This window comes from Mauremys mutica, chromosome 12 (genome assembly GCF_020497125.1).
Source record: "Mauremys mutica isolate MM-2020 ecotype Southern chromosome 12, ASM2049712v1, whole genome shotgun sequence".
Classification (NCBI taxonomy): domain Eukaryota; kingdom Metazoa; phylum Chordata; order Testudines; family Geoemydidae; genus Mauremys; species Mauremys mutica.
In genome coordinates this window covers 5,493,104-5,562,837 of record NC_059083.1, presented here as the reverse complement: position 1 = coordinate 5,562,837, position 69,734 = coordinate 5,493,104, and the positions used below count along the sequence as shown (strand labels likewise).

Below are 69,734 nucleotides of genomic sequence, written 5' to 3'. Positions count from 1 at the left end.
AGGCCTCAGCTGGAAAACTGTGTCCAGTTTTGGGCAACGCACTGTGAGAAGGATGTGGACAAATTGGGGAGAGTTCAGAGCAGAGCAACAGAAGTGACCCGAGGTTTAGACTGGACGAGCTGTGAGGAAGGTTGAAATAAATGGGTGTGTTCAGTCTAGAGAAGAGAAGACTGAGGCAGGGCCTGATAACAGTCTCCAGATCTGTCTGAGGCTGTTCTGCAGAGAGCAGTGACCAGTTGTTCCTCACGTCCCCTGAGGGCAGAACAAGGAGGAATCGGTTTAATTTCCACAAGGGAGATTTACATCAGTGCGACGGGGTCCCGGGGTGCAGCCTGGCCTGTGGCACTGCTGAGCCCTCCAGATCCCCAGCCTGGGCTGCCTCTCGCCCCGTGATGCTGATGTCGAGCTACAAGCCTGACAGGCCCTGCGCTGACACAGACACCTACGGGCAGGGACCCGCCCGGCTGTGTTACATGGCTCATCCCCCAGCCATTGATGAACCAGCAATAGAAGGTGCCAGCCAGTTCCCCCCAGCTCCAGCCCTGCCCCCCAGAACTGCACCGACTCCCACTGCTCCCGGCTCCCTGGGCAGTGCCGGTTCATTCAGTCGTTTGCCGTCCCTCAGCGTGGGGTGGATACACACTGGCCTTTGTAAGCTGAGAACCGCTGTGCTAGTGGACTGACCATTGTATGTATCCAAAGAGCTAAATAAGAACATAAATTATCTTTGAAATGGGATAGTGGGTCTCACTCCAGGTCCTGGTACAATGGGCATCTACATCACCACAAGGATTGTCGCTAATTATCTCCCTTCAGTGGTGTACGGGATATAAGCCAGGGGATCCTGCTTCCCACACTCACAGTACAAGACCGAGGGGACGTTCAGTGCAGCTGAAAGGCAACTAGTGTAAAGCTGAGAAAAGGAAACGCCTTTTTTTCCCTACACAATTCATTATTAACCTGTGGAACTCATTGCCACATGATATTACCGAGTTTCATAAATGCATAAAGTTGAAGGCCAGAAAGGACCGTGAGATCATCACATTTGATCTCCTGTATATCACAGCACAGCCTCCGACTTTCTTATTCCCCCGGGGGTGTTAGACCCCTGCTTGGCCCCGGGCCCTGCCCCCACTCCACCTCTTCCCACCCCTTCCCACCCCGCCTCTTCCTGGCCTGCCCAGCCTCTTCCTGCCCTTCCTCCACCCCCTCACCCCCAGGGCATCCTGCCTGCTGCTAAACAGCTGATCCCCAGTGGGTGGGAGGTGGTGGGAGGCAGGGCCAGCTAGCAGGCGGGAGGCACTGGGGGGTAGAGGGGGAAGCTGATCTGATGTGTGGAGTCAGGGGAGTCCCACCAAGGAATGAGGGAGCCTCCCTGTGGGAGCACCCATGGAGTCTGTGCCTATGTATCCCAGGTCCTTAAATTGCACACCATTATTCATGTGTTCTCCCCAGTAACTTGTATTTGACTAAATCCTAACGTGTGTTGACTAAAGCACCTTCCAGAAAGCCAGTCAGTCCTGATTTACCGACATCAACAGACAGTAACACCTGAGGCTGCCTAGAAGTGGGGGGGCCACTACCCGAACCATGGCCCCACCCCTGCTCCGCCTCTTCCCCCGAGAACCCGCCCCCTGCTCGCTCCTCTCTGCCCCCTTTCCCCAGCACTCGTCTTTAAGGCAGGTGCAAAGGGAGAGAGCAGAGCTGTCCCCCTGTTCTGGGGCCTCTGTCCAGAAATGGAGAATCCACCACTTCCCTGGGCAGTTTCTGCCAATGGTTAATGCACCCGCACTGCTAACAATGTCTGTCTGATTCCCATGGGCATTTCTCTGCCTTCAGCTTCCAGCCATTGGTCCTTGTTCTGCCTTTGTTTGCTAAACTGAGGAGCCCTTTAGTGCCAAGTCTGTTCTCCCCATGACGGTGTTTGTACCCCACACTCAAGTGCCAGGGATCTCTCAGGACAAGGCATTTTCACCAGCCCTCACATCAGATTTGTGGGTCTTCTCTGCACCGGCTCCACTTTTTCAACGTCCATTTTAAACTGGGGACCCCAGAACTGGATGCAGTTTTCCAGTATCGGTCTCACCAGAATGAAGGGGAAACTTGTAGTGTCCAAGCTGGTATTGGACCTATTCCTGGGGCAATAGAGAATTTAACCTCCAGGGTCTGCTGAGCTACAGCCATTCACTAGAGTAAAATACATGTTAGTAAAACACAAACATGAACGAACTCCACAGCGAGTAACACTGGGTTGTTCTTCAGATGCAGGAGGGAGAAGTTTCAGAACCCAGCAGCCTTTTTTTCTGAACTGAAATGGAGACTCTGGGAATCTTCTCAAAGAAATGCATCTCTGGAGACCATAGTGAAGAAATTCAAAGGTAATAACCAGTCACCTGGGGGATTTTCTCACCTATGTTACTCTGATAACTGACAGAGCTGGGGAAATCTCTTAGGGACAATGATTGTGGATGGAGATAGTCAGCTAATCATTTGGAAGCTATGAATTCCCTACCCAGCTCTCAGTAGGGCCCACAGACACTGGGTTAGGGGGCTGCATTCGGACTCCCTGGGGGTTTCCTTTCCTAGCAGCTATGAACGTTAACCTGAGCTTGAGCTTCCTGCTGAATTCACTGTTTCTGGAGTGTGTTTGTTTGGATTTTTTGTGTGCAAGGCCTCCGGTGTCACCACAGCCCCTCTGTTGCTTCAGAGCAGGGCTGGGGAACCTTTTTCTATCACGGGCCATTGACCCACAGAAAAAAATCAATCGCGGGTCACTCACTCATGCGGAGACAGAGAGGGGGTGAGGAGGCTTGGGGCTTCCCCCCGCAGCAGGCAGAGCTGGTGCTCGCAGCTCCAGCCCCGCGGGCAGTGGCACTGGAACAATTTTTGCAGTGGGAGTGCTGAAAGCCAGTGGTCCCAAACGTTCCCTGGCACCCCCCCCCCTTACCCCTGGCTGCCCCCCTCTCCCCGGAGCTGGGACCAAGACTGGGGTGTGGCTCCGGGAGTGGCGGCAAGATGTCAACAGGGGTAAGGGGGCTGAGGCTGGGACCACAGCTGGGGGTGGGAGCAGAGTCCCTGGTGCAGGGCCAGCTGACGGGATCCTGTCTGCGGTGGCAGGCCTAGAGCCACGGGCAGGGGTCCAGCACCCTCCGCACTCTTAGTTCCTGTAGCTCTGCACAGAGGCTTGGGGCTTCAGTACTTGCAGCTCCAACCCTGTGGTGGGTGGGTGGGTGGAGGGCATGCTGCGGACCAGATGAAATTTAGCAATAGGCCAGATCTGGCCTGCTGGCCGAAGATTCCCCACCCCTGATTTAGAGATTCTCCACCTTTTATCCTCCTGAGCTGGAGATAAAGTGTCTGTCTATGGGTCTGTCTGTGAATGATGTGTTGGTTTCAGAGGGTTTCTCTACGCAGCAATTAAACACCTGTGACTGACCTGTGTCTGCTGACTCCAGCTCACGAGGTTCGGGCTCGGGCTGGAGCCTGGGCTCTGCGACCCTCTCCCGTCACAGGGTCCCACAGCCCAGGCCTCTGCCCAAGCCCCAGCATCTACCCCACAGTTAAACGGACCCATTGCCCCAGCCCTGCGACCCCACGTCAGCTGTCATGGGCCAGCCACAGGTGTGTAATTGCTGGTAAAACATCTCTGGGTCTGTCATGTAACCTTAGGTCGTGTCCTTAGTTTTTAATGTTTGGGGTTATTTTTAGTGAGGTGTGGAATGGTTTGTACTGGTCTGAATTGCACTTAACCTCCTTCACTAGAACTTCATAAAGTTTGTTTTCTTTTCATTTTGCTTTTGTGTTAGAACATTAACAATGTGAATATATCCCTAAACACGACAACCTGACATTTAGTCTTTTTCACCCATTTCTTCCTCTAGACTCACTGTCATCTAGACAGCGGTTGGACAAAGGTAAATTTCTCGTATCAAAGGGGGAGTGAAAACTTTCCTGTGAATTATGGTGGCTCCTTGGCAGCACCATAGTTCAGGTTTTGTTTCAATTTTGCATTTGACAGGAGCTGAGCAACATATTACTGGTGGCTGCCCAGATCTTTCCTAAAAACAGAAAAGTCGATTCTTTTCTCTGTTTGAATTTAGAATTTGTAACAAGTGGTTGTGTTACCCAGATGGGTTGGAGTGCGGGAGAGGGGGCGAGCAGTGTATCTCCATAGAGAGCTCAGAGTTTAAAAATGAGCCTTTTGGAAAGTCAGAGAGGAACATTCACCTCGTTTTCAGAACTCTTTATGCGCATACATCACATCCCCTGGCAATATTATTATTATTAGCAAATGCACAAGTGGTACAGTGAAGAATGGGAAAATTCAACATACAAAAATAGACATTTCTGTTTTATCTCTATAGGTCAAAAGAAAAAATGTTAAAAATGTCAGAAGGGGTTCGGTAGACATCACCTGTTCGCAGACAGGCCAACTCTCATGAATGAATCGTGAGAGATGCGATTTCTGAGTAAAATTAAGCCTCACTCATGATCTCACCATAGAGCCGTGGCTGAAAAAAAATCCCAACATTTGAGAACTCTAAAAACGAGGTTGAATTTTACTTAGAAATCCTGTCAGGTGCCCTGGGCGCGGCTGGGACTCCCACTGTCACCACCCCAGTGCGGCTGCTCCCCTGCCAGCCTGGGAAGTGGGAGAGGGGCCCCCACTGTAGCCCCCAGGCCTAGGGAGGGTGAAGAGCCCCAGGAGGAGCAGAGGTGGGGCCGGGAGGCTTTATTATGGCCTGGGGGTTGCAGGGGGGCTGAAGTGATTGGGGGGCTGATGGGCTGGGGGGGCTGTATTGCTGGTGGGGTCTGAGCAGAGAGGGTGAGTGCTGGGAGGGTGAACTGAGGGTGGTGGGGGAGGGGTGCTGAACTGATGGGGGGTGATGGTGGGGGCTGGGGGACTGAATTGAGGGGGTTGGATGGGGACAGAGCTGATGGGGGCTGGGGGACAGGATTAATTGCTGGGCAGGAGATGGGCAGATGGGGGGTGAGAGCTCCTGCACCAGGAGCCAGAATCCCCTTCTCCAGGACAGGTGGGAGAGTGGGCAGCACTGACTGTCACATGCGCAGCCCTGGGGAGGGGCCGGGGGGTTCAAACACCAAGAGACTGAGCTAAAACCCACAACAGAATCCTTTAAAATGTCCTGATTGTTGGGCCAGTCTCATGAGATTTGATCCCTTGAAGTCGGCAATACTGCATTAGCCATTGCGTAGCCGTGGGGCCAGCAGTGTGGGGTGTGGAAAGTCCCCGATAGAGCAGCACAAGCCGAGCAGACGTTCAGTGAGTGTGCGGTGTCCTCACCCACCCGCAGCTACACACAGTCATGGGGGGCCAGTGGGGTCTCTATGAAAGCAGGTTTCTAGTGCTCAGCTGGCTGATCGCTAGGCGGGAGGGGGCTCTGCAAGGAGACGGGCTGTGACGAGTTGCATCATTGGACAGGGGGATGCTGGATTCCCTGTGATGTGCTGGGAGCCTCCTGTGCTGCCAGGGTCTCTGATCACATCTGTGGGGAGAGGTGGGGGCAGGTGGGGAAAGGCTCCAGGGCCTGACTGTCAGGCCCTTTCGTGCTGCTCTGTCAGAGCAAAGGGGCCTTGATGTGCCTGGAAACAGTCCCCAGAAAATAGCTCTGGTGCAAGGGAGCTCCCCCCCCCACGTCCGGGTGAAGTTGGCACAGGGGCTCCACAGCAACTCTGCCCCCAGCCGTTATTGTAGCAGTGGGTTGGGGCCAGGCTGGGGGCCAGGGCCGGCCCTAGGGGGGTCTGGGGCGGAAGTGACGGATTCGTCTCTTCTGGGACTGTCTGCGCCAGCCAATCGCACCAGCCCGCGGGGCCCCCCAAAGCGCAGGGCCCGGCGCGGTCGCCCCGATTCGCCCTCCCCAGGGGCGGCTCTGCTGGGGGCACAGACAGGAGGCCTCACACTCTGGCTGCTCTCTGCTTCGCAGCCCTGAGGCCCCTGGAGCGAGGGGCCAGGCAGACTGAAGGAAGGACAAAGGTGGCTTAAAACCAGCTCCCTCTGACCCCCCTCGCCTCCCCCCCAGCACAAGGATGGAATCACTGAGACTCAGACTCGGGGTCTGGGGCCTGGCTCAGCCGAGCTGATCCTTTCGCTCTGTCCCTGAACTGGCTCTGTCAGGGTTGTGAATCCCCCCGGCCCAGGGCTGAGATCTCAGCGCTGCTCCCCGTGCAGAGCTGGGTAAATCCGGGAGGGGGGAGGTTGCCTGGTTCACTCCCCAGCTGGGGCAGGTTCTGTCACTGACACGATCAGACCCTGCCCCAGGGCTGAGCTCTGCCCCTCATGCTCTGATTCTCTCTCTGCAGCGAACGTGACCCTGGATCCAGACACGGCCCATCCCCAACTCATCCTGTCTGCGGATCGGAGAAGTGTGAGAGAGGGACACACACGGCAGGATCTGCCCGACAACCCTGAGAGATTTGACAATGAGCCCTGTGTGCTGGGCTGTGAGGGATTCACCTCTGGCCGACACTACTGGGAGGTGGAGGTGGAGATGGAGGTGGAGGTGGAGTCGGGGGGACTCTGTGTTGTGGGGGTGGCCAGAGAGTCTGTGAGCAGGAAGGGACGGATCCGCCTTACCCCTGAGCAGGGGATCTGGGCTCTGCGGTGCTGGGAGGATCAGTACCAGGCTCTCACGTCCCCTGTGCAGCGCATCCCCTTGTCCCCGAGCTGGGCAGCCCGCAGGATCTGGGTGCATCTGGACTATGAAGGGGGGCGGGTGGCGTTTTTCGATGCTGGTCGGGGGGACCCAATTGTCACTTTCCCGCCGGCCTCTTTCGCCGGGGAGAGAATCCGCCCGTTCTTCCGGGTTAGGGCTCGTGTGCGGCTCCTCTAGCCCCCACTCCCTGATCTCTATGGCCTGGAGGACTCAGCCAGTCTCCCCCCATGCAGACCGGGCTGAAGGGGGGTGACGCTGTACCCATAGCTCTGTGGCGGTGGAGGTCTGTGTGGTGCTCTAGGATCAATCTCTATGCTCCTGGGAGGCCGACTCTGTGTGGAGTGCGGGGGTGGGGTACCACCAAGGAAGGAGGGAGCCCCCCTGTGGGATTGTTGGTGTCACTAGGCCTGAGTAAACCAAAGTTGTGACTTTGGGCCTGAAGTGAATCAAAGTTCTTACATGCTGTGAACTTTAACCAGTCTGCATGCTAACAGCCTAGAAGCAGAATTTGTAAGAGTCAGCTTTTTAGCAGACAGCTGCAGTTCCGCTTAAACTAGCAATAGTAGTGAGAAGGCGGGAGAGAGGGGGAGAAAAGGCTTCATGTGTCTGTGCTGTTCTGTGAAGGCCAGAGATAAGCTTGTGGATGAGAACCTTTTCTAACACACTGAAATGTAATGCCTAATGTAGCTGCTGCTGGGAAGGGAGGGGTGAGGGGGAAAACCGAACAAAAGGCTTACACAAACAAGGGGGGTATAAATGCTGGGATCCCGCCTGCGCGCGGGTGTGCAGGATTTGAGATTGCTATGTCTCCCTGGCACCATATTTGGGCTCAAATAAACCTGGTTTTTGCTTCTCCACTCTGGTGTGTTAATTAGTGCGACGCACACCGGGCAACGAACCCTGCTGTTGCTCCGCCTCGGGCTCTTTGAGCCGGCAACAGTTTTGGCGTCCCTGGGTGGGCTCGAGGCAAAATTGTGCCTTGCCCGGACTCCTCCAATGGCCGGTGGACGATGGTCACAGCCGACGCCCAGCGCGCACCGGTGCCTTTACCGGGGGCCTCGGCAGAGACGCGTCAGGCTGACCTTGGAGGACACAACGGTGCAACGCACTCAGATAGTGGAGAAGCAGCTGCGGGCGACGGTGGGGAACCGGTCTCGTGGATAAGGTAGGAACAGTGGTATGGACTTTTGCCTGAGGCTGGGGACGCCCAGCCGTTGTAATTCCCACTAGACGAGAGAGCGTCCTATAGTGGGTCAAGGGCAAGCCCATGGTATGGGGCAAGGACAGGGTAAGGTTAGTAGGGCAAGGTGTACGCCCCTAGAATGCATTCTAGCAAATTGGAAGGTATTTGGTTTGGATCCAATGACTAAGAGTAAACTGAAAAGATTTTGTACAGTAGACTGGCCTCAGTATCAGTTAGAGAGCCAGGAAAGGTGGCCACCGGAAGGATCACTTAATTACAACATGATCCTTCAATTACTCCTGTTTTGTCAGCGAATGGGTAGCTTCTGAAGCTGTTTGTATGTAGAGCTCTTGTAAAAATCCCTCATCATATGCCCCAGAGCTGCACTGGGAGGAGAACTGTCCATGGGAATGTCTGTCTAAACAATGGCCTTGGTGTGTGTGTGTGTGTGTATACCTGTGTGAGTGTTCGTTACTGGAAGACGCCCAGACTGCCCTGTGAAGCGATTGCTAATGATCAGGAGTATTCTAACGCAAGCCCAGTAACTAGTGGATCTTTAGGAGATTCGACCCACGGTGGGCTGACTCAGCCTGGCATCGTCCGGCAAGGAAGCTGCCTGGGTCTAGGAATGTGTGAACCCATCTTCCCTCCCCCCCCCTTCCTTTCCGTGTGGGCTACTGACAGTCTGATCATCTCACTGGATGCAATCAGAGTATGCGGCGCTGTGTCTCCCAGAGACTAGCCGACGCTCTTTGCTGAAGGGAAGTGTAGGAGAGTCAGTCATCCTCGTTAGTCTCTCCTGTGTGAGTGTCTTGTAGGGAGAGATCCTTAGTTTATGAGCTGCTAGCGCGGACAGGGTACCCTCTGTGTGTGTGTGTACGTGGAAAATGGGTAAAGGACAGTCTAAAAATTCTACCTCACCCCCTAAGGGTACCCCAGCATAGTACATGTACGTACATTATGGTCCTAAAACCTGCAGGTATTTAGAGAATTGGAATCTTCACATGCGTGAAAATCCATCTAAACAGTGCCCATTAGAAGGTATCTTCAATCTAGATAAGATCATATATCTCAGAGGAGCTTTTAATCACAAAGAAAAGCCTCTGACACAGTGTGAGCAATTTGTCTAGGAACGGGTTAATTTGAAACTCGGCTAACCCCAGAGATAAAGAGAGAGCTGCTCTGCGTACAAGGTCAAGAACCTGCACAGACTATGCTAAGTAAAACTGCTTTCAGCCCCAGCTGGTTGTGGAAAATAGAGACAGAGGCAAACCAAAGGCAGTACAAGTTACAGAACTGAGATTGCATTTGCAAAGCTTAATTCTCCAGTGAGATCCAACAGTGTGCTTCTGCAACCCTGTAGCTGGTATGGCTCGGTGACACTGGGAAAGCCACAGGCAGCTGACCTGAACTGGAATCTCTGAAAGAGACGCCGCAGGAGAGTCCAGGGTGTAAAAGAACAGCCATCCCGAGAGCGGAAGCATGTTGGAAATTCTGGACAAACTGTATACAGGATAATCTCCCGTCCACCTATTTCCCTTTTCTGAACATTATACACAGACATGCCAGTCTGGACATGTGTAAGTATTAAAGTGGCTTAAGGCTTGAGGCATTCATATTTTTCCTGAGTGATGTGGGAGTGTTCCCAACACTCACCATTGTTGTTTTATTATTTTTAATGAAGCTTTAAAATTTGGTTATATGGTGTGCTTTCTCTATCCACCCCCCCACCCCGTCCTGCAATGTCAGTTTGATCACCTGACATGAGGAATAATTGGTAACAGAAATTTGTCACAGTTTGGTGAGCAATAGAGAATGGGGGAGCCCTGCAGAATTTACACCATCTATCTGTTTTACCCTTGTCATTTTATGTTTGCTTTGTTTGGTATTGTTGGTGTTATATGATAAGGATTGTATGGTTAAAGGTGAGCCCTAATAGAATAAGGAAACACTATCTAGTTTTGGCTCTGTTCTGTTTAACCGGTTACTGTTGTTTTTCTGCTCTGTTCATTTGGGCGTTAGGTGTGTGGGCGGAACTGAACTTCTCGTTCGTAATTCCTCAGGGTGGAAGCCATGTGTGCGATGAAGCTCTGAGGTTGTATTGAGATCTTTCTGTCCCGCCCCCCCCTGTAATGGACAATGTAATAGAAGTGGAAAAATCTGGCTTAGACTGTAATTTTCTTTTCTATTTAAGTGTCAGCAGACAAATGGGTGGGTCTCTGGGTAGACCCCCTTTAGGAGTTTGGATTGTGTGTTAAGTAAATGGCCTTTACCCAATGGCCATGTATTTTTGCCAGGTGGCAAGCCTTACTAGGGAGGACACAAGTAGTTTTGGGAGTAAAATGTTTTAGGGAAAAGACCAGAAGGGTGGGGGCTAGTTGTGAAGCCCACCCTCCTAGCTAAACTGGTAGTGGAATAAGTTTGTGTCCAGGATAGGAATGGTTCAGCAAGAAAAGCAGGATCGGGCCCAGGCGGGCAGGCAACAGAGAGATGGGAAAACAGGTTGGAAACTTTTGAGGGTGTAGTGGAAAGAGGAGTAAGTGAGTATAAGCATGGAAATTTCAAATACTCAGAAGGATATTTGAAATGGTGATTTGAATTGGTAAGTGGCTGCTGAAGGAAAAAGCAAGTGATTTAAGGGGAGAGCAAGTGATTTTTAAGGGAAAGTGAAAAGTTAACTCTTTAGTTGCTGGAATGTAATGCCTAATGTAACTGCTGCTGGGAAGGGAGGGGTGAGGGGGAAAACCGAACAAAAGGCTTACACAAACAAGGGGGGTATAAATGCTGGGACCCCGCCTGCGAGCGGGTGTGCAGGATTTGAGAATGCTTTTCTCCCTGGCACCATATTTGGGCTCAAATAAACCTGGTTTTTGCTTCTCCACCCTGGTGTGATAATTAGTGCGACGCACACCGGGCAACGAACCTGCTGTTGCTCCACCTCGGGCTCTTTGAGCCGGCAACAGGATGGACCCAGCCGAGGGCCAGGGAGAGACCCCCCAACTGTGAAGAGGGGGAGCCTGGCTGAAGGGGCTGTGGGGAGGGGAGAGCAGGGGGGAGGCCTGGCGGAAGAGGGGGCTGGAGGGGACAGACCAGAGGGCAAACCAGGCGCCAGGCGGGAGAGGTTCCCAGGAGACCAGGGGCAGGTGTCGCAGGGGAAGCAGAGCTGGGCAGGGAGGACCCAGCTGCACAGACAACGTCCTGCCCCTTGGCTTGGGGCGCACAGAGGCTGGGGACCCGTCGGGCCCCCCAGGGTTCCCCCAATCAGAGCCCAGGACTGGAGTCCTCTGCTCCCCTCCAGCAGCTCTTCCAGCTGCGTTAGCAGGACACTGGGTGGCGGGTTCGGACTGACGAGCTCCTAAGCGCCTGGGGGGCAGCGTTTGAGTCTCGCCAACTGTTGAGAACAGGCCACTTCCACCTTAATTGAATTGGCTCGTGAGCACTGAGCCCCCACTCGGTCCGGCAGCTCCCCTCTGTTCACGTGCCGTGTGTTTATACCTCCCCCCTGTATGTTCCACTCCGTGCCGCCGATGAAGGGGGTTTAGCCCACGAAAGCTTCTGCCCAATAAACGTGTTGGTCTCTAAGGTGCCATGAGGACTCCGCGCTGTTTTTCCTGGGACACACTAACACGGCGACCGCTCTGAACCCCTTTGAGATCTCTGGTTCCTGACACAGACGCAAGGGAGGATCAGACACTGATCTGTGGGCCAGGGGATGGGGGTGCAGGCTATAGGAGGGGGTTGGGGGCGGGAGGGGGTAGGGTGCAGGCTCTGGGAGGGGGCCGGAGGGTGCGGCGCTTACCTGGGGCTCCAAGGCGGAGCGGGTCCGGGGGCCTCCGCGTGCTGCTGCCCCCAAGCACGGCCCTGCAGCTTCCCATTGGCCGCAGGGTCGCTCGGGGTGGGGGCAGCACACGGAGGCACAGCCCCGCCCCGGAGCCGGCAGACACATGGAGCGAGCCGGCAGACCCTGTGCGGGGCAGCGCCCGGGGGCAGGAGGTGGGGCCAGGCGAGAGACCCGGCCCCAAAACTGCTGGAGCCCCACGGGCCACATTGGGGAGGCTCGCGGGCCGGGAACTTGAGACCCCTTCAGTAGAACATGATACTGGGGGGAGATGGGGGCGGGACAAAGAGGGAATTCAGGGCCTCACACCTAATTAGTGGAGCCCTGCAGGCTGTGTCCCAGTTCGGGGTGTCCCAGCCCCAGGCTAGGCTGCATGAGAGCAGAGAGTGGGGGGTGGGAGGAGCAGGCTTTGCCAGGGGTGCCAAAACTTCTGGCGAGTTGCTGGCGTTTTGGGGCATGTGGCTACATGGGAGTGATCTGATGGATAAAGCTCAGCAAGCCACGGTTAACAGAAATCTGTGATCGTATTTTGCTTGGTGTCACTTTAAGAAGCTGCTTTCACGCTATTGACTCTGTCCTAGATCCTGATCCCACCAACAGCTCTGCCTGTGGAGGGCTCCCGTGCACTGGCCTTTGTGGGATCGGGGCTTTGGTGAATGAATCCTGGAGCAGAAGCACGTGGCTCGGCCTCGCTCCTGACATTGGCACGGTTACATCTCAAACCTGGTTTCCACAGGACGTGTTCCTGGCTTAAGGTAAGAGAGAAAAGGATTCTTTGAACAACAAAAATCTTGTGGAGTGTTGCAGACGCTGAAAACTATGATCCTCATGATTTTTTTTTAAAAATCCCGTGTTACTAATGAATACATGGGAAATTGTTAAAACTGGAGGAACTTTACCGCGGGTGCTGTTTATTTCTTCGGCCTTTCAATTAGAGTTGGGTTCCAGACAGGTGATGGCCACGAAGTTTTAGAATTTGTTTGGGGAGAGGTATTGGAAACCATTACGGCCACATCTTTGTGATCTGGTGTAGTTCCAGCTCTTCCGAGGGCTCCCATTGACTCGTAGGTACCAAGCACTAAGTGTGGTGCTTAGGTGTTTTGGAGCAGGAAGACCTTATCTGCAAGCTCTTTGAAGCAGGGATCTGTCTGCAAACTCCGAAGCCCTGTGTCAATGTGCTCCAGGGCTTCTACTCTTGAGTTTTTGAGTCAGTTGGTCGGTCTCTCTCTCTCACACACACACACACACACACCACCTCCCTCTGTTTCTACAGGGCTCTGTTGCATTGCACAGCCTGGGTCCTAGACCCTCATGTAAAATACCCATCACCAACCACTTGATGTTTTCCTTCCCTTCGTATTTCAGTGTTGTCACGTGTTTGCTTGTGGGTTGGTTTCCTGTCTGTGTTGCTTGATTCCTTATTTTTTACTGTTCTCTGTGTGCAGTATTCATCAAAGTAAGAGCTGACAACCCAGAGAAATTGTGTAAGCCTGGGCGAATGCCTTTTACTCTCCTTTCCAGTATCAGACAATATTCATGATATTTGCGATGAGAGCGTGACTATTTCTAATATCAGAGGGGTAGGGTATCTCGATCATCCAGGGGCCCCACTGGCTGTTTAGCAGGCTTCCTGCTTCTGATGTACTTAAAAAACATTTTGTTATTACCTTTGGAGTTTTTGGCTAGCTGTTCTTCAAACTCCTCTTTGGCTTTTCTTATTACACCCTTGCACTTAGTTTGGCAGTGATTGTGCTCCTTTCTATTTGCCTCACTAGGATTTGACTTCCATTTTTTAGAGGAAGTCTTTTTATCTCTCTCTCCTTTTACATGGTTGTTAAGCCACGGGGGCTCTTTTTTAGTTCTTTTACCGTGTTTCTTAATAAGGGGTATACATTGAAGTTGGGCCTCTATTATGGTGTCTTTAAAAAGCGCCCATGCAGCTTGCAGTGATTTCACTTTAGTCACTGTACCTTTTAACTTCTATTTAACTAACCCCCTCATTTTTTGAATAGTTCCCCCTTTTGAAATTAAATGCCACAGTGTTGGGCTGTTGAGCTGTTCTTCCCACCACAGGGTTGTTGAATGCTATTGTATTATGGTCACTATTTCCAAGCGGTTCTGTTCTAGTTACCTCTTGGACCAGCTCCTGCGCTGCACTCAGGATTAAATCTAGAGTCGCCTCTCCCCTTGTGGGTTCCCGTCCCAGCTGCTCCGTGAAGCAGTCATTTAAAGTATCGAGAACTCTCACCCACCTTGTCACTCTAAGATCCTTGGACGGACCCAGCTACAACAGTGCAAACACCAAACTAAGTGCAATGCAGGAGGGAGTGTTGAGTTGAATGTTAGACTTGTTTCACTCGGCCAGTAAATAAGCCTTCCCCTGGTTGCAACTCAAAATACTGAGAATCAGAAAATGAAAGTCTGTGTAACAGACTTGCCAACTCTTATGATTGAATTGTGAGTGTTGTGAAATTTTGGGCTTTTAACAAATGTTTCCCATCAGCTCACAATAGCTGGCATCAACCTTGAAAATTGCCCCTTATCAATATGGCCGCATCTCCCATTGCTTTGAACTAGGCTCAAGTGCCCTCAGTCAAGATGTCAGCCATTTCCCTACAGTCTTTGCATGTGGAAGTGCTGATGCCTGTCACCCAATATACTGGAAATAAAATGAACGGCTCATATGGAACCCCCCCTTGAGATGTCCAGCATCTGTCACAGGGACCATTGGTGATGGGGCAGGTCAAACCCAGGTGGGCAGATTGTGGGGTCGGCGATGAGGGACTGGTTGGGGATTATAACAGATATCTGTACCTCTCGCCAGAGTGTTTCCACCCTAACATCCTGCCGTGGCGGATGGGACCATAAAGGGCAACGTGATGGTTTATAAAGGTCATTGTGCAGTGGCAGGCTTGGGCTGGCGCGTACTTTCTACAGTAACTTACCAGTGGCAGCCTCTCATCTGATATGAGGAGGAGCGATATTGCTCAGAACTGGGAGCCATGGGAGTGGAGTCGGACGCAGGGGGCTGGAGATGATACACATGGCGGCAGGTAACTGCGCATCCGGATCAGCGTCCTCATCGCATCACCCGCCGGTACCTGACAGCAATCAGGGAAGCTAATGATCCAACCAGTGAGCCGAATTCCACGAGCACCAGCTCAAGGAATCCCGGCCTTGTCACCGACAACCCCAATGTGCAGCCCGGTGACTTCCATGTCGTTGGTCCAGCTCTCACACCCAAGTGAATAGGCCTGATTACAATGGCAGTGTCTCTTGTTAAGCCTCTAAGGATCGTACACATTTTAGCTGGTGTGTCAGCACCACAGTTGGTATTGGCGCTGACTCCCTGGCTGCTCCGGGGCTGGAGCACCCACAGAAAAAAATTAGTGGGTGCTCTGCACCCACCAGGGAGATCAGCTGTTGGCAACCTCCAACATCTATTTAGCATGCGCAGCAGCCCTCATCAGCTCTTTGGCCGGCTGCAGCCAATCAGCTGTTTGGCAGGAAGCCCCCACCTATCAGCTGTTTCCCCTGCAGCTGCTGAAGCTCCCAGTGGGCTCCCACAGCAGGCAGGTGTGAGTCAGGGCAGAGGGAGCTGGGCTGGGGGTGCCAGCAGCCAGGGCACCGCAGCTTCTGGGCTAGCTGCGGAGGGGTGGGCAGCCTCGGCAGGGGGCTGGGGGGAGATGGGCAGGCAGGTTCTCGGCTGGTCCCAGGGGGCTGCTGGGGGCAGTTTGGGCTGGAGGGGTTTCTCAAGGACTGAGCCATTCTCAGCCCACCCTGGTGTCTCCCCCAGGACCTGTGCTCCCCCTCCAGCCAGGAGAAACCAGCTGTGGACCCCCTTAGTGCTGGGCAGGGGCACAAACCAAAGGACATGGCTCCTTTAAGGAACGTTTTCCCTTGTTTCTGATGGGTGAAATTGGGCTGGGGGCAGCAGCTTGTCCCCTCCCCGTGCTCCGTCCAGCCAGTCGGGAGCGCCCAGACGTGGCCAAAGGTGCGAGGGGCTTCACTGCAGCCCCGGGTGCAAATGAGCCGCCTCCCCCAGCCCGGACCCCTCCCACTTGGGCTCTGGGAGCTCCCAACCCCTACGGTTCTGACCCCGGTCCCGGGGCTCCGCATCCCTTCCCCCGTGCGTGGGGGGCAGGAGGGGGCAACACTCCACCAGTGCTTCTAGCCGCATCCTCCCTGGCCGGCTCTCATGCCTGGGAACGTGAGGCTGGCCCAGCTCAAAGCTGCCCCACCCCACCTCGCGGATCAAGCCTGCCTGAGGGGCTTTTCCTCCCAGAGAGGAAGTTCATCCCGCCCCCTCCTCCCCCCCCCATCAGGAAGGATTGATTTCCTCCCCCCGCAGCTCCCCGGGAATTCCTTCCATTGCATCCACCCCCTGGATCAGCTTCAAGTCAGGAGACGCGGCCTTGCTTCACCTTGGGGTTCTGAGGCCTGTAGAGCCTCCCCTCAGGCTGGGGGGGGAGGGGGGGATCCTTTAGCATTGGGCCCGCCCAGGTCCCAGAAACCCAATAGAGACAGATGGTCTCCAGAAATATACCAGGGACCAAAGTAACCTGCACTTTCCTGGTTCACGTCCCTTCTCTCCTGTCTGACATGGGGTTACAACTGTCATTTTCTGGGCCTCCTCGACTGCCATTTTGATCAGCCCCAGGGACTATGTGAATACAGAGCATTGGCCAATGGGGTTGCTCGTGCCCCTGAGCGCTTCATTCAGACTCTGGTGCATAAATATCAGGCCTAATGACACCTGAGCTGTTGTGTTTCACAAGCGCAGCACCAGCGGTTCTTCTGTTCTTCACCTTGGGCCACCTGAGCTCCTCTTGCTTCAGGCTGCTGCAGTCTGGTGGAGGAAGCAACTCCTCCCCCCCCACCTTTGGCCATGGTCCCCCCAGGGCTCCCCTCCCAGAAAAGTTGCAGAGTGTGTGAGGGAGTCAGTGAGGGAGCTTCAGAGCGGGGCTGGGCCGCAGGCCTGGGGCCTGGGAGGAGCTGGAGCGACACAGCAGCCACGGCAGGATGAACGAAGGGGCCCCTAGGCCGGGCTGTTGGATTTAATTTCTCTCTCTGTCTCAGGGTGGCAGTTTCTGGGCTGGCCGCAGGGGTGCGGCTGGGGGGCGATGGATCTGCTTTCAGTGCATGGGGGGAGCAGGCACTAAACAGAGCCACCAGGAGGTGGGGGGGAGCAGAGCACGATGGGAAAAGGGACACAGGTGGAGACCAGAACTGGGAAACATCGGGAAGGGGAGATACCAGTGACAGACACACTGTCAGTAACTAGAAGGAAAGTGTATAAAGATGCTGAAACTCGCCTCCCCTCAGAGCTGGCAGAGCCCCCCTCCAGCACCCACCCCTCGCCCTTACGGCAGGAGGCGGCAGACAGGAGCGAGCAGCAGGTGGGAGGCATTTAGGGCAGGGGGTCGGCAAGAAGGAGGCATTCAGGGGTGTCTGGGGGGAGGGGGCAGGAAGAGGTGAGGAAGTTGGAAAGTTGAAGCTGGTAGGAGGGGAGGGGGCTTTTCCTAAGGGCGTTTTCTTCCCTTGATACTAAACGTCCTGGCAGGGCCGGCTCCAGACTCCAGCGCGGCAAGCACGCGCGTGGGGTGGCCCTTTCCCGGGGGGGCGGCAGGCTGGGCCGGCGGACCTGCCGCAGTCATGCCTGCGGGAGGTCCACCGGAGCCCCGGGACGACCGGACCTGCCACAGGCATGACTGCAGAGGGGGCACTCGTCCCGCGGCTCCAGTGGACCTCCCGCAGGCATGAGTGCGGAGGGTCCGCTGGTCCCGCGGCTCGGCTGGACCTCCCGCAGGCTTGCCTGCGGCAGCTCAACCGGAGCCGCCGGACCTGTGAACCGCCCGCAGCTGCGGGAGGTCCAGCCGAGCCGCACGACCAGCGGACCCTCCGCAGTCATGCCCCCGGGAGGTCCGCTGCTCCTGCGGCTCGGGGGCGCCTCCCGCGCATGACTGCTTGGGGCGGCCAAAAAGGTAGAGCCGCCCCTGCGTCCTGCCGTGCACCCCACCCACGTCTGTTACGCGTCCTCCAGCGCTTCAGAGCATTTTACTGGTGTGCTGGGGGTTTGCTTCCCACGATGCACGGGACAAGGCCGTTAATGAGTTTAAACTCCTCTTACTGCAAAGTAAAGACTGTTTTAATGACAATGACGGAGCCCCCTGACCTTCGGGCACTTTGGTCTATAAATGGGGAGCTCTATTTTCTCTTATTCCCATGATCAGGCTCTGGGATCCCTGCTGTGATGCGCTACGAGCCCAGTTCAGCACAGCCCGTGGGGGGAGAGGGATCTGCCCAGGAAACGAGACCCCCGCCATGTTATTTTGCAATGAGATATTGCACCAAGAATAGTGGACACGCAATAGACGGTAATTCAGACTTTCAGGCAGCAGAGGGGGCGATTGTGCTTGATTTGTAAGTTTAAAGCAGTAACAAGAATCAAGACCATGAACACAGCTAGGTTTGAAGATGCAAGTCCAGCCTGGGGGTCCCAGCTAGTCCTTGGGATGCCAGTGAGCCTGGGTAGGGGCTGGGGTAGGGCAGAGCGGCTGGCTGGATGGAAAGGGGCTGCGGACCTACTCCAGGGCTGAGTGAGGGTCTCTCCAGAGCCAGCTAGAGAGGGGTGAGGACCAGGGACAGAGAGTGGGGTCCCGGTGAGGTTCCCTATGGGACAAGGCCTGGAGCCCAAAAAGGGTTTTGGTGGGTGCACTGGGGCACTTTAACTGGGACATGGTATCTGGTGTGTGTGTTTGTGTAACACTCCCACACGCCCCAGAGCTGTGGTTGTACCATGTACATAATAATAACTACTGCTACTAACAGTGACTCCGACAACATTCCTACCTGCTCCGGCAGGGGACGCTCAGAGGAAGGCGCCAGGAACTGCATCGGCCTTTTCAGCTGCTACCATAACGCCAGGCCGGGTTTTGGGATTTCCTGCTGCATGTTGTAAACTCCGTCACCTCCGAGTCCTGAGGCCAATCCCCACACGTACCCTCCGGCCCCATCCACTGCCCCAGCACTGCTAGAACCCTCCTACCCCTCCCCGGCCATTGCCCAGTCACCAAATGGCTCATCCTAGTCCAGAACCTTCCCCATCCAGACACCCCCAGTGCCAACCTGTGCCCCCCTCAGCCCAATGGCTCTGACCGAGCCAGAGTCACCCCCTGCCCTCCACGTCCCCGAGGGTCTGTCCCCCCTCCACTGACTCCCTCTGCTCTGCCAGAATCTTTTGTGCCGGAGCCTTCCTGATTTTATCCCTACATGCTGCTTGTGGTGTTTTTTTATATTCATCCTTCATAATTTGACCTACTTTCCACTTTTTGTGTGACCCTTTTTTGAGTTTCAGGTAAAAATTTTTGAAATGTTCCTTCTGACATTTCAGAGTGGGTTGGTTCACAGTTTTGTTTCAAAACATCTTTTCATTTTTAAATTTTATCTTATTTTTAAGTCAAAAGCAGAATGGAACATTTTGATTTCATCAAAATGAAATGTGTTGGTTGACCCAAAATGAATTTTTTTTCAACATGTTCATTTAATGGGAAATTTCAATTTTTTCTTATTCTGATTCAGAATCAAAATAAATTCTGAAATGTCAGAACTTCCCATGGAACAGAAATTCTGTTTCAACCACCTCTGCTGAAAACATGACACGAGTGTTATCTAACGGCTCAGTAACGAGAAGGCAAATAAAAAAAATTAAATGTATTTTTTAATCTCTTTTTTTTGGCTTATTCATGATTTTTGAATGCATACTAATGGCAATACTGAATGTAGTTGAATGTTTCAAATAAATTAAGAAGCTGATTTAATGTGGCACTCTGTAGTTCTGGATTTTTTATTTAATTGTTTAGATAACTCGTAGGAAGTTTTTAAATGTTGCAACATACAGTAATAATACAATTACAATTATTATTTGTACTATTAGAAATGGATCTGATTAGACTGAGAACACCAGAACTTTGGCAAAGTTCCGGTCCAATCTAACTAACTTTGTAACTCTGATCTATTTCTAATTCCCATCAGATCCTGTTTTGAAATGTTTACAAATAATTTCTAACTATGATGGCTGAAGGAAAGTACCGTATAATGGCGTAGTTTTGGGCATAATTCTGCCAATACTGTTGGCCTCTACAAAGTTTTTCTGGGCGTGGAATGAGGGTTTTTGTGATTGGCTTTTATTTGGAAATGCTTTTATCTCCTCAGTGACTTGATTTACTTAATGCTGTTTAGGACAGCAGGGGGAAATATTTGTTTAAAGTCTAATCTGTACTGATGTAGGAGTTCAATATAGTCATTATTTATATACCTCTCTCCTATCTCCTTATATTTTCTCCTTTCCAGAACTGAAGGATCCCAGGGCCCAGCGAACACATCACAACAGATCAGCCAGGAGCCAGGAGGCTGCGGCAGACTGCGGCAGGCTGCGGGAAGGGCGGAGACCAGCTTCAGTCGGGGACAGACACATTGCTGAGCGAAGTGAAAGTGAAACTTATTTTTCTCTTCTCCCAGGTGCCATGGCCGCGAGAAGCCGGGTAAAAGATCTCCAGGAGGCTGTGATCTGTTCCGTTTGCCTGGCTTCTTTTAACGACCCGGTGATTCTCATCAAGTGTGGACACAATTTCTGCCGATCCTGCATCACTCAGTACTGCCAGGAGTCCAGAACCTCCCCCCCTTATCCCTGCCCTCAGTGCAGAGCCCCCTTCCAGGCAGGGGAGTTCCAGCCCAACCGGGAGCTGAGGAATGTCGTGGAAATAGCTAAAAATATCCCAGAGCCAAAAGGGAAGAAAGTGTGTGAAACACATGAGGCGCTTCTGCAACTCTTCTGTGAAGTGGATCAAACCCCGATCTGTGTGGTGTGCAGAGAGTCCCGCAGCCACAGAGACCACCCCGTGCTGCCTATCGAGGAGGCGGCCCAGGATTACCAGGTAAGAATTAGTCCTGTTTGCATGTGGGCCGCATCCCAGGCCAGACAGGCTGGAACAATCAGACCAGCCATCTGAGAACAGAAACCCAGCAAGGTCCTAAAACTAGCTTCCTACAATCACAAGGTAGAGAAACAAGGGATTTCATACAGGGAGATGCTGAGGAGACACGTTTTTAAGACCTGCTCTGCATATAGTTTTGGTACTGACCTGTGCTGGGGGACGGGGGGAGATTTTTTTTTTTAAACAAAAGAGTTATGTCAGCAACCCCCCCGCCCCAGTGCGGATACAAGTTGTGCTGGTATAAAGGTGCCTGATGCCAGGAAGGCCTGTTCCCCTTTCCATATAGGACTAGGCGATACACCGTTATAGAGGTGTAACTACACCCACGCCAGCAGGGCTGTATGGCTGTAATAGCACCAGGATGTGTAGAGCAGGGTATGACTTGTGCGCCCTAGAGCGAGGGCATCCCCTGTGCAGGGAAAAATCCCCGCGGGGGGCAGGAAACTCCCCCCGTTCCAGCTCACACAGTTTCCTTTTAATCCTTGCAGGGTGGGGGGAGCAGGGTTTGCTTCTCATACAGGATGGACAATGGCTGGGGGGCCTGGCCCATTCCAGCAGATTGCTTGAAATCTGCGGCAGCAGGGGCAGGGCGCCCATATTTTAAAAATGGAGATCCAGGGTCCTGTTTTCCAGAGGGAAGGAGGGGGAGGATCAGGGAGGAGAACCCACCAGCTTCGGGAACTGGGGAAAAATTATGTCTGTTTCTTGCCATCTTTTCCTCCTCAGCCAGCAACACCCCCCTTGCTCCCTCTCCATAATAAAACCCAAGCCACGTTAAATAGCCTTTATAGCAGGGAGTCTCGAAAATGTAATGGATGTAACCACAGTGATTAATGTACAAGGATCAAGCTGCACTTTTTGGGAAGAATTGAAGATGCTACATGCCCCCAGTTTGTGTATCAATGGGTTAGCTCTGTTTGGACTGTATCCCAGTGGCTCCTCTCACTGACTCTCCCCGACATTCTCCGGCAATCCCAGTGCTTAGCGGGGGGGTCAGGAATTGGTTATGCGTAGGGGGAGGGGGGAAGATTATTTCTCAGGCCCATGTAGAAATGCCAAGGCCGGTGATATATGAAAACATGTCCTGCATGACAATGTGGTTCGGAGACTGCTCAGAAAAGTCGCAGTGAGCATGAGCGGAGTGTGAACACCTGTGCACTGAGGAAGTGAAGCCTCCGTCCAGCCCGTCCTTAGCTCAGTTTCCCTGTCCGGGAGGCCTAGATTCACAGTATTTACTTAGGTGCCTAAACCCCCGTTGGAGCCTCCACTGCAATTCACAAAACTCCTGCTGAGCCCTGGAGATGCCTAAACTCCCTCTGCCCATGTGCACTGCTGCCTCGCTCAAGGCAGCTAGGTGCCTGTCTCCCACCTGAGCCCCAGGGAAGATCAGCCTTAGGCCACCTAACTCCTGTGTGGGGCCTGGCCTGGTAGGTGGCCTTAGGGCCCTCAGGCAAGTTTACACACAGAAAACTTCCCTCATCATTTTTAGCCCAGTGTTTAGAGCACTCACCTGGGACATGGGCGATCACAGGTTCAAGTCCCTCTTCCATCTGGTGAGGAGCCGGGATTTGAACAGGGATCTGCCACCTCTCTAGGGGATGTGCTGAGGTGGGGCTCCCTCCATCTCTCCTGCTGAAGCTGCCTCACTGGGGATAAATACTTCGAGAGTCATTTGCGGGGGAGAGAGAGACCGCGAGCATGAGAAGGACTGTACAGTCGTGTGGTTAGAGCACTCGCCCATTTTATTATGCATTTAATATTCTTGACAATATAAATAAAATGGGGGAAAATCCTCCAAAAGCAACCAAATCTAGACCAGTTTTTCTTTTGTTAGGAACAAATTCGGAGCCATTTGGAGAGTTTGAAGAAAGAGAGAGACGATATTCAGTCGTATAAATCAAGTGGGGAAAAAACAAGCCAGGAACTACTGGTAGGTGCCGTTCTTACTCAGAGGCAAATGTGCACTGGGACGTTATTGATACTCTGCTTAGTCTAACAGAAGGAGAACAGTGAGCAACATCTTCCCTTCCGTGAAAGATTATTGCTTTTTATTCTCCTTGTAAAGAAAAACTGTTCTGCTTTAATCGAGTATAAACAGGAAAATGGAGCATTAAGGAAAGAGTTTTAATAATCCAGGTATCAGAGGGGAGCCGTGTTAGTCTGGATCTGTAAAAGCGGCAAAGAATCCTGTGGCACCTTATAGACTAACAGACGTATCGGAGCATGAGCTTTCGTGGGTGAATACCCACTTCTTCGGATGCATTCCCTTAGATACTCCAGTTTCCCAGTATCACCACCGGTGGCACTCGTTATGGGGATGAACGGTTATGAAAACCGATACTCCAGTACAAGAGAAAAGGTTGTCTCGATCCCAAAGGACCAAGCCCCAGACCCAGGTCAATATACAAATCAGATCTTACCCACAAATCACGCTGTTGCCAATGCTTTAGAATCTAAAGGTTTAATCATAAAAGGAAAAATGTATAGGTGAGAGCTAGAACTGGTTAAATGGAGTCAGTTACATAGAGTACTGGCAAAGTTCAAGGTTCAGGCTTGTAGCAGTGATAGAATAAATTGCAGGTTAAAAGCAAGTCTCTGGAGTATATCCCCCGCTGGGATGAGCCATCAGTCCTTTGTGAGAGCTTCCGTTTGTAGCAAAGTCCCTCCAGAGGTAAGAAGCAGGACTGAAGACCAGATGGAGGAGCTGCAGCAGCTTTTTAGTCATTTGCCATGTGGTCTCTGCTTTCTTTGTCCCAAGGACAAGCTGTCCATCCCATGGCCTGGAAAAACCTCGGAGTTCTGTCCATAGGCAGGTCCCTGCATACCTTGCTGAGTCACAAGGTGTGTCTGCCTTCCCTCAATGGGTCAGTTGTACAGCTGATGGTCCTTAAAGGGCCATCAAGCAGGCTAGGCAGAGCTGACACCAAGTTGTCTGGGGTGTCACCCAGAAGCACAGCATAAGTTTGAAATACAGACTGTTTGGGTTCAACTGTTTGCTCCCCAGAAGTAATCCTGGCCTGTCCCGTTCTGGATCCCACACCTGCTGTCCTTCCTGTTATTTGAAGGATCTGGTTTTCTGGACACCACTGATAAGAGAATATCCTAATAATGCAAGATACATTCCTATTCTAAACACCAGTTAGGATTCTAGAAAATCCACTGGAAAATCATCTGTCTATTGAGCATGGAGTACGTTCTCCATAAAATATCAGGAGTTAAATTCTGTGGGGTTGCAATGACATGCTCCCATGTGCATACATGAGGCTTTATAAAATAATCCATGACTCACTGCATGTTCCTGTTCTTGACCTGAGCTTTCCCTGTTCGTATCTCTTCGTTTCAGAAACAGCTGGAAACTGAGAAGCAGAAGATTGTGGCTGAATTTCAGCAACTGCGCCAGTTTCTGGAGGAACAAGAGCGACTCCTGCTGGCCCAGCTGGAAGAGCTGAATAAGGAAATTGAAAAGGGGAGGGCTGAGTATGTTGCCAAACTGTCTGAGGAACTATCCTCTTTCAGTTCCCTGATCAGTGAGATGGAGCAGAAGTGCCAGCAGCCAGCGAGTGAATTCCTGCAGGTGAGACGGTGTTAGAAACACCCCAGAACCTTTCTCAGGGCAGAAAGTCTCCTAACTCTTCACTTTTGAAGTGTAGGAGTGAATGATCATAACATACAGTATTGCTACAATATACATTATTTTTCCTTAAGGGCTTGATAAAATGCCCATTAAAGTCAATGGAAATGTACTTCTTGAGTACAATGAGCGTTGGATCGAGTCTAAATGAAAAGATTCTTCTTTTGAATTCTACTGGGAGACGACTCCTCCAAAAATGGCCAACTCCAAATTCTGTTCTGACTGTCTCCTAATGCAAGAACAAAGGGATATTCAATATAATTAGCAGCAAAGAGTCCTGTGGCACCTTATAGACTAACACGCTCATGCTCCAGTACATCTGTTAGTCTATAAGGTGCCACAGGACTCATAGATTCTAGGACTGGAAGGGACCTCGAGAGGTCATTGAGTCCAGCCCCCTGCCCTCATGGCAGGACCAAATACTGTCTAGCCCATCCCTGATAGACATTTCTCTAACCTGCTCTTAAATATCTCCAGAGATGGAGATTCCACAACCTCCCTAGACAATTTATTCCAGTGTTTAACCACCCTGACAGTTAGGAACTTTTCCCTAATGTCCAACCTAAACCTCCCTTGCTGCAGTTTAAGCCCATTGCTTCTTGTTCTATCCTTAGAGGGGAAGGTGAACAAGTTTTCTCCCTCCTCCTGATGACACCCTTTTAGATCCCTGAAAACTGCTATCATGCCCCTCTCAGTCTTCTCTTTTCCAAACTAAACAAACCCAATTCTTGACTCTTTGCTGCTTTTACAGATCCGGACTAACACAGCTCCCCTCTGATACTCAATAAAATTAGGTGACAAATTCAAAACTGATCCAACTAACACTTTTTCACACATCACGTAGTTAGACTGTGGAACTCATTGCCACCGGATGTCATTGAGACCAAGCATTTAGCAAAACTCAAAAAGTGATCAGACATTGATATGGATAACACAGTATCCAGAGTGATATTAAACCTCATTCATCACAAGACTGAGCCCTCTGATTCCATGTGCCAGGTGGTTATTCAGATGCTGTTACACAAAGAGCTAGTGTGCCTCCATGTATAAACTTCCTGGCCCAGATCCTGAACTTACAGCACTTTTCCAAAGGAGCAAAAGCAGCACATTCAAAGTTTTTGTTTGTGTTAATAAATAAATATTTTCACTTTGAACCTCAAACTGTGAAGACCAAGTGAGTCCCCTCCAGAGCAGGAGGGATCCTTAGTGTGAGAGCTGGGACTGAATTTCCTTTTCTCTCTCCCCTCTAGGACATCAAAGGCACCTTGAGCAGGTAGGTGGCTCCTTCTCACTCTCCCTTTCACTTCCCAGTGCAGGGAAGGGATTTTAGACATGAGACCTGGCTCCCCACGGCCCAGCAGTGCAGAGTGTGGGGCTGGTTCCCAATCTCCCTCCGTTACATCTAATCTCGGGGCTGTTGTCATTGTGACCAGACTCCAGAATAGAGCAGCCTGAGAAAAGAGTGATTGACCCACAGACGGGGGTGTTATTTGTAGTGTGGCTGGTGGAACAGAGACCTCAGGAGATCGGGGATGGAGAACGAGTTTTTCATTTCTAGGTCATAGACTCCAAACCCCACCCAGGTCGGGCCTAGGTACCAAGGCAGAGAGCAGCGCTCGCCCACTTTTAGAAGTGATGGAGCCACGGCCCCCCTGTTCTGGTGCCCTGTCCGGAGATGAAGAATCCACCACTTCTCTTGGCAGTTCCTGCCAATGGTTAATGCACCCGCACTGCTAACAATGTCTGTCTGATTCCCATGGGCATTTCTCTGCCTTTAGCTTCCAGCCATTGGTCCTTGTTCTGCCTTTGTTTGCTAAACTGAGGAGCCCTTTAGTGCCAAGTCTGTTCTCCCCATGACGGTGTTTATACCCCACACTCAAGTCCCAGGGTTCTCTCAGTGTGAGGCATTTTCACCAGTCCTCAAATCAGATTTGTGGGTCTTCTCTGCATCGGCTCCACTTTTTCAACGTCCATTTTAAAATTTCCTCTCCTGGAATTGACACCTCCTCATCTGTGATTGGGAGTGGAGCACATCCCCCCTGATCGAATTGGCCCTGTGAACACTGGCTCTCCTCTTGTGAGATAACTCCCTTCTCTTCATGTGCCAGTGTATTTATGCCCACAGCAGCTGTAACTTTCACTCCAGGCATCTGAAGAAGTGGGGTTTTTACCCACGAAAGCTTATGCTCAAATAAATCTGTTAGTCTTTAAGGTGCCAGCGGACTCCTTGTCATTTTAAAATGGGGACCCCAGAACTGGATGCAGTTTTCCCCTATCGGTCTCACCAGAATGAAGGGGAAGCTTGTAGTGTCACAGCTGGGATTGGACCTGTTCCTGGGGCAACAGAGAATTTAACCTCCAGGATCTGCTGAGCTACAGCCATTCACTAGAGTAAAATACATGTTAGTAAAACACAAACATGACCGAACTCCACAGCGAGTAACACTGGGTTGTTCTTCAGATGCGAGAGGGAGAAGTTTCAGAACCCAGGGGCCTTTTCTTCTGAACTGAAATGGAGAATCGGGGAATCTTCTCAAGCAAATGTATCTCTGGAGACCATAGTGAAGAAATTCAAAGGTAATAACCAGTCACCTGGGGAATTTTCTCACCTATGTTACACTGATAACAGACAGAGCTGGGGAAATCTCTTGGGGACAATGATTGTGGATGGAGATAGTCAGCTAATCATTTGGAAGCTATGAATTCCCTACCCAGCTCTCAGTATGGCCCACACACACTGGGGTAGGGGCCTGCATTCGGACTCCCTGGGGGTAGGGGTGAAAGTAACTTAAAGGACTTGCTGGTACTCTGGAATCCTGAGGAGGGGCGTGGCCTCCACCAGAAGAGGCGGAGCCTTTAAATCCCCAGGCCCTTTAAATCAGTATTTAAAGGGCCCGGGGCTAGGGCTGTGGTAGCAGCAGCTGGGAGCCTGATAACAGTCTTTAAATCACCCCCTGAGCTCCCAGCTGCAGAGGTGGCTGGGAGCCCTGGGATTCAGGAGCATTTTAAATGGGGGGATTTAAAGGGCCTGGGTCTCCGGCTGCCGCTACCCTCCAGGGTCCTTTAAATCTTCTCCGGAGCCCTGCTGCTGGAGCCCAGGGTGGTAGAGGCAGCGGGAGCCCCAAATCCTTTAAATAGCCACCAGAGCCCTGCCACCACTACCCCAGGGCTCCGGCAGTGGGGCTCTGGGCTCCAGCCCTTTAAATTGCTGCCTCAGGAAGCCGCTCCACCCCGGTATGGCTCACCAGCTCTTGCCGGCAGGGGTGGCAGGTTTGTAGAAATTTGGGTGGTGCCCAGAACCTGCCCCTGCCCAAACTCTGCCCCCCTAAACTCCACGCCCCACCTGCCCAAGACTCTGGGAGGGAGTTTGGGTGGGGGAGGAGGTCTGGGGTGCAGGCCCTGGGCTGGGGTAGGGGACTGGGGTGCAGGGTGCAGGCTCTGGGAGGGAGCTTGGAGATAAGAGGGGGTGTGGAGGGAGGGGGTGCAGGGGTGAGGGCTGTGGGGTGAGGCCGGGGTGGATTTGGGATGTGGCTGGGGATGAGGGGTTTGGGGTGTGGGAGGGGACTCAGGGCTGAGGCAGAGGGTTAGGGTGCAGCGGGATGAGGGCTCTGTCTGGGGCTTGAGATGAGGGGTTTGGGGTGTTGGAGAGGCTCAGGGCTAGGAGAGAAGGTTGAGGTGCAGGGGGGATGAGGGCTCTGGCTGGGGGTGTGGGCTCTGGGGTGGGTCCAGGCTGGGGATGAGTTTGGGGTGCAGACAGGCTCCCCTGGGACTGGAGCGAGAGAGAATGATTCCCCCCAGCCCTCTCCCTGCTGGCAGCAGCGAGCTCTGGGGTAGGGACCCCCTTCTCCCCCACCCCGGCAGCACACTCACCCCCCCCATCACTGCACATGCTCCTAGGGCCCCTCTCAAGTCCAGGAAGCCCCCTCGCCTCCCCTGTGGTGGGTGCCATGGCGGGGGGGGGGGGGAATCTGCCATCACATGTGCGCCTCCTCCCCTGCTGCTGCCCCTCACTGGGGCTGCCCCTTGCCCAGCGTGGGGAAGAGCAGTGACTGCGGGCAGGGGGGCGGCTGTACCGGTGGAGGGTCCCACTGGAAAATGAAAGGGTCCGAGGGGGAAGGCAGCCTGCCCTGGCAGTAGTGGAGGGGGGACTAGGACCCTGTGGTGCCAGTTAATGCAGGCAGGCAGCATGGAGCTGCAGGGGATGGGGAGAGACAAATGCTCTGCTCCGGGACCCAGGGAGGTGCATGGGGGCAGCAAAGGGGGGCCGGGGCACACTCAGGGGAGGTGCAGGGGGGCAGCAGGGGGGAGACATTCGTGGAGCCGGGCTCCTGGACCCTCAATTTTCCTGGAGCTGGAGGTGGAGTCAGAGAGGGAGAGAATGCTCCATTTTCTTGCCGGTAGCTACTGCACTTTTTCTTACTGGTCCTCCGTACCGGCCCGTACCCGCTTACTGTCACCTCTGCCTGGGGGTTTCCTTTCCTAGCAGCTGTGAACCTTAACCTGAGCTTCAGCTTCCTGCTGAATTCACTGTTTCTGGAGTGTGTTTGTTTGGATTGTTTGTCTGCAAGGCCTCTGGTGTCACCACAGTCCCTCTCTTGCTTCAGAGCAGGGCTATTTTCTATCACAGGCCATTGAGCCACAGAAAAAAATCAATCACGGGCCACTCACCTGCGGGAGGGCAGGGGACATGAAGGCCCTGGGCTTCCCCTCGCAGCAGGTCAAGGTGGTGCTCACGGTCCAGCCCCACGGTGGGTGTGGAGATCATAGAATCATAGAATCATAGAATTCAAGATCAGAAGGGACCATTATGATCATCTAGTCTGACCTCCTGCAAGATGCAGGCCACATAAGCCTATCCACCCACTCCTTAAGCAAGCGACCCCTGCCCCATGCTTCGGAGGAAGGCGAAAAACCTCCAGGGCCACTGCCAATCTACCCTGGAGGAAAATTCCTTCCCGACCCCAAATATGGCGATCAGCTGAACCCCGAGCATGCGGGCAAGACTCTCCAGCCAGACCCTCTGGAAAAAGGCTAACAATATCCTATCATTGATCCATTGTACTAATTACCAGTGTGGCACTTAATTGACCTATTGATAAGCCCGTTATCCTATCATAGCATCTCCTCCATAAACTTATCTAGCTTAATCTTAAAGTCATGGAGGTCCTTCGCCCCCACTGTTTCCCTCGGTAGGCTGTTCCAGAATTGCACTCCTCTGATGGTTAGAAACCTTCGTCTAATTTCAAGCCTAAATTTCCTGACTGACAATTTATATCCGTTTGTCCTCGTGTCCACATTAGCACTGAGCTGAAATAATTCCTCTCCTTCCCTGGTATTTATCCCTCTGATATATTTAAAGAGTGCAATCATATCTCCTCTTATCCTTCTTTTGTGAGATAGTGGCGCTGGAACAATTTTTACAGTGGGGGGCGCTGAAAGCCAGTGGTCCCCAAACTTTTTACTGGCTCCCCCCTTACCCCTGTCTGTGCCCCCTCTCCCCGGAACTGGGGCCAAGACTGGGCCGTGGCTCCGGGAGGGGGGGCGAGATGTCGACAGGGGTAAGAGGGCTGAGGCTGGGACCACAGCTGGGGGCGGGAGCAGAGTCCCTGGTGCAGGGCCAGCTGACGGGATTCCACGTGCGGTGCCAGGCGCAGAGCCCTGAACAGGGGTCCAGCAGCCAGCTGGGACCCTGGGCGTAGGGCCAGCGGCTGGGACCCCGCACAAAACCTGGGGGTGTTGCAGAACCCGCCGCACTCCTAGTTCCCACGGCTCTGCGCAGAGGCTCGGGGCTTCAGTACTCGGGGCTCCAACTCTGCGGGGGGAGGCTGCAGGCCGGATGAAATTTAGCAACAGGCCGGATCTGGCCCATGAGCCGTAGGTTCCCCACCCCTGCTTTAGAGATTCTCCACCTTTTATCCTCCTGAGCTGGAGAGAATGAGACCCCCAGTTTTACTAAGAACTAATGGTTCAGGGGCAGATTTAAAGTTGATTAAATGCTAATCAGTGACAGTGTATTGGTCTGTCTGTGAATGATGTGTTGGTTTCAGAGAAGTTAAACACCTGTGACTGGCCCGTGTCCACTGACTCTGGCTCACGAGGTTCGGGCTCGGGCTGGAGCCTGGGCTCTGCAACCCTCTCCAGTCACAGGGTCCCAAAGCCCATGCTTCTGCCCAAGCCTGAGCATCTACCCCGCAATTAAACAACCCCATTGCCTGAGCCCTGCGACCCCAAGTCAGCTGCCATGGGCCATCCACAGCTGTGTAATTGCTGGTAAAACATCTCTGGGTCTGTCATGTCACCTTAGGTTGTGTCCTTAGTTTTTAATGTTTCTGGTTATTTTTAGTGAGGTGTGTAACGGTTTGTATTGGTCTGAATTGCACTTAACCTCCTTCACTAGAACTTCATAAAGTTTGTTTTCTTTTCATTTTGCTTTTGTGTTAGAACATTAACAATGTGAATATATCCCTAAACACGACAACCTGACATGTCATCTTTCACCCATTTCTTCCTCTAGACTCACTGTCGTCTAGACTGCGGTTGGACAAAGGTAAATTTCTGGGATCAAAGCGGGAGTGAAAACTTTCCTATGAATTATGGTGGCTCCTTGGCAGCACCATAGTTCAGGTTTTGTTTCTGAGCAACATATTCCTGGTGGCTGCCCAGATCTTTCCTAAAAACAGAAAAGTCGATTCTTTTCTCTCTTAGAATTTAGAATTAAGCCTCACTCATGATCTCGCGCTAGAACTCTCAGCTGTAGCTCATAAAAAATCCCGATATTTGAGAGCTCTAAAAACGAGGCTGAATTTTACTTAGAAATCCTGTCAGCTGCCCTGGGCGCGGCTGGGGCTCCCGCTGTCACCACCCCAGTGCGGCTGCTCCCCTGCCAGCCTGGGAAGTGGGACAGGGGCCCCCACTGTTGCCCCCAGGCCTAGGGAGGGTGAAGAGCCCCGGGAGGAGCAGAGGTGGGGCCGTGAGGCTTTATTATGGCCTGGGGGCTGCAGGGGGCCTGAAGTGATTGGGGGGCTGATGGGCTGGGGGCTGTATTGCTGGTGGGTTCTGAGCAGAGAGGGTGAGTGCTGGGAGGGTGAACTGAGGGGGGTGGGGTCGGGGTGCTGAACTGATGGGGGGTGATGATGGGGGCTGGGGGCTGAATTGAGGGGGTTGGATGGGGACAGAGCTGATGGGGGCTGGGGGACAGTATTAATTGCTGGGCAGGAGATGGGCAGATGGGGGGTGAGAGCTCCTGCAGCAGGAGCCAGAATCCCCTTCTCCAGGACAGGTGGGAGAGTGGGCAGCACTGACTGTCACATGCACAACCCTGGGGAGGGGCCAGGGGGGTTCAAACACCAAGAGACTGAGCTAAAAACCACAACAGAATCCTTTAAAATGTCCTGATTGTTGGGCCAGTCTCATGAGATTTGATCCCTTGACGTCGGCAATACTGTACTAGCCATTGCGTAGCCGTGGGGCCAGCAGTGTGGGGTTTGGAAAGTCCCCGATAGAGCAGCACAAGCCGAGCAGCCGTTCAGTGAGTGTGCGGTGTCCTCACCCACCCGCAGCTACACACAGTCATGGGGGGCCAGTGGGGTCTCTATGAAAGCAGGTTTCTAGTGCTCAGCTGGCTGCTCGCTAGGCGGGAGGGGGCTCTGCAAGGAGACGGGCTGTGACGAGTTGCATCATTGGACAGGGGGACGTTGGATTCCCTGTGATCTGCTGGGAGCCTCCTGTGCTGCCAGGGTCTCTGATCACGTCTGTGGGGAGAGGTGGGGGCAGGTGGGGAAAGGTTCCAGGGCCTGACTGTCAGGCCCTTTCGTGCTGCTCTGTCAGAGCAAAGGGGCCTTAATGTGCCTGGAAACAGTCCCCAGAAAATAGCTCCGGTGCAATGGAGCACCCCCCATTTCCCCCCCCGTCCGTGTGAAGTTGGCACAGGGGCTCCACAGCAACTCTGCCCCCAGCCGTTATTGTAGCAGTGGGCTGGGGCCAGGCTGGGGCCAGGGCCGGCCCTAGGGGGGTGCGGGGTCTGGGGCGGAAGTGACGGATTCGTCTCTTCTGGGACTGACTGCGCCAGCCAATCGCACCAGCCCGCGGGGCCCCTCAAAGCGCAGGGCCCGGCGCGGTCGCCCCGATTCGCCTTCCCCAGGGGGCGGCTCTGCTGGGGGCACAGAGAGGAGGCATCACACTCTGGCTGCTCTCTGCTTCGCAGCCCTGAGGCCCCTGGAGCGAGGGGCCAGGCAGACTGAAGGAAGGACAAAGGTGGCTTAAAACCAGCTCCCTCTGACCCCCCTCGTCTTCCCCCCCAGCACAAGGATGGAATCACTGAGACTCAGACTCTGGGTCTGGGGCCTGGCTCAGCCGAGCTGATCCTTTCGCTCTGTCCCTGAACTGGCTCTGTCAGGGCGTGAATCCCCCCGGCCCTTGGCTGAGATCTCAGCGCTGCTCCCCGTGCAGAGCTGGGTAAATCCGGGAGGGGGGAGGTTGCCTGGTTCACCCCCCAGCTGGGGCAGGTTCTGTCACCGACACGATCAGACCCTGCCCCAGGGCTGAGCTCTGCCCCTCACGCTCTGATTCTCTCTCTGCAGCGAACGTGACCCTGGATCCAGACACGGCCCATCCCGACCTCACCGTGTCTGCGGATCGGAAAAGTGTGAGATGGGAACTCAGACGGCAGCACCTGCCCAAGAACCCTGAGAGATTCGACATTGCGCCCTGTGTGCTGGGCTGTGAGGGATTCACCTCGGGCCGACACTACTGGGAGGTGGAGGTGGGGAGGGGGGGGAGTCTGTGATGTGGGGGTGGCCAGAGAGTCTGTGAGCAGGAAGGGATGGATCAGCCTTAGCCCCGAGCAGGGGGTCTGGGCTGTGTGGTGCAGTGAGGATCGGTACTGGGCTCTCACATCCCCTGCACAGAGCATCCCCTTCCCCCCGAGCCGGGCGCCCCGCAGGATCCGGGTGTATCTGGACTATGAACAGGGGCTGGTGGCGTTTTTCGATGCTGGTACCGGGGACCCGATCGTCACTTTCCCGCCGGCCTCTTTCGCCGGGGAGAGAATCCGCCCGTTCATCCGGGCTGGGGTTAGTGTGCGGCTCCTCTAGCCCCCACCCCCTGATCTCTATGACCCTGGTGGACTGGGGTGAAGGGGGGGGGGTGACGCTCTACCTGTAGCTCTATGGCGGTGGAGGTCTGTGTGTGGCGCTCTAGGATCAGACTCTGTGCTCCTGGGAGGCCAATTCTGTGTGCAGTGTGTTGGGGGGTCCCACCAAGGAAGGAGGGAGCCCCCTGTGGGAAGGACCCTGCCGAGGGCCAGAAGAGACCCCTCAACTGGGGGAGGGGCTGGGGGAGGGGAGAGCAGGGGGGGAGCTTGGCTGAAGGGGCTGGTGGGAAGGGAGGGGGGGAGGGATCTGGCTGGGGGGAGGGGGGAGCAGGGGGGAGCCTGGCTGAAGTGGCTGGGGGGAGGGGAGAGCGGGGGGGGGGAGGGCCTGGCGGGAGAGGGGGCTGGAGGGGACAGCCCAGACGGCAAACCAGGCGCCAGGCGGGGGAGGTTCCCAGGAGACCAGGGGCAGGTGTCGCAGGGGAAGCAGAGCTGGGCAGGGAGGACCCAGCTGCACAGACACCGTCCTGCCCCTTGGCTTGGGGTGCACAGAGGCTGGGGACCCGTCGGGCCCCCCAGGGTTCCCCCAATCAGAGCCCAGGACTGGAGTCCTCTGCTCCCCTTCAGCGGCTCTTCCAGCTGCGTTAGCAGGACACTGGGTGGGGGGTTCGGACTGACGAGCTCCTAAGCGCCCGGGGGGCAGCGTTTGAGTCTCGCCAACTGTTGAGAACAGGCCACTTCCACCTTAATTGAATTGGCTCGTTAGCACTGAGCCCCCACTCGGTCCGGCAGCTCCCCTCTGTTCACGTGCCGTGTGTTTATACCTCCCCCCCTGTATGTTCCACTCCCTGCAGCCGATGAAGGGGGTTTAGCCCACGAAAGCTTCTGCCCAATAAACGTGTTGGTCTCTAAGGTGCCACAAGGACTCCGCGCTGTTTTTGCTGACACAGACTAACATGGCGACTGCTCTGAAACCCTCTGAGATCTCTGGTTCCTGACACAGACACAAGGGAGGATCAGACACAGGGGGTTGGGGGGTGCAGGCTCTGGGAGGGGGTTGGAGGGGGGTTGGGGCGGGAGGGGGTGGGGGTGCAGGCTCTGGGAGCGGGTTTGGGGGCGGGAGGGGGTGGGGGTGCAGGCTCTGGGAGGGGGCCGGGGGGTGCGGCGCTTACCTGGTGCTCCAAGGCGGAGCGGGTCTGGGGGCCTCCGCGCGCTGCTGGCCCCAGGCCCAGCCCTGCAGCTTCCCATTGGCCGCAGGGGCTCTCGGGGTCGGGGCAGCACACGGAGGCCCAGCCCCGCCCCGGAGCTGGCAGACCCATGGAGCGAGCCGGCAGAGCCTGTGCGGGGCAGCGCCCGGGGGCAGCAGGTGGGGCCAAGCGAGAGACCCGGCCCCAAAATGGCTGGCGCCCCACGGGCCACATTGGGGAGGCTCACGGGCCGGGAACTTGAGCCCCCTGCAGTAGAACATGATACTGGGGAGAGATGGGGGGGAGGGGGGACAAAGAGGGAATTCAGGGCCTCACACCTAATTAGTGGAGCCCTGCAGGCTGTGTCCCAGTTCGGGGTGTCCCAGCCCCAGGCTAGGCTGGATGAGAGCAGAGAGTGGTGGGGTGGGGGGGAGCAGGCTTTGCCAGGGGTGCCAAAACTTCTGGCGAGTTGCTGGCGTTTTGGGGTATGGGCGGGGGGTGGGTGGCTACGTGGGAGTGATCTGATGGATAAAGCTCAGCAAGCCACGGTTAACAGAAATCTGTGATCGTATTTTGCTTGGTGTCACTTTAAGAAGCTGCTTTCACGCTATTGACTCTGTCCTAGATCCTGATCCCGCCAACAGCTCTGCCTGTGCAGGGCTCCCGTGCACTGGCCTTTGCGGGATCGGGGCTTTGGTGAATGAATCCTGGAGCAGAAGCACGTGGCTCGGCCTCGCTCCTGACATTGGCACGGTTACATCTCAAACCTGGTTTCCACAGGACGTGTTCCTGGCTTAAGGTAAGAGAGAAAAAGATTCTTTGAACAACAGAAATCTTGTGGAGTGTTGCAGACGCTGAAAACTGTGATCCTCATGATTTTTAAAAAAAAATCCCATGTTACTAATGAATACATGGGAAATTGTTAAAACTGGAGGAACTTTACCGCGGGTGCTGTTTATTTGTTTGGCCTTTCAATTAGAGTTGGGTTCCAGACAGGTGATGGTCACGAAGTTTTAGAATTTGTTTGGGGAGAGGTATTGGAAGCCATTACGTCCACATCTTTGCGATCTGGTGTAGTTCCAGCTCTTCGGAGGGCTCCCATTGACTCGTAGGTACCAAGCACTAGGTGTGGTGCTTAGGTGTTTTGGAGCAGGAAGACCTTATCTGCAAGCTCTTTGAAGCAGGGATCTGTCTGCAAACTCCGAAGCCCTGTGTCAGTGTGCTCCAGGGCTTCTACTCTTGAGTTTTTTAGTCAGTTGGTCGGTCTCTCTCTCTCTCACACACACACACACACACACACCACCTCCCTCTGTTTCTACAGGGCTCTGTTGCATTGCACAGCCTGGGTCCTAGACCCTCATGTAAAATACCCATCACCAACCACTTGATGTTTTCCTTCCCTTCGTATTTTCAGTGTTGTCACGTGTTTGCTTGTGGGTTGGTTTCCTGTCTGTGTTGCTTGATTCCTTATTTTTTACTGTTCTCTGTGTGCAGTATTCATCAAAGTAAGAGCTGACAACCCAGAGAAATTGTGTAAGCCCGAGCGAATGCCTTTTACTCTCCTTTCCAGTATCAGACAATATTCATGATATTTGCGATGAGAGCATGACTATTTCTAGTATCAGAGGGGTAGGGTATCTCGATCATCCAGGGGCCCCACTGGTTGTTTAGCAGGCTTCCTGCTTCTGATGTACTTAAAAAACGTTTTGTTATTACCTTTGGAGTTTTTGGCTAGCTGTTCTTCAAACTCCTCTTTGGCTTTTCTTATTACACCCTTGCACTTAGTTTGGCAGTGATTGTGCTCCTTTCTATTTGCCTCACTAGGATTTGACTTCCATTTTTTAGAGGAAGTCTTTTTATCTCTCTCTCCTTTTACATGGTTGTTAAGCCACGGGGGCTCTTTTTTAGTTCTTTTACCGTGTTTCTTAATAAGAGGTATACATTGAAGTTGGGCCTCTATTATGGACGGACCCAGCTACAACAGTGCAAACACCAAACTAAGTGCAATGCAGGAGGGAGTGTTGAGTTGAATGTTAGACTTGTTTCACTCGGCCAGTAAATAAGCCTTCCCCTGGTTGCAACTCAAAATACTGAGAATCAGAAAATGAAAGTCTGTGTAACAGACTTGCCAACTCTTATGATTGAATTGTGAGTGTTGTGAAATTTTGGGCTTTTAACAAATGTTTCCCATCAGCTCACAATAGCTGGCATCAACCTTGAAAATTGCCCGTTATCAATATGGCCGCATCTCCCATTGCTTTCAACTAGGCTCAAGTGCCCTCAGTCAAGATGTCAGCCATTTCCCTACAGTCGTTGCATGTGGAAGTGATGATGCCTGTCACCCAATATACTGGAAATAAAATGAACGGATCATATGGAAACCCCCCTTGAGATGTCCAGCATCTGTCACAGGGACCATTGGTGATGGGGCAGGTCAAACCCAGGTGGGCAGATTGTGGGGTCGGCGATGAGGGACTGGTTGGGGATTATAACAGATATCTGTACCTCTCGCCAGAGTGTTTCCACCCTAACATCCTGCCGTGGCGGATGGGACCATAATGGGCAACGTGACGGTTTATAAAGGTCATTGTGCAGTGGCAGGCTTAGGTTGGCACGTACTTTCTCCAGTAACTTGCCAGTGGCAGCCTCTCATCTGATATGAGGAGGAGCGATATTGCTCAGAACTGGGAGCCATGGGAGTGGAGTCGAATGCAGGCGGCTGGAGATGATACACATGGCGGCAGGTAACTGCGCATCCGGATCAGCGTCCTCGTCGCATCACCCGCCGGTACCTGACAGCAATCAGGGAAGCTAATGATCCAGTGAGCCGAATTCCACGAGCACCAGCTCAAGGAATCCCGGCATTGTCACCGACAACCCCAATGTGCAGCCCGGTGACTTCCATGTCGTTGGTCCAGCTCTCACACCCAAGTGAATAGTCCTGATTACAATGGCAGTGTCTCGTTAAGCCTCTAAGGATCATACACATTTTAGCTGGTTTGTCAGCACCACAGTTGGTATTGGCGCTGACTCCCTGGCTGCTCTGGGGCTGGAGCACCCACAGAAAAAAATTAGTGGGTGCTCTGCACCCACCAGGGAGATCAGCTGTTGGCAACCTCCAATCAGCTATTTAGCATGAGCAGCAGCCCTCATCAGCTCTTTGGCCGGCAGCAGCCAATCAGCTGTTCGGCAGGAAGCCCCCACCTATCAGCTGTTTCCCCTGCAGCTGCTGAAGCTCCCAGTGGGCTCCCACAGCAGGCAGGTGTGAGTCAGGGCAGAGGGAGCTGGGCTGGGGGTGCCAGCAGCCAGGGCACTGCAGCTTCTGGGCTAGCTGCGGAGGGGTGGGCAGCCTCGGCAGGGAGCAGGGGGGAGATGGGCAGGCAGCTTCCCGGCTGGTCCCAGAGGGCTGCTGGGGGGAGTTTGGGCTGGGGGGTTTCTCAAGGACTGAGCCAGCCATTCTCAGCCCACCCTGGTGTCTCCCCCTCCAGCGAGGAGAAACCAGCTGTGGGCCCCCTTAGTGCTGGGCAGGGGCACAAACCAAAGGACATGGCTCCTTTAAGAAACGTTTTCCCTTGTGTTTGATGGGTGAAATTGGGCTGGGGCAGCAGCTTGTCCCCTCCCCGTGCTCCGTCCAGCTAGTCGGGGGCGCCCAGACATGGCCAAAGGTGCGAGGGGCTTCACTGCAGCCCCGGGTGCAAATGAGCCGCCTCCCCCAGTCCGGACCCCTCCCACTCGGGCTCTGGGAGCTCCCAACCCCTACGGTTCTGAGCCCAGTCCCGGGGCTCCGCATCCCTTCCCCCGTGTGTGGGGGGACAGGAGGGGGCAACACTCCACCAGTGCTTCTAGCCGCATCCTCCCTGGCCGGCTCTCATGCCTGGGAACGTGAGGCTGGCCCAGCTCAAAGCTGCCCCACCCCACCTCGCGGATCAAGCCGGCCTGAGGGGCTTTTCCTCCCAGAGAGGAAGTTCATCCCGCCCCCTCCTTCCCCCCATCAGGAAGGACTGATTTCCTCCCCCCGCAGCTCCCCGGGAATTCCTTCCATTGCATCCACCCCCTGGATCAGCTTCAAGTCAGGAGACGCAGCCTTGCGTCACCTTGGGGTTCTGAGGCCTGTAGATCCTCCCCTCAGGCTGGGGGTGGGGGGAATCCTTTAGCATTGGGCCCGCCCAGGTCCCAGAAACCCAATAGATGCAGATGGTCTCCAGAAATATACCAGGGACCAAAGTAACCTGCACTTTCCTGGTTCACGTCCCTTCTCTCCTGTCTAACATGGGGTTACAACTGTCATTCTCTGGGCCTCCTCGACTGCCATTTTGATCAGCCTCAGGGACTATGTGAATACAGAGCATTGGACAAGGGGGTTGCTCGGGCCCCCGAGAGCTTCATTCAGACTCTGGTGTGTAAATATCAGGCCTAATGACACCTGAGCTGTTGTGTTTCACAAGCGCAGCACCAGCGGTTATTCTGTTCTTCACCTTGGGACACCTGAGCTCCTCTTGCTTCAGGCTGCTGCAGTCTGGTGGAGAAAGCAACCCCTCCCCCCGCACCTTTGGCCACGATCCCCCCAGGGCTCCCCTCCCAGAAAAGTTGCAGAGTGTGTGAGGGAGTCAGTGAGGGAGCTTCAGAGCGGGGCTGGGCCGCAGGCCTGGGGCCTGGGAGGAGCTGGAGCCACACACCAGCCACGGCAGGGTGAACGAAGGGGCCTCTAGGCTGGGCTGTTGGATTTAATTTCTCTCTCTGTCTCAGGGTGGCAGTTTCTGGGCTGGCCGCAGGGGTGCGGCTGGGGGGCGATGGATCTGCTTTCAGTGCATGGGTGGGAGCAGGCACTAAACAGAGCCACCAGGAGGTGGGGGGGAGCAGAGCGCGATGGGAAAAGGGACACAGGTGGAGACCAGAACTGGGAAACATCGGGAAGGGGAGATACCAGTGACAGACACACTGTCAGTAACTAGAAGGAAAGTGTATAAAGATGCTGAAACTCTCCTCCCCTCAGAGCTGGCAGAGCCCCCCTCCAGCACCCACCCCTCGCCCTTAAGGCAGGAGGCGGCAGACAGGAGTGAGCAGCAGGTGGGAGGCATTTAGGGCAGGGGGTCGGCAAGAAGGAGGCATTCAGGGGTGTCTGGGGGGAGGGGGCAGGAAGAGGTGGGAACTCAAACCCGCTGAGGTGAGGAAGTTGGAAAGTTGAAGCTGGTAGGAGGGGAGGGGGCTTTTCCTAAGGGTGTTTTCTTCCCTTGATACTAAACGTCCTGCCGTGCACCCCACCCACGTCTGTTACGCGTCCTCCAGCGCTTCAGAACATTTTACTGCTGTGCTGTGGGTTTGCTTCCCACAATGCACGGGACAAGGCCGTTAATGAGTTTAAACTCCTCTTACTGCAAAGGAAAGACTGTTTTAATGACAATAACGGAGCCCCCTGACCTTCGGGCACTTTGGTCTATCAATGGGGAGCTCTATTGTCTCTTATTCCCGTGATCAGGTTCTGGGATCCCTGCTGTGATGCATGACGAGCCCTGTTCAGCACAGCCCTTGGAGGGAGAGGGATCTGCCCAGGAAATGAGACCCCCGCCATGTTATTTTGTAATGAGATATTGCACCAAGAATAGGGGACACGCAATAGACAGTAATTCAGACTTTCAGACAGCAGAGGGGGCGATGGTGCTTGATTTGTAAGTTTAAAGCAGTAACAAGAATCAAGACCATGAACACAGCTAGGTTTGAGGATGCAAGTCCAGCCTGGGGATCCCAGCCAGTCCTTGGGATGCCAGTGAGCCTGGGTAGGGGGCTGGGTTAGGGCAAAGAGGCTGGATGGATGGAAAGGGGCAGCGGACCTACTCCAGGGCTGAGTGAGGGTCTCCCCAGAGCCAGCTAGAGAGGGGTGAGGACCAGGGAAAGAGAGTGGGGTCCCGGTGAGGTTCCCTATGGGAGAAGGCCTGGAGGCCCAAAAAGGGTTTTCGTGGGTGAACTGGGGCACTTTAACTGGGACATGGTATCTGGTGTGTGTGTTTGTGTAACACTCCCACACGCCCCAGAGCTGTGGTGGTAACATGAGGAAGGCGCCAGGAACTGCATCGGCCTTTTCAGCTGCTACCATAACGCCAGGCCGGGCTTTGTGATTTCCTGCTGCATGTTGTAAACTCCGTCACCTCCGAGTCCTGAGGCCAATCCCCGCACGTACCCCCCGGCCCCATCCACTGCCCCAGCGCTGCTAAAACCTTCATACCCCTCCCCGGCCAATTCCCAGTCACCAAATGGCTCATCCTAGTCCAGAACCTTCCTCATCCAGAGAGCCCAAGTGCCAACCTGTGCCCCCCTCAGCCCAATGGCTCTGACCGAGCCAGAGTCACCCCCTGCCCTCCGCGTCCCCGACAGTCTGTCCTCCGCAGAGCCCAGGTCTTCCTGACCCTTCCCATGTCCCTGACTAACTGCCAGGCTGTCCCCACAGACAGAGCCCCGCTCTTCCCAACCCCCCCACGTCCCTGACTAACTGCCAGTCTGTCCCCCCACAGACAGAGCCCCGCTCTTCCCGACTCTCCCCCGATCCCTAAACTAACTGCCAGTCTGTCCCCACAGACAGAGCCCCGCTCTTCCCAACCCCCCACGTCCCTGACTAACTGCCAGTCTGTCCCCACAGACAGAGCCCCGCTCTTCCCAACCCCCCCACGTCCCTGACTAACTGCCAGTCTGTCCCCACAGACAGAGCCCCGCTCTTCCCAACCTTCCCCCCGCATCCCTGACTAACTGCCAGTCTGTCCCCACAGACAGAGCCCCGCTCTTCCCAACCCCCCCATCCCTGACTAACTGCCAGTCTGTCCCCCCACAGACAGAGCCCCGCTCTTCCCAACCCCCCCATCCCTGACTAACTGCCAGTCTGTACCCCCACAGACAGAGCCCCGCTCTTCCCGACCCCCCCACATCCCTGACTAACTGCCAGTCTGTCCCCACAGACAGAGCCCCGCTCTTCCCAACCCCCCCCACACATCCCTGACTGTCTGTCTGTCCCCACAGACAGAGCCCCGCTATTCCCAACCCCCCACATCCCTGACTAACTGCCAGTCTGTCCCCACAGACAGAGCCCCGCTCTTCCCAACCCCCCCCACACATCCCTGACTGTCTGTCTGTCCCCACAGACAGAGCCCCGCTATTCCCAACCCCCCACATCCCTGACTAACTGCCAGTCTGTCCCCACAGACAGAGCCCCGCTCTTCCCGACCCCCCCACGTCCCTGACTAACTGCCAGTTTGCCCCCACAGACAGAGCCCCGCTCTTCCCGACCCCCCCACATCCCTGACTAACTGTCAGTCTGTCCCCCACAGACAGAGCCCCGCTCTTCCCAACACCCCCAAATCCCTGACTAACTGCCAGTCTGTCCCCCACTGAGAGAGCCCCGCTCTTCCCACCCCCCCACCTCCCTGACTAACTGCCAGTCTGTCCCCACAGACAGAGCCCCGCTCTTCCCAACCCCCCATCCCTGACTAACTGCCAGTCTGTCCCCACAGACAGAGCCCCGCTCTTCCCACCCCCCCGACATCCCTGACTAACTGTCAGTCTGTCCCCCACAGAGCCCCGCTCTTCCCGACCCCCCCCCGTCCCTGACTAACTGCCAGTCTACCCCCACAGACAGAGCCCCGCTCTTCCCGACCCCCCCCATCCCTGACTAACTGTCAGTCTGTCCCCCACAGACAGAGCCCCGCTCTTCCCAACCCCCCCACATCCCTGACTAACTGTCAGTCTGTCCCCCACAGACAGAGCCCCGCTCTTCCCAACACCCCCACATCCCTGACTAACTGCCAGTCTGTCCCCCACAGACAGAGCCCCGCTCTTCCCGACCCCCCGTGTCCCTAACTGCCAGTCTGTCCCCGCCAGACAGAGCCCCGCTCTTCCCCAACCCCCCCCCCCCACATCCCTGACTGTCTGTCTGTCCCCACAGACAGAGCCCCGCTCTTCCCAACCCCCCCCATCCCTGACTAACTGCCAGTCTGTCCCCCACAGACAGAGCCCCACTCTTCCCAACCCCCGCACGTCCCTGACTAACTGCCAGTCTGTCCCCACAGACAGAGCCCCGCTCTTCCCGACCCTCCCCGATCCCTGACTAACTGCCAGTCTGTCCCCCCCAGACAGAGCCCCGCTCTTCCCGACCCCCACACATCCCTGAATGTCAGTCTGTCCCCCACAGACAGAGTCCCGCTCTTCCCGACCCCCCCACATCCCTGACTAATTGCCAGTCTTTCCCCCCCACAGACAGAGCCCCGCTCTTCCCGACCCCCCCACGTCCCTGACTAACTGCCAGTCTGTCCCCACAGACAGAGCCCCGTTCTTCCCAACCCCCCCACATCCCTGACTAACTGCCAGTCTCTCCCCACAGACAGAGCCCCGCTCTTCCCAACCCCCCCACATCCCTGACTAACTGCCAGTCTTTCCCCCCCACAGAGCCCCGCTCTTCCCGACCCCCCCACGTCCCTGACTAACTGCCAGTCTCTCCCCACAGACAGAGCCCCGCTCTTCCCAACCCCCCCACAACCCTAACTGCCAGTCTTTCCCCCCCACAGACAGAGGTCCGCTCTTCCCGACCCCCCCACGTCCCTGACTAACTGCCAGTCTGTCCCCACAGACAGAGCCCCGCTCTTCCCCACCCCCCATCCCTGACTAACTGCCAGTCTGTCCCCCACAGACAGAGCCCCGCTCTTCCCACCCCCCCCCCCACATCCCTGACTAACTGCCAGGCTGTCCCCACAGAGAGAGCCCCGCTCTTCCGGCCCCCCCCCCGTCCCTGACTAACTGCCAGTGTGTCCCCAGAGACAGAGCCCCGCTCTTCCCAACCCCCCCCCCCCTACATCCCTGACTAACTGCCAGGCTGTCCCCACAGACAGAGCCCCGCTCTTCCCGACCCCCCCACGTCCCTGACTAACTGCCAGTCTGTCCCCACAGACAGAGCCCCGCTCTTCCCAACCCCTCCACATCCCTGACTAACTGCCAGTCTTTCCCCCCAAGACAGAGCCCCCCTCTTCCCGACCCCCCCACGTCCCTGACTAACTGCCAGTCTGTCCCCACAGACAGAGCCCTGCTCTTCCCAACCCCCCACATCCCTGACTAACTGCCAGTCTGTCCCCCCCAGACAGAGCCCCGCTCTTCCCGACCCCCCCACGTCCCTGACTAACTGCCAGTCTGCCCCCCCCAGACAGAGCCCCGCTCTTCCCGAGCCCCCCACATCGCTGACTGTCAGTCTGTCCCCACAGACAGAGCCCCGCTCTTCCCGACCCCCCCACGTCCCTGACTAACTGCCAGTCTGTCCCCAGAGACAGAGCCCCGCTCTTCCCAACCCTCCCCACATCCCTGACTAACTGCCAGACTGTCCCCACAGACAGTGCCCCCGCATTTCCCAACCCCCCACATCCCTGTCTAACTGCCAGTCTGTCCCCACAGACAGAGCCTCGCTCGACCCCACCCCCCCCACATCCCTGACTAACTGCCAGTCTGTCCCCACTGACTGTGCCCCGCTACTCCCAACTCCCCCACATCCCTGACTAACTGCCAGTCTGTCCCCACAGACAGAGCCCCACTCTTCCCAACCCCCCCACGTCCCTGACTAACTGCCAGTCTGTCCCCCACAGACAGAGCCCCGCTCTTCCCAACCCCCCACATCCCTGACTAACTGCCAGTCTGTCCCCCCCAGACAGAGCCCCGCTCTTCCCGACCCCCCCACATCCCTGACTAACTGCCAGTCTGTCCCCACAGACATAGCCCCGCTCTTCCCGACCCCCCCCGCCACATCCCTGACTAACTGCCAGTCTGTCCCCACAGACAGAGCCCCGCTCTTCCCAACCCCCCCCATCCCTGACTAACTGCCAGTCTGTCCCCACAGACAGAGCCCCGTTCTTCCCAACCCCCCCACATCCCTGACTAACTGCCAGTCTCTCCCCACAGACAGAGCCCCGCTCTTCCCAACCCCCCACATCCCTGACTAACTGCCAGTCTGTCCCCCCCACAGAGCCCCGCACTTACCGACCCCCCCCACGTCCCTGACTAACTGCCAGTTCTCCCCACAGACAGAGCCCCGCTCTTCCCAACCCCCCCACACCCCTGACTACCTGCCAGTCTTTCCCCCCCCCAGACAGAGGTCCGCTCTTCCCGACCCCCCCACGTCCCTGACTAACTGCCAGTCTGTCCCCACAGACAGAGCCCCGCTCTTCCCAACCCCCCATCCCTGACTAACTGCCAGTCTGTCCCCCACAGACAGAGCCCCGCTCTTCCCAACCCCCCCCCCCCCACATCCCTGACTAACTGCCAGGCTGTCCCCACAGACAGAGCCCCGCTCTTCCCGACCCCCCCACGTCCCTGACTAACTGCCAGTGTGTCCCCAGAGACAGAGCCCCGCTCTTCCCAACCCCCCCCCCCTACATCCCTGACTAACTGCCAGGCTGTCCCCACAGACAGAGCCCCGCTCTTCCCGACCCCCCACGTCCCTGACTAACTGCCAGTCTGTCCCCACAGACAGAGCCCCGCTCTTCCCAACCCCTCCACATCCCTGTCGTACTGGCAGTCTTTCCCCCCCAGACAGAGCCCCCCTCTTCCCGACCCCACCACATCCCTGACTAACTGCCAGTCTGTCCCCACAGACAGAGCCCTGCTCTTCCCAACCCCCCACATCCCTGACTAACTGCCAGTCTGTCCCCCCCAGACAGAGCCCCGCTCTTCCCGACCCCCCCACGTCCCTGACTAACTGCCAGTCTGCCCCCCCCAGACAGAGCCCCGCTCTTCCCGAGCCCCCCACATCGCTGACTGTCAGTCTGTCCCCACAGACAGAGCCCCGCTCTTCCCGACCCCCCCACGTCCCTGACTAACTGCCAGTCTGTCCCCAGAGACAGAGCCCCGCTCTTCCCAACCCTCCCCACATCCCTGACTAACTGCCAGACTGTCCCCACAGACAGAGCCCCGCTTTTCCCAACCCCCCACATCCCTGACTAACTGCCAGTCTGTCCCCACAGACAGAGCCTCGCTCTTCCCAACCCCCCCCACATCCCTGACTAACTGCCAGTCTGTCCCCACAGACAGAGCCCCGCTCCTCCCAACTCCCCCACATCCCTGACTAACTGCCAGTCTGTCCCCACAGACAGAGCCCCACTCTTCCCAACCCCCCCCACGTCCCTGACTAACTGCCAGTCTGTCCCCCACAGACAGAGCCCCGCTCTTCCCAACCCCCCACATCCCTGACTAACTGCCAGTCTGTCCCCCCCAGACAGAGCCCCGCTCTTCCCGACCCCCCCACATCCCTGACTAACTGCCAGTCTGTCCCCACAGACATAGCCCCGCTCTTCCCGACCCCCCCGCCACATCCCTGACTAACTGCCAGTCTGTCCTCCACAGAGCCCAGGTCTTCCTGACCCTTCCCAAGTCCCTAACTGCCAGTCTGTCCCCACAGACAGAGCCCCGCTCTTCCCGACCCCCCCGCCACATCCCTGACTAACTGCCAGTCTGTCCCCACAGACAGAGCCCCGCTCTTCCCGACCCCCCCATCCCTGACTAACTGCCAGTCTGTCCCCACACAGACAGAGCCCCGCTCTTCCCAACCCCCCCACGTCCCTGACTAACTGCCAGTCTGTCCCCACAGACAGAGCCCCGCTCTTCCCAACCCCCCCACATCCCTGACTAACTGCCAGTCTGTCCCCCCCAGACTGAGCCCCGCTCTTCCCGACCCCCCCACATCCCCGACCAACTGCCAGTCTGTCCCCACAGACAGAGCCCCGCTCTTCCCACCCCCCCGACATCCCTGACTAACTGCCAGTCTGTCCCCACAATAGTTGCAAAAATGCAATCCCCATTGGTGGATTGACTCCAAACAAAGTTTTGACACTAGGTCAGAAATTCAGTCAGCTCTAAAATGAGAAGAAAAAAAATAAATTTAAAAATTCAGGCAATACAGGGAATCCCAGCAGCAGCAGGTAAAACAACTTGGGAAACTGCTCGGAGACTATATGCAATCAGATCCAGTGATAAAGGATTCTTTGTTTCTGAGGGGATCTGTGTGAAATGTTTCAGTGAATTAAGTCTCAGGGATTATCTACACTGGCAAGTTAAAGCGCTCTGACTTGGCTGGCTCAGGGATGTGAAAAATCACCGCCCTGGAGCACAGCAAGTTTGAGCGCTTTAAAGCGCTAGTGTGGACAGACTCGGCTCCCAGTGCTCGGAGCTAGTCCCCTCCTCGAGGTGGATTACCAGGACCACTGGCACCCGAGGCAGCGCTTTGAACTTTGTAGTGTAGACATAGTCTCAGTCGGTTAGATCAGACCAAGAGGAGCTGCAGTGACTAGGCACTGATGCCTGTGCCTTTAAGACCCCAGCCCTGGGAAGCCGATGCTGAGAGGTGCTGCCTGTGAGAGGGGAAATAAAAAAAGCCCGTTCGCCCCCTACCATTTTTGCAAGCACCGGTGTCTCCGTGTGCTGGGGTAACTCTTACCCCGGGCCGGGTTTTGCCCTCTGACTGGGCCTCACTCCGAGCTGAACTCCACCTCCTCCCCGTCCCGATTTTGCCCTTAGCCCCTCTTCTAATGCTGCCTCCAGCAGCTTGACCCTCCCGACCAGCCCATTTCCGCCCCCTGCTCCGAGCCTGGCCACCCCCCTGCTCCGATTCGCCCCTTTGCCACCCCTGTCAATAGCAGTCAGCAGGATCCTAGAGCGGAGAAGGGCAGCGGCTTCAGCAGATGTTACCGAGCATGCTCAGATGTTACCGAGCATGCTCAGTGCACGTCAGTAGCACTTCCCTACGGAGAGCAGCCCCCGCCCCCTGTTCCCTGCCCCCCACTGCCCGCCCGCTCGGCTCGCGCCCTCCCCCCCAACTCGTGCAGGAGAGTCAGAGCCAGGAGCAGAGCCGAGGCAGGTCGCCTGATCACCCTCCTGCTCCCCAGAAGTCCCTGGATTTCTGTGCTTGTCTGAGCGCTTCGTTGTAACATTTGATCTGCCCCCCCCCCCTCCCCCGCTGCAATTCGCTCCCGGATGGCGCGTGCGCGTAATGAGGCAGCTGCTCTGCGCAAACCCCTCTCCCCAGCAGGCTGCGGCTGGCGGAGCTGTAGGCGCCGGAAGCGGGTGGGCCCGTTTGCTTTCGGACTGTGATGCCCGCAAAACATCTGTCTGTGCTGGAGCAGCCATGGCTGCCATTGAGCCCGAAACTGTGAGACGGCTCCTGGATCAATTTATTTGCTCGATCTGCCAGGATTACTTTACAGACCCGGTGATTACAAACTGTGGCCACAACTTCTGCCGAGTCTGTATCAGTCAGTGCTGGGACAAGTGTGAACCCGTCTGCCCTGAGTGCAGGGGCGCCTGTTCGGAGAGGGAGCTAGTCCCTAATGCGCAGTTGGGATGTGCTGCCCAAGAGGCCAAAGGGCTGTACTCCGCAGCCCCGGGAACACCAGCCACAGACGATGGAGTCTGTCAAACACACAAGGAGGCGTTCAGATTCTTCTGTGAAGAGGATCAGATTCCAATCTGTGCGGTTTGCAGAGAGTCCCAGGCTCACAAAGCTCACACTGTACTTCGCGCGGAGGATGCTGCTCAGGATCACAAGGTAGGAAATTGGGTCAGGGCCCTGGAAATCAGGGATGGACCAACCCCCCCAACCTCACACTTTGTCAATCCAGGGCAGCGCAGAACCAGGCCCTGTGGAGAATTGTTCTCCAGGGCAGGGGCAGGTACAGTCAGTGGGATTACCCCACTTTGATGGGGGCAGATCCAGAGTCCCAAGGGCCAGTTTTTCTGCTGGTATAAAATTGATGCAGTTCATTGATTTTGATGGAGCTGTGCCAGTTTTCACCAGCAGACAGTCTGGGGCCTAGATCCCCAGTGGTGCATCTTGTGTTCTCATTTACCTTGGGCAGGACCCAAGCATAACTTTTTCAGGCCCAGTGCAAACTTGTAACACAGGCCCCCCCCCCCCACACACATGGTAATGGGGGTTGCAGCCTGGGCCGGGCCCCGCAGAGCCTCCAGGCCCCGGTAAAGTGTACTCTTCCCCCCACCCCCCCCCACGTGGGGGCACTGGCCTTGTGTGCTGTGAGTGGGCAATGCACCCATGGGCAATAGTGACAGGAGAAGTCAGAAATGGATATTGCAAGCTATAGGTTTAGATGGCGACATGCAGTCCGGCCTGGGAAGAATTAACCCCCATTCAGTTGAAACTTGAGGGGACACAGGCAAATGAGAGCAGATGGAGCTCTGGGCCCCAGCAGCTTCACAGACAATAAATCGGAGACATGAAGAAGACAGACACTAACGCTGAACTAGAACTGACAGCTACACTCGCGCTCCCTAGAGAGGAAAGGCCCCATATCGCATTCCCCACCCCTCCCCGAGCCAGGATGGGAGCCAGTGCCTCCTGAAAGGGAAAGGGCCCCATATCGCATTCTCAATTCCCCCACAAGTACAGATATTAACTCACCCAACTCTAATCCATGTGTAAATAAATAAAAATGGCTGCATCTCAGATATGGAACCTTAAATGGTGTGCAGCCATTTTGTCCGTGACTCCAGCAGACACCACCCACCGCTCCTATGCAGGGCCCCCGCCCCAATCTCAGACATTTGATGGATGATGGGTTAGGCTGCTTGTACCCTTTAGAGTTGCTGGCGAGTTCTTCCAGGGCAGAGTTAAGGTTGGTTGGGTGTGCTCAGTGAGCATGTCTCTGTTTATTCCGGTGTTATATGTACGTGAGCTATTAACACCAGGATGGGAACTGTTTACATCCCCTTAGAATGGGATTGTTTGAATTGTTAAACTTTGGGGTTGGGGTTTTTATTTGATTTTGGATTGAAACAGCACTTAACAAACATGATTCAACAAAGCTTTTTGGATGGGAATATTAACGGGATTCAGAAATAGGGAATGGCAACATTTTTACACTAGTGTCTGGTATCCAGTAACTGCAAAATCCAGGCAATGTATTCCTCTTCCCCCATTGCCCTCACTCAAACACGCACCAAAATAACTAACTGGATTTTAATTCACACCATTGGCTGTTGTGCAAATCTGTGTGTGGACACTCTTCTTCTGGAATAAAAGCTTCCTGTTTAGGTTACGTTTCGGTCAGTTTTTTTTAAGTGACAAGCAAAATGGAAATAGGGAACTTCTCACGAAAAGAAGTGTCTGAACGCAGATGTGCTCCAGAAAATCAAACGGTGGGAAGTAAAATCAACTGGATTAAGTGCATGTGTCTATAGACTAGGCCCCATAACTGGTGATCAGTTCTAAGCCAGTATTACACTCCTGGCATATTTCTGTAGAATGAGAACTGCATCTCTCTCTTCCTTTCTGTTTTAGGCTAACATAAGGCCCAAGACCAAGAGCAGGTGAGTGGCTGTTTCTCTCCCGCCCCCCAATTATATCTTTATTGTGTAGAAAAAACTTTCATCCTGTAAGTTTTTAACTTTAATAGACAATTCTCTCCACTTCCCCCTTTTTTTATAAGAAACAGTTATTCCTCAAGCAAAAGCCTTCTCTGTGGCATATATAGAGACTGGTAATCACTCATAATTTTGTTGTCCTACATATCAGGATTTGCTATATGATCTTACTGCCTGCTCTACGCTTTTCTGCGGTAGGCTCAGTGTGGGGAAAAACACACCAAGCTCTAACCCTTTCATTTCATTTCTCATTGAAAAGTCAAATCTTTTCACTGAATATTTTCATTTGAAAGCATTTCTTTAGAAAGTTTTCACAGGGAAACAACATTGACAGCTCTGCCCATGACAATAATCCAAACCTGAAGGGTTATGATCCTAGAAGTAACCTTTGAGCCATAACTTTGCCATTTCCAGCCTCTTTGCGCTGCAGCCTCAGAGATCTCTTACTGTAGAGGAGGTTTTTCCACATGGAATATTAAATCATATCCATTCCCGACCAGCAGTGGGAGGTTTTGTTAAAAGAACAGGAGTACTTGTGGCACCCCAGTTTTCAAACTTTCCCCTTCCTTCTCCTTGGCTGAATGACAGTCTGGAACAGTCGGATGACTAATGTCAGTCTTTTTCTTCTGCCTTGGATAGGTGTGATGAAGAGAAGGAGAATTTTCTGAAACCAAGCAAAACGAAAGCATACAAGCCAGGTAAAGAAAAGTGATCTGAATCCTCCCCACCCACAGCCAGAAATCTGCTGCCATCAGTGAGCCAAAATACCCTAGAATGCTCTAAAATAGTTGAAGGACTAAAACTCACTAGACTTGGCAGGGCGTTTCTAGTCCTACTGCTAAAGAATGAGGGGAAAGGCGAAGCTACCCATGGGTTTCATTCTGCCTCCCATCACCATAGTATCTGGGCACCTTCCATATCAAATCGATAGCAATGGCGAAGTCCCTAGTAGATTGCATGGAATCTCGGCCTCATCTCCCTTGTTGGGGTCAAAACTCTGTTGAGGGGGATTGATTTGTTTAAAGGTTTTACTTTTCTTTTAAAGTGGATTTGTTTCAGAGTTTTCTTTTTAGGTTGGTTTGGGTTTTGCGGTCGAAGGGGTGTTTGGGTCAGTTTACTGGGTAGAAGGGGGCCATGAGCTGGGGTTTAGGGATCGAAGGGGGTGTCTGGGTTGGTGAATGTCATTCTTGTGGCAGAAGGGCATTTTCAAAGAGGAAAGTTTTGTAGCGTTTCCTAGGGATGGTCAGATTCTGGATTCACCTGACTGACCTCTGCTGGTCAGTTCCACAGTCAGGACCCTTTGACCGACAATGTTTTATCCCATTCTCACCCACTTTGTCCTGGACTTCGTGACATTTGTGCATTGTCCTAGAGGAGTGTGGCTGTCTTGGCAGCTCACCGACCATAATTCTAAGTCTTTAATGTAGCTGGGGCTTGATTCATTAATCACTTTGAAGAGTGGGACCGAGGCCTTAAATGGGTATCAGGAGCTGAGTGGTGCGTGGGCCGGATGGGCTCACAGCAGCCTGAGCCATGGAGAAGAAGATGGGCAGCTCACCCCATAAAGTTGCCAGACCAGGGATTTGGAGGGAGTTATCTGGGGGGTGGGGTTGGCCTTTTGGCTTCACATGCTGCAATGGGGTCTACAGACAGGCAGCTTGATCACAACCCCACACAGCTGCCAGTCATGGAGGCAGGTGCCCACAGCTGTGCCCAATAGAGGAAAGAAGCCTACTATGAAGGAAAGAAGCAGAGAAGGAAAAGGAGGCAGAAAGGCTGCGATAGAAGGTGGTGACAGCCGGCACCGGGCTGCCTCCGAGAAGACAGCCAGGTGACCGCAAGCCCGAAGAGTGAAGGGCTGACAGGCTTCAGTGAAGGTGAGGGTCCAAGAACTGACTTGACTGAGAGCAAACAAAGGAGGGTCGGTCAGAGACACTTAGGAACAGCAGATGTGTCAAGTCTGGTTTTGCTGGAGGATCTCTGAGAGGTCTCAGGAGTGTTTATTGTGAACTCACACTTCAAAGGGATGAGGATGCTGAATCTTTAACAAAGTCTCCCCTTCTCCTACGTGATCCTTATCCACTGAACCCATTGAGATGTCAAGAACAAAACCCAAGGAGTCTGACTAAAACTGGCTCTGTCTTTTCAGATCTCCAGCTGGGTAACTACAGGATCCCTAAAGAAAGAGTTTATCAAGGGTGCATCGTAGTCCTCGTGCTAGCAATTCTCGCTAGTGTTTTTATTGGAGGTGAGTCCCCAGCCCTGACTAACCAGACCCCGGGCCTGATTCCCCGTTGTGCAGTCAGTTACAGCAGCACAGAGATAAAAGCGAAGTGGGTGTAAGATGCTATCAGCTCAGGAGGCTCCTGCGAGGAGGGCACTGCCCCCCGGGGGAGGCCCACGAGAGGCAGAGACTCCCCAGTGCTGGCAGCGATGAGAGAGGTGAGGCGTCAGGGACTGGGGAGGTGACCAAGCAACTGGGGTGCAGTGCGGGGCAGGAGGAGTTGGACACCAAGACAGGAGGGGAGCTCTGGGAGGCGGACCCGGTGCTGCAAGCAGGGGCGCAGAGCGGTCAGCAGGGCGCACAAGATGCAGCAGGCAGGGAGGTGGCTCTGCACTCGGGCTGGGGAGCACCAACCCCACAGCCAGGCTTGTGGGAATGGGGAAGTGCTGCCCAGCCCACCCTGCGCAAGGGGACCTGCATCGGGAGGTGAGAGCTGGGCCCGATCCTGGACCCCCTGGCCGTGGGGTGCAGTGCTCCTCCCCTTGAGGGGATTCCCGCTGGGCAGGTGCCCCGATCTGGGTTGAGAGCAGAGCGATCTGGGTTCAGGTGGTGGGGCCGGCTTTGTATGGAAGCGCGGGATCGGGTGGGGTGGAAGATAAACACACACACACTCCCGGCATTCAGAGAGGGATGCGGGTAGTTGGGACTAGGGATGTAAATATTGGTTTAAAAAGTTAACTGGTTAAACAATTAAAATTATATCATTTGACCGGTTAACCGAGGTCCCTCCGATGGGAAGGCAGCAGGGGCTGCGGGGCTGGGGTCCCCCCGGCATGGCCATGGCTCGGGCTTCCCCGGGCCGCCACAGACAGAGTCCCACCAGATGGCTCACCACATCCAGTGCACAAGTTGGGGCCCTGCCTGCATGGCACAGCTGGGGCTGGGGCCGCTCCACCCCTCCCAGCCCGAGGTCCCGCCAGCCCACCCACCCTGGCCAGGGACCGCTCTGGCCTGCTGGGTCCCGCCTGCCCGCCCACCATGGCCATAACTGAGGCCTGGGGTCACTCAAGCTGTCCTGGCGGGACTAGGGCCGCTCGAGCCAGCCTGGCATGGCCGGGGCAGGGATCGCTCTGGCCTCCCACAGCTGGGGGTCCTGCCGGCCCACTTGCCGTGGACACCAGCCCACCCCACCTGCCGCAGCCGGGGTCTCACAGCCGGTACCTCGCTGGGGCTGGGGTCCCTCTGGCCGGCTGTCCCAGTGCAGTAGGGGCTGCTAAGGCCGGCTGGCCACTGGGGTTAATGGTTAAGGTTCGGTTAACCAGTAAGCCTAATGCTTGCCAGTTAACCTTCTACATCCCCACTTCAGCATTGCGCTCCCACGTCCCCTGCCCCATTTGGAAAGCAAAGCACCAGCCCCCCAGGACAACTGCGCAGGGCCTAGGTGTATGTTTGGGGTGGGTGTTTGTGATGGGGTGTAGGTTGGGGGGTGCATGGGAGATAACCGGGACTGGGTGTGTGTGGGGGGGTGCGGGATAGGGGGTGTATTAGTCAATGTTAAACCCACACCAATAATCCTGTGGTGAGGCTGAATTTAAAGCCACATGACTCAGGAGGGGGGATTGGCTCAGAGTCTCCCTTGTTCCCCCAGGCCCTGCAGGTACAGACGGGGGGAAAGGAACAGTCTCTTACCATATCTTTCTCCATTTTAGTGGGAAGATCTAACTCACCTCTGGCTGCCAAAGAACCCGACGCCCCCAACTGCCCAGACAGCTGGGTCGGGTACCTGGGGAAGTGTTACTATTTCTCAGCGACCGAAGGGAACTGGACCTACAGCCAGAACCACTGCTCTTCACTTAACGCCTCCCTGGCTGTGACTGACACTTTTCAGGACCTGGTAAGAGATGCAGATTCCTTGTAATTGCAGTCAAGTGGCACCAGATAGAATTAATGACAGGTTTCAGAGTAGCAGCCGTGTTAGTCTGTATCTGCAAAAAGAACAGGAGAACTTGTGGCACCTTAGGCCTGGTCTACTTTGGAGGGGTGGGGGTGTCTACCTAAGATACGCAACTTCAGCTATGAGAATAGCGCAGCTGAAGTCGACGTATCTTAGATCGAATCAAAATTACTTACTTCACGTCCTTGTGGTGTGGGATCGATGGCTGCTGCTCCCCTGTCGACTTTGCTTCCGCCTCTCGCGGAGCTGGATTTCAGCAGTCGACAGGAGAGTGATCAGGGATCGATTTGTCACGTCTACACTACACGCGATAAATCAATCCCCGATAGATCAATCACTACCCGCCAATCCAACGTACTCTTAGAGACCAACAAATGTATTTGAGCTAAGCTTTTGTGGGCTACAGCCCACTTCATCGGCTGCATAGAATGGAACGTATAGTGAGGAGATATAGATCCATACAGAGAGCATGAAAAGGTGGAAGTAGCCATACCAACTCTAAGAGGCTAATTAATTTTCTCCTGCTGATAGTAGCTCATCTGAATTAATTTGCCTCTTAGAGTTGGTAGGGCAACTTTCACCGTAAAACAACATTGTGCTGAACCTGTTACAAGGAGACAGCCAGGTACCACCCTAGGCCTGCAGTGGAGTGGAGGCTATAGCTCTGGAGTCCCTTGCTCAAAGAACCAGGGAGTTGAACCATTAAAAATTTTGTTTCAGTTCTGGTTAGGGTTCATCAATATTTTCTCGCCCTCCAGTTCGGCTCTGCTTCAGTCACTAATTTAGAATGATGGTTCAAACAAGTTCCAAGTGAACCAGTTACCGAATTGGTTCAGATACATTTCCCGCAGATTAATGTCACACACTCAAATGCTTGCATTGTAACGCCTCACAAAGGAATACAATGATAAATATTTTTTCACTGTAGAAAAATTATTTATCTTTTAAACAAGTTATTTGCGTGCACTTGTATAACATCCTCTAGAACTCTCCGTCGTAGTTGACCGCTGAGGTGACAAAATGAATTGCAGCCCGGAAAACTCCCCTTCTATGCTGACTTGTGGAGCAAAAACAAGCACTCAACAGGAGGAGACAGAGAAGGCCGGGAGGCATTCTGGGAGTCGTAATTCCCTTCCATGGGTAGTCCTCTACCTGGGCAGAACAGAGGAGAATTACCAAATTAATGGCTGTGAAAAATGCATCATGGACCATGAAATCTTGTCTACCCCGTGAAATCTGGGTTTTTTTGTGTGCTTTTACCCTATACTATCCAGATTTCACAGAGGAGATGGGCGTTTCTGAAACTGGGGGTCCCAACCCAAAAAAGGGTTATGGGGAGGTCGCATGGTTATTGTAGGGGGGTTGTGGTATTGCCACCCTTACTTCTGCGCTGCTGCTTTCATACTGGGCTGCCAGAGAGCAGCGACTGCTGACGGAGGGCCCAGCTCTGCAGGCAGTAGCGCAGAAGTAAGGGTGGAAGTACCATACCATGCCATCCTTCTGTGCTGCTGCTGCTCTGCCTTCAGAGCTGGGCTCCTGGCCAGCAGCCACCACTCTCCAGCTCTGAAGGCAGCACCACACCAACAGCAGCAGCGCAGTACCACGACCCTGCTAGAATAACCTTGTGACCCCCCCCCCCCCGACAACTCCCTTTTGGATCAGGATCCCTACAGTTACAACACCGTGACATTTCAGATTTAAATATGTGAAATCATTAAATTTACGATTTTGAAAATCCTATGACTGAAATTGACCGACATGGACCATGAATTTAGTAGGGCCATTGCTATAGTGCTGTTACTGCCACACTATTATACGTATTCTCATTGCTTTTCTAAAGGTTTTCATGTTACGATATAAAGGCCTCTTTGACCACTGGATTGGTCTCTGGAGAAATCAAGAAGAGCAGCCCTGGAAATGGCCCAATGGCACTGAATTCAACAACCTGTGAGTCCTTTTTCTTGTGTTTCTGCAGTAGAGATGGTAAGAAAATGCATTCCAGAATGACTGTCTAAGCTGGGACTCTGTCTTAAATCTGAAGTCCTAATGCCCTACCTGCCCTAGTGAAATTTGCACCCTTGTCACTATATCCACGTAGTAAGGGAAGAGTGCATCTACACTGCGCTGTTGCACTGACGTAGTTTCATCAGTGCAAAGAAACCCAGTACAGACGAGGCCGACGTGGGAGCTGAGCTCTTTTGAAGATCCGGTACATGGGCTCTGGGCCGAGTGCCTGCCAATGTCTGAAGGAGCGGTGAACACTGACCGCTGTGCCTGGTAGAATGGGACTAACACTTCCCTGCAGTGGTGGATTAACACATGGCCCGACAGGGCCATGCCCAGGGGTCCTGGCCCAGCCAATTTGGGGTCCACCGCAGGAGCCCCGGAACTCTGGCCCTGGCCCCTGCTCCTCCTCTCCCTCGCCCCTTGGGGCCCTGCCGCCCTGCTCTGCCTCTTCCCCCGAGGTCCTGCCTCCTGGCCATGCTGGAAGCCAGAGCCCAGCTGTGATAGGGTGAGCGGATTGCCCCCCTCCCCCTGCGCAGGGCTGGCCTGAGTCACTCGCCCTCCCTCCCCCACACAGGGCTAGCCCGAGCCTCGTTGTTTGTCTCCCCCTAGCCCATCACTCACACCCCTCTGAGCCCCTTTTTGCCAAAACTGGGCATTTGTCCCATTTGCTCTTGCAAACTGACGATCAATCGGCAACAGCAAATGGGACAAATGCCCAGTTTTGCCAAAAAAAAGTTGGGACGTCCAGAGCCGAAACGGGACATACGGTTATCCTAGGCCAGGGGTCCCCAAACTTTTTTTGGCCATACCCCCCTCTTACCCAGTCCATCCCCCCCGGCAGCCGAAGTCGTGGTTGGGGGCCAGGAACAGGGCCAGAGCTGCAGCTGGGGCCATGGCCAGGAGTGGAGATGTGGGTGGGAGCAGAGCCACAGCTGGGGCAGGGCCATGGCAGAACTGGGGGCAGAGCAGGGCTCCGTGTCACTCCCTTCCCACCCTTCATGGGAGCTGACCCAGGCCCTGCTACACTTGTTCCGCCGTGCCCCCCTTGGAGGAGTGTGCCCCACAATATGAAGACCACTGCCCTAGGCTGTGGCAAGAGCTACCCAGGGAGCCCAGGCAGCTGTGTTCAGCCCTGGACACTTCACCTGCCCTGGGCAGGAAGCCAGGAGGCCTGCCCCCTCTCCCCAAGTCCTGCCATTCAGGAAACAGCATTGGCAAGGGGGAGCCCCTGACCAATTATAATTGTTGCCTCTCATTACAGGTTTGAAATCCAAGGAGAAGGTGACTGTGTTTATCTGAGCAATAACTATGCCAGAATTGTCAGTTGCGGCTTAGAGAGACGCTGGATCTGCAGCAAACGGGATGGATATACTGCGAGAAAGCAAAATGCCCCGCACAGGAACTCGAAGTTTTAACAGCACTGAAAAGTGATCTGTAAAGGGGGAAAAAATAGAGCTTGTTTGTGCCCTTTACTGTATCTCTGTGATGTATAAAGAGAACCCCTTCCTTTCCTTAAAAAAAAAATATCTATTCTGATTATTTTTAGCGGGAAGAATATCAGGAACACTGACATTTTCAAGACAGAGCCAGCGTTTTACCCCATGTTGAGCCCTGTAACTTGTGTTTGGTTAAAGCGTCTTTACAAAAGCATCATGCAAATAATCCATAACAACAGCCCCAAAGCTAGTTATCACTCCAGTGCATACAATCTTTATAATCCCATGACATATAGCACATACCACACTCCAGCATCTTCCACTACACCTGGGTTTGTCCATCTGCCACACCAACCACCTCAGCCCTTCTACTCGGAGTACAACCCTGCTCTTTCCAGCGGGAAGGAACCTTCACAGCCTCTCTGCTGGGAATTCATCCTTGCCAGGAGATAGGGTGACCAGACAGCAAGTGTGAAAAATCAGGAGGGGGAGGGTGGTAATAGGTGCCTATGTAAGAAAAAGCCCCAAAAATTGGGACTGTCTGTCCTGTACTGGTCTGTGAGAGACCTTGGGAGACAGGCCAGTCCTCGCTTACAGACAGCCCCCCAACCTGAAGCAAATACTCACCAGCAACTACACGCCACACCACAAAAACACTAACTCAGGAACTAATCCCTGTAGCAAACCTTGTTGCCGCCTCTGTCCCCAGATCTACTCTAGTGACACCATCAGAGGACCCAACCACACCATCAGAGGCTCATTCACCTGCACATCTATCAATGTGATATATGCCATCATGTGTCAGCAATGCCCCTCTGCCTTGTACATTGGCCAAACCAGACAGTCCCTACGTAAAAGAATAAATGGACACAAATCGAACATCAGGAATGGTAACAGACAAAAGCCAGTCGGAGAACACTACAATCTCCCTGGACATTCTATAACAGATTTAAAAGTAGCTACACTTGAATAAAAAAAACTTCAGAAACAGACTTCAGAGAGGAACAGCAGAACTAAAATTCATTTGCAAATTTAACACCATTAATTTGGGCTTGAATAGGGACTGGGAGTGGCTGGCTCATCACAAAAGCAGCTTTGCCTCTCCTAGAACTGACAGCTCCTCATCTATTATTGGGAATGGACCACATCCACCCTGATCGAATTGGTCCTGTCAGCACTGGTTCTCCACTTGTGAGGTAACTCCCTTCTCTTCATGTGTCTTTATAAAATGCCTGCATCTGTAACTTTCACTCCAGGCATCTGAAGAAGTGAGGTTTTTACCCACGAAAGCTTATGCCCAAATAAATCTGTTAGTCTTTAAGGCACCACCGGACTCCTGGTTGTTTTTGTAACAGGAGTATATTTCTTACTTTTAATTTGTCACGGAGTCCCCAGGCAATGCTTTAGAACTGCTCCCCACAAAGCCAGTCAGGACTCTGGGGAGCCTCCGCTCCCTCGGAGCAACTGTCTCCAGGGCAAGAAGCTCACACGGCTTCACCTCCTGAGTCTGACCTTGGCATAGTCAGCATATGCCCCTCCGTGCGCTTCCCACAGCGAGTCCACTGAGGCGGGGTCCTGGGGAAGCCAGAGGATCCTGCACCCCCACTTTGCAGTCAGACGTGACTCTCAGCCAGCCAGTAAAACAGGTTTATTCGATGACAGGAACACGGTCTAAAACAGAGCTTGTAGGTACGGAGAACGGGATCCCTCAGCCAGGTCCATTCTGGGGCCTAGCAAGCCAGACAACCCCGTCTGCCCTCACTTCAGGTCCCCAGTTCCAAACTGAAACCCCCTCCAGCTCCTCCTTTCTGGCCTTTGTCTCTTTCCCAGGCCAGGAGGTCATCTGATCTCTTTGTTCACCTTTAGCTATCCTTGCAAGGAGGGAAGGGCCCCAGCCATTTGTTGCCAGGATAGAGAGGGTCAGCCATTTATGCACACTGGAGACTTAAAATGCATAGGGGAAACTGAGGCGCCCACACAGTATTCAGAGGAAACATTAAGAACAGACCCACTTCGTCACATAATTCAATGCAACAGCTGGAAAAAGACAGATTCAGCATCCCATGACTGCCCAGCCTTCCCAAGGGAGACAAGGTGGGTGAGGTGATGTCTCTTATTGGACCTGCTTCTGTTGGTGAGAGAAACAAGATTTTGAACTCTTGAATATCCTGGGACCAAGATGGCTACAACAACACTGCAAATGGCCTTCCCAACGCTAGTCACGAGTTTCAGAGCCTCCGATCTAGCCTGCTGTGTACCATTATATAGCTGCTTCTTTCTCATTCTTATTCTCCATTTACTCCTTATGTCTATCTCTGTAAAGTCAATAGCTCAGTCCAGATCTGAGTCATTTTATTCACTGCATTACATAAAAATTATTCACAGTGAGAAAAACTTGATTAAGCTTGGAAGGATTAGATTTTTAATTGGTAAATGTCAGTAAACGTCGAGTTCACCCTATACACACAAACCGATGAAAAAAACAATCGAAATTTACAGATAGGAAAAGTAAGAAAACTGCTGCTGGAGAACATCTTAGCGTTTGATTTAAGGATATTTCCATTGTATAGTTTGATGTGTGATGCTAACAGCTTGTGTTGTAACGGTTATAAAGCTTTAACTTTTTGAATAGCATGTCTGCTGTCATGAAATAATTATTGTCTGACACCCCATAGAATTTTCCACAACTGTGAAAATTTAAAATCAATAAAAATAGAAAAAATGCTTTAAATTAAACATCGATATTATCCATCAAAATTATTTAAAAAAATGAATTTTGCCAAGCTTAATTATTATGGACTGGCAGCAGTTTAATGAGGCTATTCGCAATCTGAAACTTCCTGTTGAGAGAGACTTTGTACAGAGAGGATGAAAATCCTTTCTTCACAATCTTGACATAAGACTTTACAAACCCTAAGGCCCCGTCAGTTGGGCTCACTGTAGTCTGACACCAGTGCACTCACTTCATCTGTCTCAGGTCATCTGTACACAATGGTGACCCCTGAGAGCAATGCAGATGCACAGGGACAGGACATGTGATTAAAGGTGGTATTGTAACACATATGCACAAAGGGGCAGAGTTAAGGTTATACACTGAGCCTTAACACTTTCATTTCCTGAGTTTTGAGCATTTAGCTATGCAATCTTACCGGGATGGAGGGGAAGCATTTCATTACTAAAAATGTCCAGCTTGTTTTTTACTGTAATTGTTATTCACTGTTGCCTTATTAATTATATCCAAGTGTCCCCTACAGTTTTGTTTAATTTGACATGGTTAATAGGACACTAGCTAGTTTACACCGCAGAGTGCCTCTATGACATAGCCTTTTGGATATCTGGAAGTAGTTTGGAATAAGTGTTGCAGATGAGCTAAGCATAAGACTCTAGTTTGAAACTCTATCCGTTAGTAGTGCTGGGTGAATGATTGATTTTTCCATTCGGCCAGCAAATCGAAAAATCAGGGGGAATATTTGGTTTGGTTCAGAAAATCTTTGGAATGTGTACACAAAGTGGAGAAGCTCATTTCAGACCAGCAAACTTCATGGGTGGGTGTGTTAACCTTTAGCTCACTTGTCACTTACATATTCATTGAGCCAGAGAAAGCGAATGATTTAAATGATTAAAGCACTCATGCAGGAGGTAGGAGATATGCCTTGAGATCCCTCCTCGGAATCAGGCAAAGAGCAGATTGAATGCACAGCTCCTACCACCCAGATGAGTGCCAATGATCATCCCATTCCCCAGGCTGTGGAGTCCTTCTCTCTGGCCCAATGAATATGTAAGGGGACTGTTGCCCCCTTACTAACATTCAGTGGGGGTGTTTTGGCTGCTAGCTCCCAGCACTAAAAGGGGAGGGATCGATGGCAAATCAGGACCCTGAGACTGACAGTCCCCAGGAACAATGGCAAGAGGCCAATGCTCCAGGTCAGCCTGATTGACAGGGCAGGCCGGCTAATCAGGGAGACAGAAGGCCAGTGTGGGTCCCGTCCTCCGTGTGTGAGCAGGAATGTGCCTGGGTCAGACGGAGTGGGGCCGAGCTAAGGAGGAAGCAGGGGCCCAAGCTGAGCTGGAGAACAGAGCCAGGCCAGATCCAGAGGGGCCAGAGCTGCAGCCAGAGAGCCAGAGGCCCAGCCCAGAGAGAGCAGATCCTGTGCTGGGAGTGGAGCTGCAGCCAGAGAGCCAGAGGCACATCCCAGGGAGAGCAGATCCTGTGCTGGGAGCGGAGCTGCAGCCAGAGAGCCAGAGGCACAACCCAGGGAGAGCAGATCCTGTGCTGGGAGCGGAGCTGCAGCCAGAGAGCCAGAGGCACAGCGCAGAGAGAGCAGACCCCGTGCTGGGAGTGGAGCTGCAGCCAGAGAGCCAGAGGCACAGCGCAGAGAGAGCAGATCCTGTGCTGGGAGCAGAGCTGCAGCCAGAGAGCCAGAGGCACAGCCCAGAGAGAGCAGATCCTGTGCTGGGAGCAGAGCTGCAGCCAGAGAGCCAGAGGCACATCCCAGGGAGAGCAGATCCTGTGCTGGGAGCGGAGCTGCAGCCAGAGAGCCAGAGGCACAGCCCAGGGGAGCAGATCCTGTGCTGGGAGCAGAGCTGCAGCCAGAGAGCCAGAGTGTGGTGAGCAACTGGGGCCAGCCAAGGGGGGAACCTTGGTAAAAGGGCCCAGCGCAGAAAGACACTCCAGCCAAGGGTCCATGCAGGCCAGGCTGGGAGGGGGATCTTAACCTGCCGGGAGGCTGGCACTGGGAAGAAGGATCCCACCACCCAAAGCCCGGAGGTGTGTGGTCACCACCATTTCAAGTGTCCCACCCACAGCATCCCTGCAGCACAGCCAGGGCCTGAGAAGGAGGCCTGGGGCCTACAAGGAACAGACTGCAAAGTGCCTTGATGTCCAGAGACACTGTTTGTAATGTTCCCTGCCGCAGAGCAGGGTGATGTGTTTCCCTGTAACCGTTCCCATTTATTTTTATTCTTTTCTTTAAATTGATTGTTAAGTAAACAACTTGTATTTGCTTTAAATTGTCTGGAATAATCAGTGGGTCAGGGAGGTGCCCAGTGCAGAGAGGGTACCCCGGAGTGGGGACACCTTAGCCCCTGTCCTAGGTGGCCACAGCAGGGTTGGGGGTTGAGCCCCCCAGGAATCCTGGGCCCAGTCTTGTTGGGGCTACGAGAACTCTGCCAAACAGGAGAGTCCTCAAGGGCAGCGAGGCCTCTGGGTAAAGGAAGTGGGAGCGAGGACTCAGATCCTTTTGCTAGCCCACTTCACCGGGGTAGCACAGAAGCCAGGAAAGTTCCCCACAATAGCGGGACCATTGCCCCGCTTACAAATAGTTAAGTTTTTCTATGACATGGAAGAGCTTCAGCAGGAGAAATCAGGAGTCTGGTGGGGGGAAGATTTGAATTCAAGTCCCTGCTTCAGAGTTGGGATTTAACCATGGTTTCCCCCACCTCACAGCCAAGTGTCCCAACCACAGGGTTAAAGACACAGATATACAGATGCATTCTTGGTGGCGCTGGAAAAAATTTTCCCTGGCTGAACCCAATCAAGTCAAAATCATAAATAGTTTCAGGGTAACAAACTGCACCACTTTTGGCAACTCTCCCGATTTTGTCACGAGTCTCATGATAATAATTGTTTTCCTTCAAGCCCCAGCTCCTGGAGTCAAGTGGGTATGTGATGATTTCAGCCTTCACTCTTAAAGAAAAAATAAGTTTCTAGCTCTTATGGCTGCATAGAAAGCTTCAAAATGTGACCCTGGTGCACCCTAAATGCTCAAAAAGCAGAAGACGAATAAAAAGAACACCAAAGCCATTATTTTTACCTAATCTCATGATTTTAAAGCCAATCTCATGATTTCTGGTGAGTCTGACTCACCATTTTTGAACATTTGGCATTGGCAATACTGCCATGGTTTTCCAGATGACTGTCCCCCTTTCAGGAGTCTGATTTGTCTTACATCCCCCCAAGTTTCACCTCACTTAAAAACTACTGGCTTACAAAATCAGACATAAAAATACAAAAGTGTCACAGCAATACTGTTACAGAAATAAATTGCTTACATTCTCATTTTACCATCTAATTATAGAATAAATCAATTGGGATATAAATATTGTATATACACTTCAGCAGATAGTATAGAGAGCAGTATAAACAAGCCATTATATGAAATTTTAGCTTGTACTGACTTCGCCTGTTGTAAAATGAGCAAAACGCTAGATGAGTTGATGTACCTCCAGAAGACCCCTGTGTTCCCCTAGGGGTACCCCACGTGCCCCTGATGGAGAACCACTGGGTTCGATGCTGGCTGGGTCTCTCGCCTGCTCTCGGAACCAGTGGGCACAGCTGGTTCTGGGAAAGGGGAGTACCAATGAGCCAGCAGGTTGATCATACATTATTTCAGTACTTTATACACCTTCTACTGTCCTTTTCTAGAGCTGTACAGCGCTGCTGCGGGAGTATTCCCGCGGGAGTGCTTTGAAGTGCGAGTGTGGTTGTGGCGCCAGTGCTGGGAGTGAGCTCTCCCAGCGCTGCAGGTACTCCACCTCCCCGAGGGGATTAGCTTACAGCACTGGGAGCCGCGCTATTTACACTGGTGCTTTGCAGCTGTAACTTGCTGCGCTCAGGAGGGTGTTTTTTCACACCCCTGAGCAAGAAAGTTGTGGCGCTGTAAAGCGCCAGTGTAGCCAAACCCCTAGTCTTTTCCTTCCAACCCAGTGCTCAGGCAAAACCCTTGTCACCCAAGTTGAACTCTGCAGGCTGGGGAGTGATCGAGCTATCAGGGATCGATTTATCGCGTCTAGTGTAGACGCGGATAAATCGATCCCCGAACGCTCTGTCGTGGACTGCTCCGGAACTGCCCCCAGCGAGAGGCGGAAGTGGAGGCTGCGTGTCTTAGATTGACACCCGCCCGGCCCCATGTAGCGCAGGGCTGAGAGTGTCAGAAACGTGACCAGGGAGGCGGCGTCTCTCCCGAGAAGCCTAAACCGAAAGCGTCTCGCCCGGCCATGGCATGGCTGCGGCTCAGGACGCCCTGGAAGGTCTCCGGGCTCAATGTATTTGCTCGCTCTGCGGGGATTATTTAAACAACCCGGTGATCATCCACTGCGGGCACAACTTCTGCCGGGGCTGCATCACGCGGTGCTGGGAGCAATTCCGGGACCGCTTCCCCTGCCCGCTGTGCCGGGCGGAGAGTCCCGAGATCCGGCTGCGGCCCAACCGGCAGCTGAGGAACGCGGCGGATTTATTAATCGAGCAGCGGAGTGTCCAGCCGCGGGGAAGCTGGGCAGGTGACAGGGTGTGTGAGCTGCACGGGGAGCGTTTGAACCTGTTTTGTGTAGAGGATCACACGCCGATCTGCGTGATTTGCAGAGCGTCCCAGGCGCACGGGTCTCACCCCGCGGTGCCCATCGAGGAGGCATCGCAGGGTTTCCAGGTAGGAAATTCTGCAAATGTTGGTTTCACATCATGGAAATCAGGGATGGAAAAGATCCCGCTCCCCCGCCCACTCCCACCGTCTCCCCAAGCCAAACAACGATCATTTAGTGTCACCCCACAGTTCGGGTGACTGTATTTCCCAAAGAGAAAAAGGGGCCCCCCAGCTGGTCCCCCGAACCCGCTCCTTCCCCCGCCCCCCCCCCCCCCCGCGTGAGGCTGCTGGCCCATGGCTAGACCCCCGCCCCTGTAATCTCTGAAAAACCACGTTTTGTTCTAATTTGCTACTCTAGGGTGGCACTGAGCAATGACGTATGCTCAGTAACATCTGCTGAAGCCCCTGCCCTTAAAAAAGGGGCAAAGCTGGCAATCAGAGCGGGGGAGGGGGGGCGGCCAGGGTCTGAGCAGGGGGTGGAAACTGACTGGTGGGGGGAGGGTGTCAAGCAGCTGGAGGCGGGGGCAGGATAGGGGCTGAAGGGCAGAATCAGGAAGGAGCCAGAGTTAAGCCCAGGGGTGAGGCGCTGCCAGAGGGTGACAAAGGGCAAACCCCTGGCACAGGCAGGGGCAGAGGGGGTAACAGTTACCCCAGTGCACTGAGACACCCGTGTTTGCAAAACTAGGGAGGGGGGCAGAGGGGCTTTTTTATTTCCTCTCTGACAGGACAGTGCCTCTCAGCACGGGCTTCTCTGGGCTGGGTTATTAAAGGCGCAGGCATCCCAATGCCTAGTCACCACAGCTCCTCTCTGTCCGATGTAAGCTACTGAGGTGCTGCAGGAGACTTGATTCAGTGAAACATTTTACATCTTCCCCCATCGGAAACAAAGCCTCCCTTGTCACTGTGGCTGCTGCTGGAATTCCCTCTTAGCCCTGCATCCTTTACCTTTGTTATTGTGCAGATGTGTGTCATTGTGCTATTAAATTTATACTGTAATAATAAATACTCACTGGAAATATGTATAAGTAAGTACAGTAATTCCTCCCTTGACTTTGTAGTTACATTCCTGAAAAATACTACTTTAAGTGGAAGGATGTTAAGCAAATCCAATTTCCCCGTAAGAATTAATGTAAATGCAGGGGTTAGGTTCTAGGGAGACAAAAAACTATATGTTATATAGATATACACACACAGTGTACATTTTAAACAAACAATTTAATAGTGTTCACAGCTATGATGATTGTGAAGCTTGGTTGAGGTGAAGTTAAAGGGTGGAAGAGGGTGGGATATTTCCCAGGGAATGCCTTGCTGCTAAATGATGAACTAGCACTCGGCTGAGCCATTGTTGTTAATGTAGCCTCTCACACAAGGCAGCACGAACAGGAGGGAGGTGAGACAGCATAGCAGACAGACACACACCTTGGGTGTGGGGGAGAGAGAGAGAGATACACACTGCCCCTTTAAGTAAGCTGACCCACTCTAAGTGCATTGTCTTTTTAAGGGGTCAGGAAGTTGAGACAGCAGCTGCTGCCCCAAGATCTCTCTGTCTCTCCATCTGTGCCCCCTCCAGGGGCGGCTCTAGGCACCAGCAAAACAAGCTGGTGCCTAGGGCGGCAAAATATAGGGGGCGGCAAAAGGCTGGGGAGCAGCCCGTCCCCTGCAGCCGGGCAGGGCCGCGCTACCGGCTCCGCTTGGGGGAGAGGGATGGCCCCTTACCGGTAGCGCGGCCCCGCCTGGCTGCAGAAGACGGGCCGCTCCTCCTCCGCTTGTTCCCCAGGGCCTAAACAGCCCGGCAGCAGCTTGGCTGGGGGGGGGGGCGGGGCGGGGCCCCGCCCCGCTCAGAGCCACGTGGTCAGGGGGCGGGGCTACAAGCTCCGGGCCGAGGGGAGGCAGCTGAGCTCAGCCTGGAGCTTGCGGCCCCGCCCCCTCCCCACGTGGCTCTGAGCGGGGAAGAGCTCAGCCCCCTCCGGAGCCATGCGGCTGCTGCGCGGTGAGCAGCCGGGGGGTGGCTAAGGGGCAGGGAGTCCCGGGGACACTCAGGGGGCAGGGAGGGGGCACAGGTTCTGTGGGGGGGGGCGGTCAGGGGCCAGGGAAGGGGGGTTGGATTGGGGGGGTCTCAGGGAGGTGTTTGTCAGGCACCCCCTGACCCCATTACCCCCCAGGCCCAGCCCTGACCCCCAGCTCTGAGCCCAGCCCCTCTGATCCAGACACCCCCCCACCCCATTCCCCCCACAGCCCTGACTCCCAGCTCCGAGTCCAGCCCCTCTGATCCAGACACCCCCCTCACCCCATTCCCTTCACAGCCCTGACCCCCAGCTCCAAGCCCAGCCCCGAGCCTAGCCCCTCTGATCCGGACTCCTCCCTGACCCCATTCCCCCCACAGCCCTGACCCCCAGCTCCGAGCCCAGCCCCTCTGAGCTGGGCACCCCCCTCACCCCATTCCCCCCACAGCTCTGACCCCCAGCTCCGAGCCCAGCCCTTCTGATCCGGACTCCTCCCTGACCCCATTCCCCCCACAGCCCTGACCCCCAGCTCTGAGCCCAGCCCCTCTGAGCTGGGCACCCCCGACCCCATCCCCCAGTACCCTGACCCCCAGCTCTGAGCCCAGCCCCTCTAAGCTGGGCACCCCCTGACCCCATTCCCCCCACAGCCCTGACCCCCAGCTCTGAGCCCAGCCCCTCTGATCCGGACACCCCCCTCACCCCATTCCCCCCACAGCCCTGACCCCCAGCTCCGAGCCCAGCCCCTCTGATCCGGACACCCCCCTCACCCCATTCCCCCCACAGCCCTGACCCCCAGCTCCGAGCCCAGCCCTTCTGATCCGGACACCTCCCTGACCCCATTCCCCCCACAGCCCTGACCCCCAGCTCTGAGCCCAGCCCCTCTGATCCGGGCATCCCCGACCCCATCCCCCACTGCCCTGACCCCCAGCTCTGAGCCCAGCTGCTCTGAGGCGAGCCCCTCTGAGCCAGACAACCTCTGACCCCATCTCCTCACAGTCCTGAGCCCAGCCCCTGTGAGCCGGGCACCCCCCAGAGCCCAGCTCCCCACCCAGCCCTGGGCAACAGCAGCACCACCTCCAGGCAGTGACAGCCCATTGGCACCAACCATCACCCAGCAACAGCCCATTATGTAATTGCAAATGTAGACAGACCAGTAAAGCATTTAATGTTTTTAAATAATGTATTTGGTGTATTTTCAAATTATTACAAATTAATTTTCACTAGTTATTTTTTACATTTCCAAATACATGTTACTATAGTATTGCAACTTTTTTTTATGAAAGGGGCCCCCAAAATTGTTTTGCCCTGAATCCTCTGGGCGGCCCTACCCAGTGTGTGTGAGGAGCCGGGGAGGGAGGGAAACAGGGTCCCCTGGAGCCGAGCCCGGGCTGCGATGGTGGCGAGGGGCTCCTGGAGTGTGTGAGGAGGTGAGCGGCCGGCTGGGTTCGTCGGTGCTGAGCAGGTACCCCCCCAGCCGGAGATCCTCCCCTTCCCTCCTGCCAGGGCTGGGCCAGGGCACCGTGAGGCTGAAGAGCAGCAGGTCCAGGGGGCTCTCCAGGTCCTCGGCCGCCAGCATGTCGTGGGTGAGGGCGGTGAGCGCGAACTGATCCACCTTGGCCACCAGCAGTGCTGCGAAGCCCAGGGAGGGGGCCGTGTTCTTTGCACCACCCTGTAGCCGCGCCGCCACCTGGAAGTACCCCTGCTCCGCGCCGCCCAGCAGCTCCACCCGCATGGGGACAGAGTCGCAGCTGGGCCAGGGCTCGGCTGCAGTGTGCTGGTAGCGGATCCCACATTTGGGGGGGAGCCCAGTGCTGGGGCAACAGGGGGTGTGAGTGGGGGGTACTGGTGGGCGGGGGGGGGGCTCATGTCTGGGGGTGGGCAGCCAAAATTTTTTTTGCTTGGGGCAGCAAAAAACCTAGAGCCGGCCCTGGCCCCCTCCCTTCTCTATATGGAGAAGGGGTAAGTAGGGTGCAGGAGCAGGGGGGAGGGGGACACCCTGACATTAGCAACCGAAACTAAACCCGTTTTTCTTTTGTTAGGAACAAATTCAGAGACATTTGGAGAGTTTGAAAAAAGAGAGAGACGAGATTCTGTCGTGTAAATCGAGTGGGGAAAATACAAGCCAGGAACTACTGGTAGGTGCCGTTCTTACTCAGAGGCAAATGTGCACTGGGACGTTATTGATACTCTGCTTAGTCTAACGGAAGAAGAACAGTGAGAAACCTCTTCCCTTCCATGAAAGATTATTGCTTATTTATTCTCCTTGTAAAGAAAAACTGTTCTGCTATAATTCAATATAAACAGGAAAATGGAGCATTAAGGAAAGAGGTTTAATAATCCAAATATTTCCATTGATAATGTGAATGTAACTTGTCTAGCTAACAGTAGTTTCTCCTTTAGTCTTTCAGCTAGAGCTGGTCGAAATTCAAGCAGAAAAATGTCCTGTAGGAAAATGGGATTTAGTAGAAAAAAACTTTTTTTCCATGGGAAAATGTCTTTTGCAAATAAAGTTTTTTGACAGGAAATTTCAGAATGAACAAAAATGTCTATTTTCATTTCAAACTGAAGGTTTCATTTTGGGTTTTACAAAGCTGAATTTTTTTTGTAAATTTCAAATGTTTTTTATCCCTTTTGCCACTTATACAATAACATGAGTAGTTTCCAGTTTTTTTCTCCCAGATTTTCCTTTTTGCCAATTTTTCTAAAATGGGAGAACTTTTGAAGAGTTCCAGAGAGAATGGAATAAAAGGAACAGTGGGGTGGTG

At 54.1% G+C, this 69,734-nt stretch overlaps 3 protein-coding genes and 1 pseudogene across 3 annotated transcripts in view; all 4 read left to right on the top strand.

The window, feature by feature from the left end:
- Nucleotides 1–7,348, top strand: part of LOC123345570 (zinc finger protein RFP-like) — a 17,587-nt gene extending 10,239 nt beyond the window's left edge. Inside the window, exons 5-7 of the mRNA XM_044982547.1 lie at nucleotides 2,263–2,378; nucleotides 3,882–3,914; nucleotides 6,322–7,348. Of these exons, the coding sequence (XP_044838482.1) occupies nucleotides 2,263–2,378; nucleotides 3,882–3,914; nucleotides 6,322–6,851 (679 nt within the window). The 3' untranslated portion in view covers nucleotides 6,852–7,348. The remainder of the gene's footprint in view (nucleotides 1–2,262; nucleotides 2,379–3,881; nucleotides 3,915–6,321) is intronic.
- A 4,305-nt stretch (nucleotides 7,349–11,653) lies between these two features.
- Nucleotides 11,654–33,470, top strand: LOC123345582 (annotated as a pseudogene).
- Nucleotides 33,471–47,585: 14,115 nt separating this feature from the next.
- LOC123345585 lies at nucleotides 47,586–58,639 on the top strand. The gene is made up of 7 exons (XM_044982567.1): nucleotides 47,586–48,155; nucleotides 49,905–49,933; nucleotides 50,627–50,685; nucleotides 52,137–52,235; nucleotides 53,921–54,105; nucleotides 56,006–56,112; nucleotides 57,434–58,639. The coding sequence occupies exons 1-7, from the start codon at nucleotides 47,601–47,603 to the stop codon at nucleotides 57,585–57,587; spliced, it is 1,188 nt and encodes a 395-aa protein (XP_044838502.1). The 5' UTR covers nucleotides 47,586–47,600; the 3' UTR covers nucleotides 57,588–58,639.
- Nucleotides 58,640–64,602: 5,963 nt separating this feature from the next.
- The window catches only part of LOC123345569 (E3 ubiquitin-protein ligase TRIM39-like), a 25,518-nt gene continuing 20,386 nt past the window's right edge, over nucleotides 64,603–69,734 (top strand). Inside the window, exons 1-2 of the mRNA XM_044982546.1 lie at nucleotides 64,603–65,032; nucleotides 69,009–69,104. Of these exons, the coding sequence (XP_044838481.1) occupies nucleotides 64,610–65,032; nucleotides 69,009–69,104 (519 nt within the window). The 5' untranslated portion in view covers nucleotides 64,603–64,609. The remainder of the gene's footprint in view (nucleotides 65,033–69,008; nucleotides 69,105–69,734) is intronic.

Excerpts from the sequence above, each read along its gene's own strand:
- LOC123345585 (XM_044982567.1), top strand. The coding sequence starts at position 47,601 with ATGAGGCAGCTGCTCTGCGCAAACCCCTCTCCCCAGCAGGCTGCGGCT. Across the intron at positions 48,156-49,904 it reads ATGCTGCTCAGGATCACAAG|GCTAACATAAGGCCCAAGAC; the intron begins GTAGGAAATTGG and ends TTTCTGTTTTAG. Across the intron at positions 54,106-56,005 it reads CTGACACTTTTCAGGACCTG|GTTTTCATGTTACGATATAA; the intron begins GTAAGAGATGCA and ends GCTTTTCTAAAG.